Source organism: Vitis riparia, chromosome 9 (assembly GCF_004353265.1).
Source record: "Vitis riparia cultivar Riparia Gloire de Montpellier isolate 1030 chromosome 9, EGFV_Vit.rip_1.0, whole genome shotgun sequence".
NCBI lineage: Eukaryota > Viridiplantae > Streptophyta > Magnoliopsida > Vitales > Vitaceae > Vitis > Vitis riparia.
The window spans coordinates 12,630,526-12,702,614 of NC_048439.1; the positions used below are offsets into that span (position 1 = coordinate 12,630,526).

Here is a 72,089-nt window from a genome sequence, read left to right on the forward strand (position 1 = left end):
TAGGGACTAATGATTTTAGTATAACAAAGTGCATAGTAGTCTTACAAACCATTAACTTGCTAAATAGTGACAAATATTTAAAGGTTGTTGAGAAGTTCACAGATTTAGAGTGGGAAGTGATTTTTATTAATATATTTGATGAGAGGAAAAAGGCATGGCTTAATATTCTTTAAATATGACTACATTTGGATGAATTAGTATTATGATGACATTGTTATATGTATTATTTATCTTTTGTTAAACTATTTTACCGTATTTTTACTTTTTCATTGTGTGAATATTATTTATGGTTATAAAACTTATATTATGTTTATTTTAATGTTTATTTGATGTTATTTTATATTATGAGTTAATTTATTTTGTGTAGTAACTAACGGACAATAACAACACAAGCAATGGTTCACTCTATGAGTCAACTTCATCTTCTGAAGGGGACGATGATGTAAATGAAGTTTTTATTGCTCATATAATATATAAGTATAAGGAAATATTTCTATGAAAGACACCTCAAATGATATCAATGTTACATGGTGCATAATTTGTAAGAGATTTTATTGATGGTCACCCTTAGATATGTCATGAACTATTTTGAATGGATAAAAAAACACTTTTTTTTTAACCTTTGTGATTATCTTAAGAGACATGAAAACTTATAGGATACATGATTAATGACAATTGAAGAGGTAGTTGCTATGTTCTTAATAATAATAGGATATAGTGTAAGAATGTGGATTGTAACAAACCATTTTCAACACTACACAAAAACTGTCACTCAATACTTAAAAGAAGTTAGACAAGCATTATGTCAATTAGACAAAAAATTTATACGTCCTAGCAATATGGCAAATGAGGTGCCTTCATATGTTTTCGGTAATTCTAAATATATATTTTCCATGGTTTAAGGAAAGATTTTATAAATAATATTTATAAATTTGAATCTTATGTGTATAAAAAGTTTTCATGGACATTTATTTTTTCCTTAAAAAGAATTTTTTTTTTTTTTGGTTGTAGGACTACATCAATGCAATTGATGGCACTCATATTACCACATGGGTCCCATCTAATAGACAAACTAGTTTTAGGGGCAGAAAACAATTATAACACAAAATGTTATGTGTGCATGTGATTTTGACATGATATTCACATTTGTTTATACTAGTTGGGAAGGAACAATGAATTATGCACGTGTCTTTTTGGATGTATTAACTAGACCAAAAGTCCATTTTCCTTAGCCAAGTGAAGAAAAATATTATTTAGTTGATTTTTATTTTACTTTTATATCCGGATTTCTACTACCATATTGAGGTGACGGATATCATTTACAAGAATATTGGGGTAGACATAATCAACTTGCTAGGTATAAAGAACTTTTTAATTATAAACATTCATCTCTTCGAAATATTATTGAAAATTGTTTTGGTATTTTGAAGACACAATTTCCAATATTAAGGATGTCTTGTTATAAGCCATCAATTGTTGTTACATGATGTACCCTTCATAATTGGATTCATATATCAATATGAAATGATCCCTTGTTTAGAAAATATGAGGTAGAAAACCTTTCAATTCAAGGTGAAAAAGAGAGCACGTGTAGCATAAGCCACTCGATTGATTTATCAAATGAGACTATAACAGCTATGGTAAACTGTATAAATCAAAATTGCTCAAGTGATGTGGGCAAATTATAGCAATGTCAATCCATGACTTGTATTGTTTTTAATTATAAATATTTTTCAATACTTCAATTATATATTAGAATTTATATATATTTGTTAACTAGTTCTCATTAGTGTTATGTAATATATGTTGTAATTTCTAATGATTAAATATTGTTTATAAATTTGATTCATAATTATAAAAGTAGGATGGACAAAAGACCTATGTGTAATTGTGGGTGTGGATGTATGCGCATTTTCATATTGACAACACAAAAGAACAATGGTTGTTGGTTTTATTGTTGTCCATTATATTATGTAGGTATATTTAACTATCATATAAAAATAAATTGATATTAATGAAATACACACATCATATTTTATTCTTTTTAATAATTTTTGTATTGTGAGAACATCCTCGCTACTTTATATAGGTTGATGAGTATGACCCTCAGCTACCTCAACAACTAGTTGTCAACTTACGATACTCAATGCCTATAACAAATCCTCAAAGTCATCTTCTACTTAATGGTTGTTATGGGTGTAGTATCATCATTTGTTATTTATTATTTATTATATTTCTTTTTCTTATTTTAATTGTTGTTATGTGAATATATATTATCTAAAAAATTATCGTCTATTAACTCTAGAACTTTAATATATTATATTAAAATATGATGTTTGTGTCATAATACTTATAGTATTTATTTTTATTAATATTGATCGTGTTAGTACATATGTAATTTAGATAAATTTTTTTAAATGTAAACATGTATTAGTATGATGCATTTATGATTAAAACAAAAGTTTTCAAAATGATTAAGGAGTTTACCATATGTACAACAATACAAATAAAAATATTATTGAAATCAATTATAGTTACACATATTTACAAAGTAATCCTTTGTTTATAAAATTATAACTTATGCAAATAAATTCTAAAATGAAATAATTTTTTTAATTTAAATGAAGTATCAGTCTAAAAATTATTTATATAATTACAATATTAAGTTAATTGAAGAAAACAATCAATTAGAAAAAAAAAAAAAAAAAAACAACAACAACTTCCAAACATGTTTTTTATTTTATTTGTTCTAAAAAACCTCTTTTTATTAATTCAATTAAAAATATTATTTTTTAGAACAAAAATTGTTTTTCAAAATTCAATTCCTAAATGTAACTTTGTTTCTGAAAATACCAAAAATTATTCTTAAAATTTTTTCTTAAAAACCATTTTCTAGAATAGTTTTCAAAAACACTTTCCAAACAAGCCTTTAGTTTTTATTTTTTTATTTTGTATTTTCTTATAATCATGAGATCTAAGAGTAGATATTTTACTCATAAAAGAGTTTTAAATTCTACGTTTATATTTTTTAAATTAAAATTATAAAACCTAATTTGGTTGCATTTTTTATCTAGAAAGAATCATAGATAAAAATATAAATCCTTATTTATAATGCAAAAGAAATCTTGTGCTTAAGTACCACATATCATGAATTTTGGATCAAATTGATTCTTTGCCCCAACAAAATATAGGTTTTGCGTATGTTTTGAAATTATCGTTCAAATTATTCCTCTCTTTTTTTCTTTTTCCATTTTAATTAGTTTGGGCTACATTTTGAAAATATAGTTTCAATACTAATTTAAAAAATTACCGTTCAAAATGGATTTTTCAAATATATACTCAAATCATAGTTTAAAAATGTAGTTTTTAGATTTGTACAAGCATTGTGATTCCAAAATATGGCTTAATCAATTTTTTTAAATATAAACTAAAATATAAACCATGAGGGAGAAATGAGTCATTTTGATCAAATGTTTTAATAAGCCCCAAATATGTAGTTTTATGGTTAAAAGGATCATTTTGAACCTAAATTCATATATTTTAATTTTTATTATTGTTAAGATTAGATGTATCTACTTGAAATCAAAACCTATGGTCATTTCATTAAGAAACTTCTAAATATGATAAATATTTTATTCAAGCGAGGAAAACATTGAAAGTATTTAGTAAAATCTAAGTTATTAAAAGAGAATACAAATAAATAAAATCAAAGTATAAACAAATAATATTAACGTTAAATAAATGAGATTAAAGTACAAAACAACAAACTAGAGTTGAATATAAAACATAAGATCTAAAATGACCCCTTAAGCCATGTGAAAGTCTAATCATTGGGCTAAAACCCAAGGTTAATCTAGGGACTAAATGTATATACTATTAAAGGTAGCCCCCATGAAGCAAAATGTTGGCTTTGCCACCACCTTCCATTTCTTTTTTCTTCCCTCTTCTTTTTTTCTTCATTCTAACTAAGTTATGTTGCTCTCTTTTCTTTTCTTTTTATTTGTTTTAATTAAAAGAAAAAAAATAGAACAAATGCCAAAAGAAAGGAGGTAGGGGAGGAAAGAATAGGATTAAGGTTGGGATTAGAATTAGATAAATGAGTGTAAGTGAAAAAAAAAATTGAAGGTAAAATGTCCTTTCATATAAATGTTTTCATTGAAAAAAAAAATGACGGAATATACAAAGAGATTGAATACGTGTAACATTACTCTTGTATGATTCTAGACATTATTCTAACTAAGACATTATCCCTTTAAAAATAATGTCATTGATACAAGACATTACTCTAGTATGTTTTTCATGTTTTCAATGATTTCTTGAAACATTTTATAAAAATCAATTAGAAACACTTTAACTGTATTTGAAAAAAAACATCACTTGACTTTGAAAATAAATTCTTAAAATATTATTTTTCATTTATTGGAGTTGGGTTTGGGTGCTCAAGTGGGTTGTTCCGACCCAACTCAATAAATGAGAAAAATAAAGGAAACAATTTCTGAAAGTTTTAAAACCATACAAGAATCGTCACTATTAAGAATTATTTATTTTTTCTCTGAACAAAATTGATCAATAAAACAACCAATCAGGATTTTTGGACACGAGAAACCTTTATTTTCATTACCGCTTAAAATTTGTAAAACCTATTTTTGAAGTGGAAAGTTATGTGCTCTATTCTAATTTTTAAAACAGAGAATGGTTATTAAAAGGCCATTTCCATAAAACGGTCACATATTTTGTGCAACTTTCAATTAAGAAGAGTAACTTCTATTTATTTATTTTTTATATTTATTTTATTTGGACTGACTTTTAGTTCACATGGAGGATCTCGAGGCACCCCAATACAATGCCTCCACCTCAGCATAGCTCCACGCGTAAGCATTTGATTGGATGCAAAGTTTCCTATATACTGGGCATGGTCGTGGATCAAAGTATCAAACTCACCATTGACAAAACCTACGAAGTCACCAAACTGGGGTCAGTCGCCGGAGCTCCGACCTGTTAGTCAACCGTGGCTCCTCCGGCGCAGCACAACGTCCTCTCTCGAAGGAAAGCCTCTTCATCTTCTTCATCGGCTTCTGGGGCTCCAACAAGGATCGTCTACAGAGAGAGGCTGCCATCGGAGTCAGATCTCCTACCATTTTGGCAAAGGACCTGGTTCTTGGTCCTCTTGCTTCTCATGGCTCTAGCCTTCTTCGGTCTCTCCATTTTTCTTCTTCTCACTCTTGATCTCGATCAGTCCTCTCCTTCTCCTGTCTACGCCGCTTCTCAAGGCGTTGAGGTTTCTTTTCACTCCCCTTTGTTTGGTTGCTCAGAAAATTTCGGAAAATGTTTTTTTCCTTTTTTAGGAAACGACAAATTCATTTCTTTTTGTAAATCATCATAATAATGACGAGCTATCCTTCACAATTTGTCGTTTTCGGAAAACGGGCATGTTTTTGGAGAATCATAATAATGCTTGGTTGCTGATTGAAAAATAGGAAATAAAATTGAAAAATGCAGTTGATCAAACATGCTTATAAATCATTTTGATTTTTCCATTTAAGGGTTCTTTGATTCATGTTCTTTTTCCCCTTTTGGGGAGAACGGTCCCCAATAAAATGAGCTGACAAATGGGTAATATGATGAAGTCCCCAATATTGAAAAAAACTCTCTCAGCAACCAAACACAGCATAATTAGATTTGTCGTTTTCTAAGTATATATTCTTTGTTTGAAAGAGATTTGTGAGGTTTGATTGCTGCCTTTATTTTTATTTTGAATTAATTAATTTGTTTATCTGTTTTGGAGTAGATTACTTATGGGTCGACGATTAAGTTAATGCATGAAAGAACTAGATTCCGTCTGCATTCCCATGATGTTCCATATGGGTCTGGTAGCGGGCAGCAGTCAGTTACAGCTTTCCCAAATGTTGATGATTCCAATAGCTACTGGGTATGTTGATGGTTTGTCGTTTTGAATTGGACCTTGGAAAATTATTGGCAAAATATTTTAAATATGGGATCATTCCAGATTGTTCGGCCTCTTCTGGGTTCATCTTCCAAACAAGGAGATAGCATTAAAAGTGGCACAATTATTCGGTTGCAACATATGAGGACTCGGAAATGGCTGCACAGCCACTTGCATGCATCCCCAATATCAGGCAACTTAGAGGTTAGTCAGGATTTTTCCCTGTTCGTGCCTTGTTTTCTTAAGATTAATGTTATGTATTTCAAGTTCAAACATCCACTGTTTTGATGCATCCATTTCATTTTCATTTCAAAACAAAATGATCGTCAGTATCCCATTGCAATTGCAACATTAACTGAGACTGCTTTTCCAAGGAATTCAATAATAGAAAAGTAGCATTTCATGGTCCAAATGCTGAAGTGTTAGCAACCTTGGATACTTCATTATTTTATGGATCTTGATGCTTGAGGAGTCTATCAATTTTTTCATATCTTATATTTGTAGAATACATAAATAAAGAATACCATGAATACTGTTGCTAACCATTTTTATCTTAGTTCTGCATTCTCTTTGTAATAAAAACAACCATTTGGAATGAAGTACAGAATTATAATATTGACTATTTTCTGAGCAAAAGCAGTGTATATTTTTTTTTTGATAAGTAAAGGATATTCAGTCAAAAGGCACAACGCCACAAGGTATACAGGGAGTATACAAGGCAGCTAAGGCCTCAAAAAACAACAACAAGAACAAAAGAATCACCTCCCTTTAATTGGAGGCTATCCACTCCAGGAAACCTATAAGGGAGAACGCCTCCTCACCTACATACAATTTGACCCAACTCCAAAGATTACAAACAAAAAAATTCTTTAACTTCTGCACATTCAACACACCTCCTCTAAAAGCTAATCTATTCCTCTCCTTCCACACCGTCCAAAAAATACACAACCGAATGGCGTCCCAAATCTTTTTCCTTTTCTTTCCCACAAACGAGCCCCTCCAGCTAGCTAAGACCTCCTTTACACTTTCTGGGAAAACCCATTTCACATCAACTAAACCAAAAACAGTATCCCATAGAGCTCTAACCACTGTACAATGAATAAGGATATGATTTACACTTTCCTCCTCACAACCACATAGGAAGCAACGATTTGGAAGTTGAAACCCTCTTTTTTGGAGTCTATCCAAAGTGAGCACCTTTCCCCAAGTCGCCTCCCACGCAAAAAAAGCAGCTTTAGTAGGCACCCGTGCCACCCAAATTCTCCTAGAAGGAAAATCTGTATCAGCAGGCCTCGCCAGCAAGCTATACGCTTCCTTGACCCTGAACTGACCTCTTTTCCTTTCCTCCACAGGACTGTATCTTCCTCCAGAGAGGGCTTGTGACCCCTCAAAATATGCAGAAAGTCCCCAACCAACTCCATCTCCCAATCATTGAAATCCCTCACAAAGTTTAGATTCCAGTTTCCTTGCCCCGAATTTTGATCCCACATTTCCTCAACCTTTACATTCCTTTGCACCGTCATGCCAAAGAGATGAGGGAAACAATGGGACAGCGCTGACTTTGTACACCACACATCTGTCCAAAATCTGATCTTGTTGCCCTTCCCTACTCTGAAAGTCATGTTATTCCAGCACCACTCTGATTCTTTCCAAATCTCTTTCCAAACCCCTACACCCACTGCCCCATTAGCCTTCTTTGGCCTCCACCCAAACTCCTCCTGCCCATACTTCACCTTGATCACTTGTTTCCAAAGGTTCTCTTTGTCACAAGCAAATCTCCATATCCACTTACCAAGCAAAGCTTTATTCAACATGGCTAGCTTCCTAAGGCCTAGCCCACCTTTGTCCTTGTCTGTGCAAACCACCTCCCAATTGACCAAGTGAATTTTCCCCTCCATATTTCCCCCTCCCCACAAGAAATCCCTTTGCACTTTCTCAAGCCTTCTAGCAACAATCTTGGGCATTCTGAAAATGGACATTTGGTAGATTGGCATGCTAGCCAAAGTACTCTTTATTAGAGTAACTCTCCCCCCTTTAGAGATATATTGTCGTTTCCAAAGAGCTAGTCTCCTCCTGACTCTCTCTTCCACCCCATCCCACAAATAGGGCGCTTTATTAGGAGCCCCTAAGGGAAGACCCAAGTACTGAGAAGGTAAGGACCCCACCCTGCAGCCTAGCTCAACAGCCAACTCCTCCATCTCCACCACTTCTCCAACTGGAATGATTTCACTCTTGGCTAGATTAATCCTTAGGCCTGACGCCGCTTCAAACCAGAATAAAATCCAACTTAAGTGAGTTAAATGTTCCTTTCTTGGCTCACAGAAAATAATTGTATCGTCAGCAAAGAACAAATGAGAGATAATCAGAGAGGTTCCCTGCCACTCCTTATATTACACCCTGATAAGAAGCCCCCTCCACAGCTCTCCTAATAAGGACATCTAACACTTCCATCCCCATAACAAAGAGATAAGGAGACAGGGGGTCTCCTTGTCTAAGACCTTTAGTGCTGGGAAAGAATCCTGCAGGCACACCATTAACCAACACTGAAAATTTGGCTGAAGATAAGCAACTCCATATCCACCCCACCCACTTTGGCCCAAAGCCCATTTTTTGCAACACCTTCAACAGAAACTTCCAGTTGATACTATCATAGGCTTTTTCTATATCCAGCTTACATATTAGACCCTTTTCTTTTCGTTTCTGCCACGAGTCTATCACTTCATTTGCAATTAAGGAGGCATCAAGGATTTGTCTTCCCCTCACAAAGGCATTCTGAGAAGTAGATACCACCTTTCCAACCACTGTCTTCAGTCTGTTAGCTAGGACTTTAGCCAATAACTTGTACAACCCCCCCAGGAGACTAATGGGTCTAAAGTCTCCTAGGTCCTCAGCCCCACTTTTCTTGGGAATCAACATCAAGAAAGTATTGTTAAGGCTCTTTAGGAAAGAACCATGTTCGTAGAATTCCTTGAACATTTCTAGGATCTCCTCCTTGACAAACTCCCAACAGCTTTGCCAAAAGGCCAGAGTAAAACCATCCGGGCCAGGGGCTTTGTCCCCATTCATCTCCATCAGGGACGCATGAATTTCTTCCTCTGAAAAGGGTCTCTCCAGGTTTTCAGCCTCTTGATGGCTGATCTGCTCCATCTGAATTCTCCCAATATCCGCCTTCCACCCCGAGTCTTCTGATAGAAAATTTTTAAACGCCTTAGCAATTCCTTCCCTAATTTCCTGCTCCTCTAATAACCATTCCCCATTGATCTTAATTCTCTCCAGAGAATTATTTCTACGATGAGCACTTGCCATACGATGAAAGAATCCCGTGTTTCTATCCCCCTCCTTTAGCCATATTTCCCTTGAGAGCTGTCTCCAGTGTGTTTCCTCCATTATCACCCATTTTCTGTAATTTTCTTTAGCCGCTTTCTTCAGCTCTGTTTCCTCCACAGTCAAAACTCTCTCCTCCTCCTCCCTATCCCAGAATTCCACCTGCTGCAAGGCCTCAGATTTATTACTCTCCAGCTTACCGAAGACTTCCCTATTCCAGACTTTCAGCTTCTTTTTTATTTCCTTCATCTTGGTAGCCAACTTGTAACTAGCACTGCCCCTTACATCAATTTCTTGCCACCAGCTGCGCACCAACTCTTTAAAGCCTTCAGCCTTAAGCCACGTGTTTTCAAATTTAAATGGAGTCGGCCCACGTCTTATCCCACCCCCCACTAACATTATTGGGAAATGATCTGAAACCGGACGGGGCAGTCTACATTGATTAATCCCACTGAACTGATCTATCCAACAAGGAGTCACTAGGAATCTGTCCAAACGTGCCCAGATCTGATTATTTTGGCCCCCATTCCAAGTACATTCTCCCCCTGAAGAGGAAGATCCACCAGCCCAAGCTCATTCACAATTTCAGCAAATTTCCTCATTGCTGAGCTAATTCTCCTTTTGCTACTCCTTTCCCTTGGAAACAAAGTAATGTTAAAATCCCCCCCTACACACCAGGGCTCTTCCCATAACGCATCCCTTTCCACTTTAGCAAACGGGCCATAAACTCCCGTAAACACCCAGACATTCCCATTTTCAACATTACGGAATCTGCAAGATAACGTGAATTGACCCTTCTCCCAATCTATAATGTCCAAAGTCCTCTTATCCCAACATATAAAAATTCCTCCCGAAGCCCCCTCCGCATCCACAGCTTTCCAATCAAGGAATCTCCCAGAACCTAGACTTCTTGCTATACTATCCGTCATAGCTTGCATTTTTGTTTCCTGAATACAAAGTAAGTCCACCCTCTGATTTCTTATAAAAGTCTTAATCACTTTTCTTTTGGAGCTATCATTAGCTCCCCTTACATTCCAGCTCAGAATTTTCACCTTCATTGGACAATCACAATTTGGCGCCCTTTGCCCTGAACCGAGCCTTTCTGTTTCATCCCCCCCTCATAATTTACTGAGCACTCCAGCCTTCTTAGCTCTCTTTCAAATTTAGACTTTTCCAATAGCTCTTTGCTATGAATTTTCTCCCTTTTTTTTTCTGATCTTGGTCAAAAAATTCAGTATTTCCTTCTCCAACCCCTCCGTGGGGAATCCCAGGAACTGGCTGAACCTCGCCAAGCCACTCTCTTCCCATTTATCCTCCAATTCCTCTCTTTCAATTTGATCATCATATATGTCCCCAACCCCATTCATTCCCCTACCTTTATCACTACTGCTTTTGGGTAGTCCCACTTCCTTGCAGCCACTCATCCTTTCATTACTTGCCTCATACACAGTAAGCCACATTGAGTTATCAGCCCGACCTACCTCACCCAGATCCCCAGAATGATCGAAAGACTCCCCCTCCGGAGTCCGATCAAAATTAAAAGAATTGAGATGAGAATCCCCTAAGTCCCTTTTCCCCCAAGAGCTAAGCCCCATTCCATACCTCATTACTTCCTCTTCGAGCGCCCTATCAGTCTCTGTCAGCCTGACTCCACCTTGAATTTTCCTTGTATCTTCAGACTCCATCGCAACGAATGGTTCTGGTGCATGAAGGTCTCTGGGGATAAGGCACTGCAGCAGGGAGCCCATCTCCTCTTGGGCTACTGGCGAGTTTGGGCTCTCCCTTTGATTACCACCAGGATCGGACTGTTGGGAGCAGCCCTTTGTCCCACTTGGGCCTGCGTCTGACGGGCTGATTAAAGGCAAAGCTGGGCCTTTAGTGTAGCAGCCCACAACTTCCTTTCTAAGTGGCGGGCCTATATCTGGGTCAGGCTCACTTACAGCCACCCCTTTCTTTTTCAAGTCCATGGGCCCGCTCAACTTTGGGCCCACACATGAGTTTAAAAAGTGCAGCTTTCCATTTGAGGCCCAAGTCCTTGATGTCGGGTTTAGATCTGGGCAGCCCTCGACCCGACCCGGCCCCTCCCCCTGCACGTCCATCCCATCATCTGATGGGTTCTGCACCTCGGGCCTCACGCTCACCCACTCCGTCCTCACGCGCTGCCCCGCGCGTGTTATCTCCTCACCCCTAACCTCCCTGTTCCGACAGCTATCTTCGATTCTGCGCTTTCTCTTTATCACCGGCCAGCACTCCCACCATAACGACACCGCGTAAATCTCCTCCTCCGCTTCAATTTCCAGAATGCTTGGTCTAAAATCTCCTCTCAGTCGCACCAAGATTCTGGCCCATTGGAGTTCACCCATCAGCTTCATCTGTTCATCGACTGCAATGAACCCTCCACATTCGTCCCCCACTTTCTTCAATATTTCTGGATTCCAGAGCGAGATTGGAAGCCCAACTATCCTCACCCAAGCTTCATTTCTCTCTTCCTCCTCTGTCCGACATCCGCTCTTTGGACTCCAGTATTCCAGTCGTACCTGGTTTCCTTCCATCTTGTGATTCCCACAGGAAACGACGCGTCTGGCCTCCTCCAATTTTTCAAACTCCAGCAACACTCTTTCCTTATCCAGCTTAGCCAGCCCTAAATTACCCTTGAGATTCCACGACTTTGCCCAGATTTGCCCCACCTTCGCTAGGTCATCTTTTCCCCCTGACCTATCCTCCCAACTCGCCACAGCACAATGACCCAATTTCTGTAACAGTCCTATAGTATCCTCCCTTCTCACCTTCACTGCAACTCTGCAAATCGGTCTTCTCACCACTTCCGCAAACGTTCTCTTCACATCCATGTTTCCCCCTACCTTTTCTTTTTGCGTATTGTTCCTCCTATCCAGCGACCTACACAGAGTCTGTAAATTTTCCGCCATTTCAATCCATCCCTTTTTTCCTCCTCTGCCTTTTGGGATGAAGATACAATATTGTTTTCGTTCCAAATCTGTTACCCCTAGCCGGAGGAAGCAACCCGCTTTGTTTGCACTTCGCAACAGGGAGAAGGATCTCCCCTTTTCCTTCCATTCCTTCACCCATTTATCTTCCTTCTCGTCCCTTATACAGAAGTTTAAGCCCTCCAAAAAGAACCCTAAACTCTCCACTCCCATTCTAACCCAAGACGAGACTCCCCCTTTGCTTTCCTCTATCAATATTTGGGATTTTCCTCTTCTCTCTAACAGTTCTAGCTCAAACACCTTAGACTCTACTGCAAACCTGCTCCCCTTTCGCCTTCTTCGGGACCCATCCTTATCTTCATCTCCCTCGCCGGCGTCATCTTTCCTTTTTCCGGCCTCACGAGCTCGCACGCTGTCGCGCTCGCTCTCTCTCTCTCGCTCTCTCTCTCCCATTCTTACTTATTTCCCTTTAGTATTCGCAATATGATGGTGATTTCTTTCAAGTGCTTTAGGAACTCCATTAAAGGCAAGACCCTCTGAAAAGCAGTGTATATCTTATCAATAAAGCGCATTTTTTGGTTGGCCTATCAAAAAAAAAATCAGTATAGTTGCTGGCCTGCAAATTGCAATTATCATTGTTTTGCATTGACTTATCAACTCCCTCTACCTATTGCTCGGGACGTGGATCTTTATCCACCTTTTAAATATACAAAAAAGTAAGCCTTATTGTAGATTATCTTGTTTAGCGAGCCTTAAGCTGGTCATCCTCACCCCTGGATTACTTTAAATTATGGTCTTGTGGTTTCTTGGTTGCTTTAAGTTATGATGTGAAAGTGTGGTTAGTTTGTTTTGTATTCTTAGGGTATTATTTTGTTTAGTTGGAATGCTTCTATGGTACAACACTTATGAAGTACTTCTCCCACTAAACTCCGATATTTTCTATTTGCAGCATATTTTCCCCTATCATTTCTATAAGCACTTGAAATAAGATATTGAAAATGGTCTGTTTGTGCTTTTTCAGACTACCAGGTGTAATAACCATGACCCTAGTTATTATAATGTTATGTTTTTTTTTTAAATGTGCATTTTTGCTATTACATGCTCATTTCTTGAAGCGTATGCTGGATAAAATTTTCTTTCTTTTTTTTTTTCCAACAAGTAATGTGAAATCAGTTTTGTTAAAGACATCTCTGGTAGTTACCTTAGTGAGCTCCTGGACAATAGGCAAGCAACACACCTATGCAATCCATCACACCTTCTAGGATACCCATGCATTTACTAAGTTTACAGAGATTGAATATGGACAAGAAATGGGTGTGATAATCAAGAAATTATCTGAAACTGATAAATGATTTGAGTTTTTTGAAATCTGATATTTGTGTCAACCTAGTTCAAGGTTCTATAATAATTGGGACTATTAATCTTAAAATTATTTGGTGAAAGCTTCTGAATGGGGATTTTGGAAGGAGAACATTACCTTACATGGGACTAAGAGAGCTACATCTAAAGCACATGTTATTTTTGGTAGAGCATGATGTATGTTGTAAACTCAAACCCTAATAGCTCAAGCTTTTAGAAAAGTTGGCGACTTAATATGGTATCAGAAACTGGAGGTTCATTTATTTGTCTACAAAATTTGTGGTTTCTCTCTTTAAGCTTTGAGGAAAGGTTGTAACTCAACAATTTTATAAGATGAATATTGCACATTTTTCTTTTTCTTATTCCTATTTTCAATAGATTTGGGTGCAATAAAAAGGATTTTTTTTTTTTTTTTTCATCTGAATTACATACTTTTAAGCTCAACAAAAAAAATTATTTCTGTACATCCCTTCCAGTGATGTAGAAATAACTTGGAAACTCCAGGCACTGAGCCTTACTGCTTGGCTTTTCACTAAGGTTCTGCCTGTATATATAAGACTGGCAACAACGGATCAAGCATGCATACCAAAACCTTAAGAATGGTTACCATCATTTTTGCATGCATGGAATTGGAACCTAAAACCTGTAAATCATTGGAAATTTTTGTGTTGCACAATATTTAGAGGTTAACAGCTGGTTTCGGGCCATCTCACTCTATGAGCCCAGAGTGTGGAAAGTGGTTCAGAGTTATTCAATTCCATTGACATTTGGCATAAAGGTGATCTGTTTGTTTTAGTCTTGTACAACCATAGTTGTGCTAAGCTCTTGTAAATAATGCATAAGGACTGTGCTTCAGGATTCAAGCACTTGGGCCAGATGTTCTCTCAGGTTTGAGGAAATCTCTAGCATATATTGTGATTAATTGCAATTTTTTTCTTTATATTATGGGAGAAAAATATTAATTAATTAAAGAAAGAGTGAAGAAGAAAAAGAAGGTAGGAGTCCTTCAACAAAGAAAGAACACAAAGGCCCTCAAAATCAAAGAAGGCTATAATAGAGAAAAACCAACTCCTAAGGAGATCCCACTATCCTTCTTTCCTTTGGGTAGGTAGTGTGTGTGGTTGAGTTCTTTTTGGGTGTAAAATGGCTTCTAAACTCCTTAGGCATTAGGTTACATGGGTGGACCCCCGTTTTGTTGGGCACCTTTAATCTATTTATTTGCTATTAAGCACTAGGGCTCCCTTTTTAACCAGTTGGATTGGGAATCTATTTGAATTGATACCCATCCTTGGGAATCTCTGTCATACTGTAAACTAGTCTCCCATAAGCTAACTTTTGCCTTGAACCTCAACTTCCCCCATAGAACTCTCTAAGGCTCTCTACAGGGGGAATGGCTTTTGCACGAGCATTCATAAAACCCTAGGATTATGGAAGTGAAAGATCACATGGGCAGAAGGATCCACTAGCTAGGACTAACCCCTCTTCACTGGCTCCCTGGAGCAAAGAAACCTAAGCTGGGCTCAGCCAGTCCTTAGATATGATGTTCACAGGAATGCCTGAATGCTCCTCCATAAGTCAATCCCACATCTTACCAGCTGACCCTCTATTCAAAAAAAATATAGCTTTCCTTTGCAACTACATCACTCACATAGTGGCTAACATAGCATCCTTTAAAGAACATTTTTCCATTCTATTTTGCAGCTTCTAAGGAGGCTTAGGTGGATGATGTTCAGGTGATAAAGGGTGGGCTACTACAGTGGAACCTGTTTCTTAAGAATTTTCAAGATTAGGAGATGGATGATGTCAAGGACTACTTAAAATGCTACTACAAGTGTTAGGAAGGAGTAATGGGGAGGAGGATAGAATGGTGTGGAAGGCTAGTAAGAGTGAGGGATTCTCAGTTAAGTCTTTCTACTCTACCTTGGAGTTGGAGGGAAAAATGTTTCACTTCAGAGAAAGTGTGGTGCTCTTGGGCTCCTACTAAAGTGGGTTTCATCTTGTGAGAGGCAGCATGGGGAAGAATCCTAATCATGGAAAGAAGAGGATGGTTTTTGGTGACTTATTGTTATATATGTAAGAATGCGGAAGAATCAGCAGATCAACTCCTTGTATATTATAGAAAAGCTAGGGGATTGTAGCACTTTTTGTTCTCTTTATTTGTCATCTTGTCGGTTCTCCTTTCTTCAGTGACGGAATTGTTAATGGGTTTGCAAAGGAGTTTTGTAGAAAAGAAGAGAAGAAAGGCTTAGAGAGCAACTCCTTTTTGCTTATGTTGAACAATGGGGCCCAGGCATAATTGAAGAACCTTTGAAGTGTTGCAATGCTTAGATCAATCTCTTAAGGATTCCCTTACTTGCAACCCATACCCATCGTCTTGAGGGTCTCTTCAAGATGATATTCAACCTAATTCCCTGTCCTTGCTAGACCTCACTGAGTGGCTGTGTTCTAAGTAATTAGAACGTGGTTGTCGGTTTTTTTTGCCTTTTAGATGTATACATCCTGTGCACTGGGTGTGCATCCGTTTTTCTATGGGTGCTTCTAATATATTCTCATTTTGCTTATAAAAATAGTGGCTAACATAGCATAGTGCCATCAATTTATCCTGCTCCTCCTGCTAGTGCCCTAAGTAGAGATAAGTATCAAATTTAAATTTTCTTTGGAAAGTCCAAAGAATCCCAGCAACAAAGATAATAAGCCTTTTGCAAAGCTCATAAGAAATACAAAAATGTGGGATAGATGGTCAACTGGCTCCCACTTTCCAAACAAAACTAGTTGTATATTTTGATGGTTTCACAATGCCTCCTGATTTGAAACTTATTATTTGTATCCATCCTTTGCAGCTAGTAACCATGCAAAAGCCTTTATTTTGGATTGCAGGGTGAGGGATGCTTACATGCCCAGTTTAATTTTTCCATAAGGGATTGAGATGAATTTTCACTTTTGAAAAGGAAGTGGAAGAGAAATGGTTTTTCCTATTCATGAACCGACATTTCTGGTATGGAGCAGATCAAAACAAACATATTTTTCAAGGCCAGAAAGGAGAAGAAAGGCCATTATGTTGCAGTCATTAAAATTTCTGCATAATTTGAAATTCCAAGGAGAATAATTTGGGTGAGTATAAAGATTAGTGATAGGACCTTTACTCCACTTTGAGATTGTATTCAAGCAAGGAAAGGAAGATTCCATGCAAACATTTAGTAAAGAAATTTTGTAATTTGAAGAAAAATAAGAGAGAAATATTTTTCTTTTTTTGATAGGTAAAATTTTTATACTCATTGGGACTTGAATCTGAAACCTTCAACAAATCCTCCCCAACTCCTTATCACTTGAGCCAGGCCTCAAGGGTATGAAAGAGAAACATGGCTAAAAATCGTTAAATACAATACAAATAAAAGAAAATTGTTTATTTGACATATCTAAAAATAAATTAAAACATCCTACAGATGGGGACATAGATCACATTGGTTAAGGCAAAAGAGAATACATGACGAAGCCTTGATACATAAGGTTTACACCTATGAATAATCCCTTTAAATTTTTTATTCTCAAGGCTTGTATGAAAACCTTCTCATGAGCTGAGCCTTGGAAATGCTTTTTAAACCCTAGGAGGAGGCATCCAAGGAAATTTAGAAATTATAGCCTTTTCTTCTAGGAAGGCTACTCATCCTTTATGGGATCCAATCTTAAAGACCATCTGAAATTAAAATTTGATCACTCATGTCACTGAAACAAAATAGGCATTTAGTCACCTGTGTGAATGATAATTATAGTTTACTCTTATTTAAACTGGGCAGTATAATTGAAATCAACTGAAACTAAGTTATTGCCATGTTATTGGATTTAAAAGAACAGCACTTCATTGCTTGTTCTGCTTGATGGTTGAGGAGTATTTGTTATTATTATCAATTGGTTTCCTCATTGAAGTGCTTCAGGATGGCAGTTTCACAATATTTACAGTGAGATTGAAGTCATTATTATGAGTTGTATTCATCTTTTTGATTGGATTCCTAGTTCAGCTTTATGTGTCAATACTCTTTAGGAGTGGTGCTATTACCTCAAAGTATTTTTTGGGTGGTTTTGTTTCTCCTTAAATGCTTGATCATCCACTTGTTTTTTTTTGGGTTTATACTCATTTTCCTTGTTCACTTCTTAACGAAACTTTCTCCTGTAAAGGGAAGGAGAACCTACATACACCTAACTCAAGAAATATACACAATAGAAATGTGAAAGAAGTGTGATTTAAGCACTTTATGATGATCTTATGGAAAATCCAAATTCAAGAGGGAACTAGTATAGCCAAATTTGGTTCGTTTGGATTGCCTGGTATCTAATTGATGCCCTAAGACTACTTCTCTAATTATCTATGTTGCCCCAGTTCTCTAGCACTCACACATCTTTTTTTCTTGATAAGAAAGCAAGAGAAAAAACATATTAATAAAAAAGGCTATACACCAAGATAGACAGGTTATATATAAGGGAAAACAAAAGGTATAGTCATAACGAGGAAAAACACAAAAAACTGCTCCCTCTCTTAACTAGACCCTACCCCCATTCTACAAAATTGAATAAAGACAATGCTGCTTCTGCGATGTCATCCTAACTCAAGACAACAAGCTTAACACAAAATGAACTCTTCAAAGAATGAACCAATTTCTCTGAATTTTCAAACATTCTTTGGTTTCTCTCTTTTCACAAAGTCTAGAAAAATACATGACGAAGCAGCTTTTGAGGCCTTCCTTTGCTTTCTTCCCACAAAGGAACCATGCCAACTTAATAGGTTCTCCTTAACCGACAAAGGAAGAACTCAAGTGACTCTAAATAAAGTAAAAAGCAAGTACCATAGCTCCCTAGCTATTGGGTTATGAAGAAGGATAGGATCTATAGATTCCACCTTGTTTTTATGGAGGTAATATCTATTTGCCAAAGACCAACCTCTCCTTTGGAGTTGCTCTAATGTCAAAACCTTCTCCCAACAAGCTTCTCAAGTCAAAAAAACTCACTTTAGACAAAACTCATGAATTCCAAATAATAGTTTTGGGGAAAAGAATTGAGCATCCCGACTCCAACATAGAATATAGATATTTTACTTAGAAAACACCATTCCTTGAGCCCATCCACACCACCCTATCCTTCTCCACCCTCTTCACAAACTTCCCATCCAATCTTCAGAAAAAAGACTCCGCAATATCCAACTCCTAGTCATTTAGATGTCTAGAAAAACCAGGGTTTTAGTGCCCTACCTCCCCTCACTCTTTCCAAACATCTGTTTCCTAGGCCTCTTTATTCATCATTTAGGCATACAGGATGGGAAAGACATGTGTAAGGGTTCCTCCCCACACCATCTATCCACCTAAAACCAGGCCCTCCTCACATCCTCAACCTCAAAAGAAATCTTAGTGTTGATAAGGTCCCACCCTTTTCTAATAGCTTTCTAGATCCTAATCCCATGCCCACCTCTCACAGTGCAAGATCTCCAGTTTCCTTCCTCTCCATATCCTGAATTACCTGCTTCCAAAAAGCATCTCCTCCGGAGGCATATCTCCAACTTCACTTTTCCAAAAGGGCCCTACTAAAAAAATGAAGACTTCTGATGTCGAGGCCGCTCTTCCTCTTTTCATTGCATATGATAAACCAATTCCCTAAGTGCACCCCTTCCCCAAAGAAAATCCCTGTGAATCTTCTCAAGCCTTGTCCTGATTTTACACTAGGAATGCTAAAGAAAGACATAAAGTAGATAGGTAAACTGGAAAACACACTACAAATTAGAGTTAGCCTCCCTCTTTATGAAATATACTGCAAATTCCTGACCCACATCCTTTTAAGTTTAAACTTCCAACACTTCCCATTTTCACTCAGGACTCACAAAGCAATTTCTAGTATTTTTGTATAATATCACATTTTTAATTTGCATAAATAATTCTTAAACTCTCATGCTTTTGACCCCTTCAAAAAAAAATGTCAGTTCTCATCTCACTCTAGTTTTCAGAGAGCTTGTATACTGAAAGAAATAACTGTCCGCTTCCTGAGAATGCCTTGCAATACTCATGCTTTGACCCCTTCAAAAAAAAATGCCAGTTGTCATCTCACTCGAATTTTCAGAGAGCTTGTATACTGAAAGAAATAACTGTCCACTCCCTGAGAATGCCTTGCAATGCTATGGTATTATAAATACCAAGGGAGTATCTTCTCTGGTTTTATATTTTGTAGTTGAGAACATTTTATGGTTGAACCTATTTAGCATTCTTAAAATTAATTAGATGTTGGATTTCATGAAAATCTTGAGGTAGAAGTTTAACACACAATAATAAACATGTAGGTAAGCTGCTATGGAGAGGATGACAATTCTGATACTGGGGATAATTGGAGGCTTGAAATTGAGTCTAACAGTTGAATTGAATAAATGATACTCTATATCAATCTTGTTTGTTCTATGGACAGTATAGTTGATATCAACTTGTTTTGTTATTGGTTTTTTACAGGCTTGAAATTGAGGGGAGTGGGAAAACTTGGAAGCAAGACCAAAGGGTCAGGCTTCTTCATGTGGACACTGGTGGCTACCTACATAGTCATGACAAGAAATACACACGGATTGCTGGGGGTCAGCAGGAGGTAATTAAAATCTACAATCATAACTTTTCATAGGGCTGCATCTTCAGTAATTATTTAGGAATATGGACTTGACAATGCACTTAGGTTGCATTTGCCTCGTATTTATCTTTTACTGAACTATCTAAATGCACTGGTGTATTTATTTTGGGAATCAATTCCAAAGGTGGGGGGGCATTTTGATGATGCATTACTGAATTGCATTAGAATCATGGTGGATTTAGACATTACTACCATTTTGCAACTGGCCTGTTAACCCACCAGGTGGGCCTGGCAATGAGCAATGAAATTCCTGCAAACTAATTTCATAATTTGCTTTTGAAAAATGTGACCTAACCCATATTTGATAAAATTCACCTTCTTGTGAGCTTGTTCAAAGGCTACCATAGCTTTGTTTTGAATCAACTTATCAGGATTTTGCTGCTTGCAATTGTTTTTTCTTTTTTTTTCACCTTTTTCCAATAATAAAATTAATCTACCCCTGCAGGTTTGTGGTGTTCGTGACAAGCGTGCTGATAATGTTTGGTTAGCAGTAGAAGGTGTATACCTTCCAGTTAGTGAAAGCTAGTAAGACAAGTGCATAGATTTCAAATTCTTCCGATGGTTAGCGCTGCCTCTCTTATAAAGTCATGTTGTGGAGCTTCAGGATCATTAGGGACTGCCTAGCAATCTTTGTAGAACTTGAGAAACTTTTACAAAACAAATTTTCGAATTGCAAGGTCCCTCTATTCCTGTTAGATTATGGTGTCTTTGATAATGTGTCCGATCTTTAAAACAGATCATTAGGTAAATAGGCCAGTTATATTTTTCCAGACTGCTATACGCCAAATTCTGTTGATGAACAATGGATCTGACATGAAGCAGATAAATATAAATTGTTGAGTTATTTGTTAGCTTCCCTTTGTTTATATTGTTGCCATGAATGTTGATATATTCAACTGCAGTTCAAACAAGAGGGTTATTATGCCTTCTTAACATTGTCAAGCTTTGACTTCTAGTCCTTTTGGGAGTGATTTCATAGAAGTGTTCTTCACTTGTGGTGCTTTTGTCGATAGAATCAGTTAGGTGTCAATTGGATACACTATGTTTTTGTTTTTAAAAACAGAATATAATACTAATGTCTATATCCAAAAAGAAACTATAGAAGTATAGACTTTATTTGTATTCTTAAAATTTTCAAAAAATATGAACTTATGTTCTTACAAATTGTATTTAAATAAAAATAATTATTCATACATTTTATACAAAATTATTACTATTTTCTATCTTTAAAAACCAAATAACAAATGTATTAAAATACCACCCTATATAAATTTTCTACCTTTAAAAACAGAGGACTAGTGTATTAAAATGACACCTATCTTGATATCCTACTATCATATCTCATAAATGAGATGCACTACAATGGATAGAGAATTCTGATGGATTTAAGCATTTGTACTGTTGAAAAGGTTTCCTATAGTCAAAATAATATTTCAAACTACAACATTTAGCTACAATCTAGTCATATAGATCTCAATCCTTCTGTAGCCCATCAGGGTGGTCCAATTGGTTAGGGTGAATGTTAGGATGTATAGTAGAGGCACATAGTCCTGAGTGTAAATCCTACCACTAATTAAATACTTTGATTTACCTGATGTTGGTTGTTGTGGGTATGGTTAGCACCCTAAGGTTTGGGTCCCCAAGAGTCCTAAGGGCTTGGTCGTAGAAGGTTCTTCAATTATAAAAATAAATAAATAAATAAATCTTAATCTTTCTATGTATTCCTTTGTTTATCTTGTAGACCAATTTACACCTATTAAGTTTTATCCCTTTAAATACTTTTATAAGAATCCAAACTATACTAAAATATAAAGTTTCTAACCATCCCCACATAGCTCCTTATTAAGAATGAGCACCAATACCACTCATTATTTATCATAATTTGTAGGATACAAACCTAGAGGTGTCCCATGGGTCGTGGGCCAACGTGTCGGGTCAGCAGAACCCACTTAAAAATCGTGCTAGGCCAGGCTGGCCATCCAAACCAAATAGGTGGCCCGGCATGGCCCATAAGCCCTTGGGCATATTGTGCCAAGTAGTGTCGTGTCGTGTCGTGCTGGCAAGTCATGCCCCATGGGCGATTCACTTTGTTAAAATTTTTAATTTAATTTTTTAAGCTATTTTGTCTTAAATTTTTTCATTATTAAATGAAATTTCTTTAAACACCTCTAATCATTATAATTTTTATTTTCATATATTTATATTTATCGAGTTTGTAATTGTAAAATTTATAAAAATATTAATTTAAAAAAAATAGTAAAAAAATTATATTTCAATTGTTTTTTTTATTAAAATAACAATAAATTTAAAATAATGGAATATAAAAGGAAATGAAATATAAAAAAAAAATCAATATTTCAACAAATTACATGAAAAAATACGGAGAAAATAAATGTGAGAATTGCATAACTATAGTTTGAGTATATCCCAACTAGGTTGGCACCAACCCAACTATCAATCATATGCATATTAATCAACCTTTAAAAATTAGTTACATTTAATAGATTTAAAAGAAACGAACAACATATTCAATTATCATATTCACTTTTGTCTTCTTATTTGATCTTCATTATTCTTTTTTCATCTTCATTCTTTATCTTCAATCATCATCAATCTCTTGAACATCATTGTCTATATTGAGATCCAATTTCTCAAGGTCTTTGTTAAGTTCATCTTCCAAAGTTTGGAGTCTCATGCATCCATCTTCCCAATCCTTCAAACATGTCAAGGCTTCTAGCATCTCTGCTACAAGAGTTGTCCTCCTATCTCCTATTATATTTGCAACTATAGAAAAAGCAGATTTCGATGCTATAGTAGATACCGGTGGGGTTAGTAGATCACGTGTCATCTTAGATAGCATGGGAAAAGTGGATTCATAAGATTTCCACCACTTCATAATATAAAAAAAAAACTTACTTCATTAGGGGATAGGTATGAATAGAGGTGTCCAATGGGCCAAGCCACCCATTTTGGCCTGTGGTTCGGCACGCCAAAAGACTAGGTCAGGCGGCACGACCCAACATTGTAGCGGACTGGGCCAGCATGACCCAAAGGAGTGGGTCATGTTGGGCCTAAAGAAATAGCCCATTGGCCCACAATTTAGGCCCGACATGCCAGCTCACCGTGTCGGCTCATCATGCCGACTCATCGTGTTGGCCCATCGTGTCGGCCCACCCTGCCAGCTCACTTAGCCCTTTTAAATTTCACTTTTTACTTTTTATTACATGTCAAATGTCTATAATACCCCTCTCAACAATTATATAATGGCTAGTTTGAGGGGTAAAAAAGTAAATCAATAGCTATTTTTACTTTTTTTCATGTCAAGTGTCTATATTACCCCCTCCCAACAACTATATAACGACTAGTTTAAAGAATAAATAAGTAAATCACTCAATATTAATAAGTTTTATGTCAAATATCTATAATAGCCCTCTCAACAACTATATAACGGCTAGTTTTAGGGGTAAATAAGTAAATGACTCACCAATACTTCTCTTTAAATACCCTTTATTTTAATTCTTCTTCACACAATTCTTTATTCTCTCTCCTTATATTGTTTACAATTCTCTTTAATTTCTCTTTTCACAATTCTTTAAATTGAAATTCTCTACAAGTGGTAAAGATATCTCTTAACTCTACAAGTGCTAAAGATATCTACTAACTCTACAAGTGGTCATCATTCACAAGGTTAAGGTATTTATATTTAGTTATTTCATTTATTTATTTTAATTATATATATTTAATTTAATTGTTCTCTTTATTTTACCTTATTTTTTCCTCTAAAATTGAAAATGGATCCTCATTACCTAGATGTTGAAAACCTTGACTTTGGTATTGATGCATGTAATGACTTTAATTCTTTTGAAGATGACGAGACTCCCACCTCCTCTAGTGTCCCTTCCTCTAACCTTCCCCAACCCAATCCCACAGGCAAAAGACCTAGGGCTAGTAGACACATATCTATAGTATGGAATCACTTCATTATAATAAATAGACAAAATACAAGAGGAGAGATAGAAAATCTAGCAAAATGTAAATATTATAAAATAAAAATAAAATAAAAAAAATAAAAAAACATATAGTTGCAAAGCTAGTGGTGGCACAGGTCACCTTAGAAGACATGTCGAACAATGTACAAAAAACATGGTGCATTAGACCCTAGACAATCCCAAATAAGTTAAAATGAAATAGGATCTAGTACCATCTTCAATGTCCCCGTTTATATACAATCAACAATTCCTAAGAGAAAGGTTAACTGGAATGGTAGCTAGTATGGGGCTTCCATTGACATTTGGAGAAGATCATAGATTTGTACATTTCATGCACAAGTATGCCCAACCAGCCTATCATAGAATTCCTAGGACTACTTCTCGTAATGATGTAATTAAATGTTACCTAAATAAAAAACAATTAATAATTGAAGAATTTAAAATCATAGTGGTATTGTATATGCGACCTCAGATATATGAACTAATCAAAGTAATGAACCTTTTACATGTGTGACATCACATTATAGAGATTCAAATATGAAATTACAAAAGAAAATATTAGGTTTTCGTAAAATATTACATCTTCATGATGGGCCTTCCATATATGATTCTTTGACAAAGTGTTTTTAAAGAATATGACATACAAAGCAAAATTTTTAGTATTACCTTTGATAATACTTCAAATAATAAAAGTGTCATAAATTTATTTATAAGAACAATTAGAGAAGGTCCACTAAGTGAAATATTTCATGTGAGATGTATTTTTCATATAATTAATTTAATAGTACAAGATGGTTTAAAATTAATATCACCCTCATTAAAGGCTATCTGGTCTACCATACAATTTTTTTATTCATCTAACAAATTACAAGAATTTTATACTTTATGTCAATCAGTAGGTTTGAAGAAGAGAAAATTTTGTCATGATATCGATCATCGTTAGAATTCTACCTACCTAATGTTAAAATCTTGTGTAAGGTATCATAACATACTATTAGATTATGTCAATAGTAAGATAGGTGAAATTATAATAACTTCAGATGATTGGGTGAAGGGTTTTGTTTTTTTTTTAATTCTTGAAGGTTTTTTATGATACTACTAACATGTGTTCTGCTATATATACTCCTATATCTTGTATAACACTTAGATGTATTTGCAATATGATTGATGTGTTTTAACAATATAGGGAACATCCCCTTTTTAGTGAAATATGTGTAAAAATGGAAAAAAAAATTGAAATATTGGAAGACTATTCCATCACTTTATTGTTTAGTTGCTTGTATGGATCCAAGGGTTAAGGTTGAAGTGTGGAAAATATTTTAAATTTCATAGTTATTTGTATGAACCAACCATCTGAACCAGAGTGTAAGATATATAAACAATTAAACAACTTATATAAATATTATGAGAATAAATATGGTAGTGTCTCTTCAAGTACTATAACTCCATCTACATTTGGAAATGATCCATTCTTTATACAATTAACTAAGGGAAAGCAACAAGTTGGTCCTTCAAGTAGGTGTGATCTTTCAAAATATTTAGATACTGATTATTGTTCATACCTATCCCCTAATGAAGTACAAAATTTTGATATTATGAAGTGGTGGAAATCTCATGAATCCATTTTTCCTCTGCTATCTAAAATGGCACGTGATCTACTAACCCCACCGACATCTATTGTAGCATCGAAATCTGCTTTTTATATAGCTGCAAATATAATAGGAGACAGAAGGACAACTCTTACAGCAGAGATGCTAGAAGCTTTGACATGTTTGAAAGATTAGAAAGATGGACGCATGAGACTTCAAACTTTAAAGGATGAATTTAAAGAAGCCTTTGAGAACTTGGATCTCAATGCAAACAATGATGTTCAAGAGATTGACGATGATTGAAGATGAAAAAAGAAGTATGAATATTGAATAAGAAGACAAAAGTGAATATGATAATTAAAGAATTATATGTTATTCATTTCTTTTAAATCTATTAAATATAGCTAATTTTTAAAGGTTGAGTAATGCATATGATTGACAGTTAGGTGGGTGTCAACCTAGTTGGGATGTACTCAAACTATAGTGATGCAATTCTCACATTTTTTTTTCTCCTTATTTTTTCATGTAATTTGTTGAAATATTGAATAAAAAATTATTTTTTTAATATTTCATTTCCTTTTGTATTCCATTATTTTAAATCTTTTGTTATTTTGATAAAAAAAAAAATAAACAAATTTAAATATAATTTTTTTTTTACTATTTTTTTTTAAAAAAAAACTAACATTTCTATAAATTTTACAATTACAAACTCGATAAATATAAATATAAAAAATAAAAAAGTATAATTATTAGAGGTGTATAAAAAATAAAAAATATAATTATTAGAGGTGTTAAAGTAACAAAAGAAATTTTATTTAATAATTAAAAAACTTAAGACAAAATGAAAAAAATTAAATTAAAATTTTTAACAAAGTGAGTGGCCCATGGGCCATGGCTCGTAGGCATATCATGGCTTGATCGACATGGAACTACACGATTAGCCCGGAGGCTTAGGGGCCATGTCGAGCCACTTATTTTGGCTTGTATGGGCCGACCCGGCCCAACTCGACATAATTTTTAAGTGGGTCATGTTGGCCCGACACATTGGTCTGTAATGGCCTAGTCAATATCGGGTCGTGTTGGCCCAACACTACCTATTGGACACCTCTAGGTATGAACAATAATCAGTATCTAAATATTTTGAAAGATCACACCTACTTAAAGAACCAACTTGTTGCTTTCCCATAGCTAATTGTATAAAGAATGAATCATTTCCAAATGTAGAAGGAGTTATAGTACTTGAAGAGGCACTACCATATTTATTCTCATAATATTTATATAAGTTGTTTAATTGTTCGTATATTTTACCCCTCTGGTTCGGATGGTTGGTTCATACAAGTAGTTATGAAATTTAAAATGTTTTCTACACCTTCAACCTTAACCCTTGGATCCGTACAAGCAACTAAACAATAAAGTAGTGGAATAGTTTTCCAATATTTCAAAAAACAAAAAAAAAATCCATTTGTACATATATCTCACTAAAAAGGTCTCTATAATATTGAAACACATCACTCATGTTGCAAATAAATCTAAGTGTTATACAAGATGTAGGAGTATATACAACAGAACACGTGTTAGTACATAATCTGATAGTACGTTATGATATCCTACACAAGATTTTAACATTACATAGGTAGAATTCCAACGATGAACGACATCACAATGGAACTTTCTCTTCTTCAAACCTATTGATTTATATAAAGCATAAAATTCTTGTAATTTACTAGATGAATCAAGAAATCATAAAGTAGACTGGATAGCCCCTAATGAGAGTGATATTAATTTTAAACCATCTTGTACTATCAAATTAATTATATGACAAACACATCTCACATGAAATATTTCACTTAGTGGACCTTCTCTAATTGTTCTTATAAATAAATTTATGACACTTTTATTGTTTGAAGCATTATTAAAGGTAATACTAAAAAAATATTCTTTGTACATCATATTCTTTAAAAACACTTGTCAAAGAATTATATATGGCAGGTTCATCATGAGGATGAAATATTTCACAAAAACCTAATATTTTATTATTTAATTTCCAATTTGAATTTGTATAATGTGTTGTCACACATGTAAAAGTGTCATTGCATTGATTAGTCCATATATATGAGGTCACAGATACAATACCACTACGATTATTAAACTCTTCAATTATTAATTGTTTTTCATTTTTGTAACATTTAATTACATCATTACTAGAAGTAGTCCTAGGAATTCTATGAAAGGCTGGTTGGACATACTTTTGCATGAAATGTACAACTCTAAGATCTTCACCAAATGTCAATGGAAGGCTCACACTAGCTACTATTCAAGCTAACCCTTCTCTCATGAATTCTTGATTGTATATAAAGGGGAACATTGAAGATGTATTAGATCTTATTTTAGTTTGACTATGGACTAATGCACCATGTTTTTTGGTACATTGTTCGACATGTCTTCTAAGGTGACTTATGCCACCACTAGCTTTGCAATTATTTGCTTATTTACATTTTGCTAGATTTTCTACCTCTCCTTTTGTATTTTGTCTATTTATTGTAGTGAAGTGATTCCATACTATAGATATGCGTCTACTAGCCCTAAGTCTTTTACCTGTGGGATTGGGTTGGGAAAGGTTAGAGAAAGAGACACTAGAGGGGGTGGGGATCTCCTCATCTTCCAAAGGATTAATTCATTACATTCATCAATACTAAAGTTAAGGTTTTCAACATATAGGTGACAATGATCCATTTTTAATTTTAGAAGAAAAAAATAAGGTAAAATGAAGCAAACAATTAAATGAAATTATAAAATTAAAATAACTAAATAGAAATACCTTAACCTTGTGAATCGTGATGATGACCACTTGTAGATATCTTTAACACAAAAGAACTTATAACTAAATAAAACTATAACTTAAAGCCTTGAATTAGAGCACTTGTAGAGAATTTAAACTTAGAAGATTGTAGAAAGAGAGATTAGAGAGAATTGTAAACAATATAAAAAGAAATAATAGAGAATTGTGTGAGAAAGAATTAAAATGAGGGGTATTTCTAGAGAATTATTGGTGAATCATTACTTTTTTACCCCTAGTCGTTATATAGTTGTTGAGAGGGGTATTATTGATATTTGACATAAAAATGTTAATATTGAGTGATTTACCTATTTATCATTTAAATTAGTCGTTATATAGTTGTTAGGGGGGCAATATAGACATTTAACATGAAAAAAATAAAAATAACTATTAATTTACTTTTTTACCCCTCAAACTAGTTGTTATATAGTTGTTGAGAGGGGTATTATAAACATTTGACATGTAATAAAAAGTAAAATTTGATATTTTGAAAGGGCCAAGTGGGTCGGCACGGTGGGCCGGCATGATAGGTTGACACGGTGGCACATTGGGTCATCTTCTTAGGCCCAACACAGCTTGCTCCTTTGGGCGTGTCAACCTATCTCGCTATAGTATCCAGGCTCTGGCGGGGCATGGACCAAAATGGGTGGCCCAGCCCATTGGACACCTCTTCTAACAAACCCCTACTATAATGAGGTAATGATGTATTAGAAGTAATGAGAATGACATATCTTTGTAGTTTTGAACCCATAGTATTTTGCGTCATGTGAGACTATCTTCTAGTGTTAATTAGTCTATATCAAATATAACTTTATAAAAATGTTTGAAGTTGTGTTGTATAATGAAAAAAAAATTGATTTTTGGAATTGGTCCAATAACTATTAAGTGAGTGATTTTTAAAATTTTATCAAAAACATTAATTTTTGTGAGGATAAGCTTTACATTAATTAAAGAGTATTTCTAACCCTATGATCATTAGGCCCAAATAGTCTCTTCCTCGTATTTGTGTGATAACCGATACCATTGTTTTGAACCATTTTGGCTTTCAAAAGGAATGTAGAACCAAAAATATAAATAGCCGATACATTGGTTGATGCATTTTAATAATCGAATTTGTCAATTTTCTCGGGATAAATAATTGACTATTTTAATTTTGAGGATGAAGAATTAAATGAGGGAGAGATTTCCATGAATCCAAGTAAAAAAAGGATAATTTAGCACCAAATCGTAAATGGAGTGTCAAGTACTAAGAGTTTGTTTGTTATGAAGTGTTTTTAACCTTTTTAACAATTAAAATTTTTATCTTTTAAATATTATAAAGTCTAAAACCGTTTTCTAAAATCATTATCAAATGCAATCTAATATCAATTATGAGAAAATTGGCAATGAATCAAATGTGTATGCCTGTGTGGGTTTTTTTTTTTTTATCAAAATTGGCAATGTATCTGTTGGAGGATTTTAAACACTATATTAAAAGGAAAAAAAACACAAAAATCTTTGTGCATGTATCATCATTTTATATTATATATATTTAATTACATTCAATAATTATTTTAATATTATATTTCTTTTCAAAATTAAAATTTAATAAAATATAACTTTTATCTCCAACTTTAAAATCTTGAAATTCACAAGGATGAGAAAACATCAACTATTCAATTGAATTAGTTTAAAATTAATAGGTAGGTCGTGAATTAATTTTACCGTGAATCCAAACTCGCAAAAAGCGTGTTGGATTCAGGCCGTGTTTTCTAATCATGTCAAACTTTGTCACCCTCATACTTAATTATATTTAATTAATTAAAAGTTCTATTAAAATACTAATGAATAAAAATTAAAAATACAAATCTAAAAATATTGATTTTAAAAAATTACTACTTCGTAACTACGTCTCATGGAATATCACAAATACTTCTTTCTATAGAAAGAAAAAAAAAATTAAATTTTAGAAAATAATACATAGAAATTCCTCCATAAATAATCTCGCAGATTCTTCAATTTCTTCTCATGAATAATGCATGTGACACATATTATATATAGGTGATTTTGAGGTTGGAATATAGAATTAATTTTCTTTGAGAACAAACAAACCAAATCCCGAAGAACTTGATAGAATTCAGTGGGGATTATTTAGATGTCAAACAACTATTTTGCATAATCCCAGAGAGAAAAATTGAAAATTTCACCATTTTTAAGAGAGAGGAGAGAGTGTGTGGTGATTGATTTGTGATGGAGGCCCATTAAGAAACACACACTGTCACCCAGGTCTGTCAACATTCTTTCATTTCTTGCTCTTTTTCATTCACATTTACATTTGTTTGTTTCCTGAGAAAATATTGGAAAAGAAAAAAGAATTTCATAATCTCGAGTCTTGTGTCCTTGAATGATCAATCAGTGTTAAATGGTTTCTTCTTCTCCTCCATGCAATAGGGATTACGTTCACCGATCGAAATATATTTGGATTTTGTTTGGATCTCAGAAGATCTATGAAAAAAAAAAAAAATTAGATTAAAACATTTTTTTTTCTTAATGTTCTTTTTCTTTCCATGCATTCTTGATATCCAAACATCTCTTAAATATTGTCCTCACTAATTGACTAAAATTAGGTTGAAGAGCAGCGCAGTTCATTGGAAGGGTAGCATGGAAAACCAAAGTTTTCTGAATACTCCATTGATTCATACCCCTCATGTGAGTATAATACCCTCATTCCCATCCTTCCTAATTTTCTTTACAAATCTATCTTCAAATGAAAGAAATTGAAAAAAAAAAGGAATATTAATGCAATACTTCTTAAATTTTTTTTTCTCTTGAAATGTTTGAGCTTCATTATATTTAAGAGATTTTGGAATCCTTCACTTTTTTTCCCTTTTCTTGATATTTTGGGTTGTTTGGTTTGAAAGAGTTTAAAGGAAAATGTGGGAGAGAAAACGAAGAAGAAAAGCAAAAGTAAAGAAAAAAGTGAGGAAAAATAAATAAAAAATTTTAAATTAATAAATTATTTTTATACACTACTTTAAACTTATTTTCACTTATTTAACACTTCCATATAAAGATTAAATAATTAAAAAATATCTCAATTTTTTAATAATTTGAATTATATTTCGCCTATAGAAAAACCAAATATAAGAAAGTCATTTTCCTTATCATTATTTTTTTTACCTTAATGACATAACTTTAGTGATGCAAGTGAAGGGTGAATGTTATTAAAGCGCTCTTTTCCAAAATGATTTTTGGAAGAATCATTTACAATTGCCAAACAAGGAAGCGATTTCGAGCACTTATGAATGAATCACTTCTAACTCTTTCAAGATCACTTCCAAACGGGCTCTTACTAGTTTAATGAAAATGAAATTTTGGGCTAGGTAGAATGGCTTTGAAACTTACATCCTTCCCAGAAGTAGAAGATTTTGTTGTTAATTGATGATCCAAAGTTATTTCCCTTCTCAGTTGAAAACAGATGTAGAATCAAGACTCCAGTGCACTGACACCACTGGAACAGGCTTCATTAGATCTTGCTACATTGCAATCAGTGCCTTCCTAGGTACAAATATTCCTTAATTTACTTCCAAAATCTCCTTCAAATCTTGTTCAATTCTTTAATGTACTGTTTGTAAATAAATCTTGATGCAGTTCTTTCTGTTTTGGTTACTTTAGGAATTGGAATTTTAACACTTCCCTACGCGGTTGCAAGGAGCGGATGGTTGGCTCTAATCCTACTTGCTATAACAGCTTATATGTCATTTTGCACTGCAATTTTGCTCAAGAGATGCATGCAGGCAGATCCATATATAAGAAGCTATCAGGACATAGCAGAGCTTGCTTTTGGCAAAGAATTTAGGCTGATAGTCCATGTTTTGATGAATATGGAGCTCTACCTTGTTGCTGTGGGGTTGTTGATCATTGAAGGGGACACTCTGCATAAGTTGTTTCCCAATTTTGTCGTAAACCTTGGGGGGTTAAGGCTTGGAGGGGAGCTGTTTTCTGTTGTGGTCACAGCTCTGGTGATTCTGCCTTCAGCCTTGTTGACCGACTTGGGAGTGTTGTCATATGTGTTTGCCATGGGGGCTGCTGCAATTATCATAATCGTCGTTTCGATTCTCTTCACTGGTGTGTCTGGGGGGGTTGGATTTGATGGCAAGAGCCAATTGCTGATCACGGGTGGTTTCCCTACTTCTATTGCCTTGTTTATAGCTTGCTTTGGTGGCCATCCAGTGATTCCTACTGTATACATATCTATGAAGAACAAACATCAGTTCACAATGGTAAATGATTGATGATAACTACGAAAAAAACCCGAAAAACTACCTATTAATCATACCATATTTGCCTAAATGTGTAATTGCCCTTCTGCAGGTGATGCTCATCAGCTTCCTTTTCAACAATGTCATATACATATCCATTGCTGTTGTTGGGTATCTCATGTATGGGAGTGATGTGCAATCACAGATAACTTTGAACCTTCCCACAAGGGAGTTGAGCTCAAAACTGGCAATATACACCACCTTAGCCATCCCAGTTTGCAGGTATGCCTTGGTAATGACTCCAGTGGCAAGCAGCATAGAAACCGGGCTGATGAACAAGAATGGAGACAAGAGATCGATCAGGCTCCTTACTCGCATCGCCTTACTGATCAGCGTGGCAGTTACAGCATGCATTTTCCCATATTTCGAGTCCCTGATGGCTGTAGTGGGATCCATTTGTGTAGTTCTGGCATCATTCTTGCTGCCCTGTTGCTGCTACTTGAAGATTTCTGGTACTTACAGGAAATGGAGCTATGAGTTGGTGGGCATAATTTGGATCATAATATTTGGGACGGTGGCTGGAGTTGTAGGGACTTACGCATCTATTAGTGATCTTGTTGGTAAGATGTGAGTGGGTTTGGATTTTGTAGTTGAGAGTAGTTGAGAGAATTGTAGATGAGGGAAGCCTAATATACCATACCATTATTCAATGAAAATGAAGTTTTTAGTATGACTTGCTTCTGCGTTTGTTGGTGATTTTAAGAAGTGTTTATAATATTTATAGTATTTGAAAATTTTATATTTCGAGTATTAGAAAAACTAGAAACACTTCCTACATTAATTTTCAAACACACTCTAATATATGTTTGATAATGATTCTAAAAAACACTTTTAGTTTAAAAAATATTTAAAAAATCACTTGTATTAGAAAATCAGTTGCACGTTTGATGAAAAAACACCTAATAGATGATTCGTTTAAAACACTTCCATTCAAAACACTTTGATTAGAAATATTGTCAAATGCCCTCTTAAAATACGTTTGACAGTGATTTTGTGAAATGTTTTTACCATTTTCTAACATTTGAAAATTTTTATTTTTCAACTATTAAAAATGTCAAAAACACTTTTCAGAATCATTGTCAAATGCACACTTACAGTCTATTTAATAGTGATTATAGAAAACATTTTTAACCTTTCTAGCATTTAAAATTTTGTATCATTCAAGTATTAAAAATGATATAAATATTTTCTAAAATCATTATCAAACCCGAGACAATATCACTTTTTTCACATAAAAATTGGATTTGGGATACTCTCTTGTACTCTTGTTAAACTCAATTTTTAAGTTTATGCCATGAAAACTCTGCTCAGGGGTTACATCCAATCTGTGACAAGGTTTGCAAATGAAATTTTTGGAAATAACTTTTATGGCATAGTTTTACAAGGCACAAAATGCCTTTAAGCTTTGCATATGAGTGAAGTCAAATGATAAGAGTACTAGATTCATATCAATTTCAATATTCACTTAAAAGTTTCAAAATAAAAGTGCTTAAACGGAAAAGTGAAATAGAGGAGAACCTACTTCCCAAAAGTGATATCTTTTACTAGCTATAGATTGATACCAGTGCTTTTAAAAACTACTTTTTAAAGTCATCTCTGACTAGCACTTTGGGTGCTTCCTTCCAACAAAAAAAACAAATTCATTTTCTGAGGTTAGACTACAATTTTAAAACCCACAACAACTAGGTCTCAATTGTCAATACATGTTCCTTATTAAAGAACAATTACTCTTCCTTTTTAAACATTTTTATTTTTAAAATTTATAATTATATACTAAATTTTAATTTTTTTGTTGAATGCTTATTTTAAATATATAAAATTTTAAAATTTTTATTGATCAAATAAAATTTTGAATCATATTTTATAAAATTGTTAAGCATCACAAGTTGAATTTCACTTCACTCAGACATGCTTTTTATTTCGCCTTTTATGCGTTGTGTGCACCTTCCACCTTTTAAAACCATGGGTAAAATATTACCAAAAATATTTAATTTGTTTATATGCAAATATTAAGAGGTTTTGTATAAGGAAAATTTTCTAATACACATGCTACTGATAGTAGTGCTATAAATTTGAAGTATTTTTCCTATAATCACTCTCAAACTTGACAAATAACAAACTCTCGAGTCTGGAAGCTATTCAAGGGCCTTGTTTGATGGGGAGCATATCACAACACTCTCATTGACTTTGTGACCATTTGGAAATTCGGATCTTGCCACCATATAGCCCACATGCTCAGTCAAATCTCACTCTCTTTACTTCATCTCAAAAATAGCTTCATCTCAAAAATAGTCTATCAAATCTCACTCTCTTTACTTCATCTCAAAAATAGTCTATGAAACAGGGGTTGCATACATCATGAGTTTAAAATTTCACCAGGTATCACTATTAATTTGAATCAAAATAACGGACCAATCCCAGACTTTCTCATGCTCATTCCACATCACAATATTTTAAATTTTTATCCGAAACTCCTCAACAATGGATTGTAGACAAAAAAAAAAATTATTTCAATAAACCATGCACCAATGAAACCTAACATTTGAATCGAAATGAAGGCAAGGGTTACATCTTACTTAGGATGAATCAATGGGTAACCCAATAAAACCATGATTAATGTTTTTAAATTCATTGAAGCATGAGACTAACCCAGAAGGAGCAAAATGAAAAAGGAGGTTGTAGAAGAAAAAGGAAAAATTCTTCCCTAATCAGTTAGGGCATGGTTAACAAAACTTAACAGGGGGGAAGTTCTACATTGGCTTACCACAAGCTTAAAAAACTTGTGACTCATTCCATGCTTTTTGTGAAAACAAGAAAAAACGGTGGGAAGTGGAATTAAAAATAATAATAATAATATTTAAAAAAAAAAAAAAAAAAAAAAAACCCCTCATCTGCTTGATGCCATGAGATCAAATCAAACAAAGACATCCCACTTCCCATTGCAAACTATTGCTTTAAGGTATTTAAGTGCCCTTTACATTTTGGGATTTATTTTACCCTGCTCCATTGAAGGGGCACACATCACCTGGGATTGTTGGTAAAAATTGGAAGATTCAACCAATAGTGTATATTAAAATGGAATTACTCCAACAATGCAAAATCAGGTCCATTCTAGTCATGTGAAACCCAAAAACAACAAATCAAAATCTTCCTAAGCCCATGCTCACTAAGGAAAAAATAAAAGGTTTCTACACATAAAAAAAAACCTCCGACACAGACCTCACTAAATCTAAGTTTGATTGCCCTACTCGCTTAGTGAGACTTCACCTGCTGCTGGACAACATTCATAGCTTCAGTTTCCTCCCCAAAGTCCTTAACGAAAACAAGCCCAAGGAAGCATGTCAACCCAAAAATCCCTCAAAAGTAAAATCACCTGGATCACTTGTGTGTGGAGTGTGTCATACCTTAACGACAACACAGGAGCAGCCCACCACTTTCCTGGCCTTCCCTTCGGAGTCAATCTTACATAACTGCATGGGGTAAAAAGTTTGAAAATAGTAAACATTACCAAATAAAATTTGCCAACTGAACCCACATTAACCAAGAACAAATTCGAGTAAAAAAGGGCATCATTGTTATCTATCAGAAATATCAAATATCAAAACACCAATTCCTCATAAAGCACAACATACAACAAGATTTGCTTGAACTTTAGAATACAAGGCATACATAACAAGAAAAAATAATAATATTTTCTAAATGATATTTCAGGTGGAGTTTTACAGATGAGAAAGAAGCCAAACTGAAATCGACAATATTCAACTTAACAAGATTGAAAGGAGAAAACGAGCACTTTGAATATCGCAACTAGCCATCTGGCTGGACAGTAGAACAGTCGAAATCTAGTGGTAACAGTTTGTTACCTTAGCAATTTTTCAAAGGTTAAAAAACCATATGAACTGGCTGGACAGTAGAACAGTCGAAATCTAGTGGTAACAGTTTGTTACCTTAGCAATTTTTCAAAGGTTAAAAAACCATATGAACCATTGATAACAAATTTATGAACCAAAGATATTTTTCCATTTCTTAGCATCCTTGCAATTTATTTTACTGCATTATATCATTGAGATTTTTATTGACTGCCCTTACTTCCCCTATTTTTACAAAAATTTTAGTTTAATTCAATATCTTCAGCAGTCTCAAAGCTGAAGGTTTCATGACATCCTATTCACCAATGTCATTTCTGGTTCAATCACAGTTCCTGACCTTGACAAAGCCAGGGAGATATGGATCAGTGAATCCAAATGCATCTGTGCCACATATGGTAATTCTATGCTTACAAACATTATTACCAACCTACTCAACTGAAGGCGCATGGGAAGAAACAAACTGCTCATTCATATTAAATTCCAGTCTACCAGTATTTTGGATAATGATAAAGAATCATGTAGAATGAATATGTGAAATAAAAGAAATAATCTACCACCAACCATCAAAATCCAAGGGTAAAACAATCTAAATAATAAAAATAAAAAATATATAAAATAAACTACCCTAAAGAAAAAATGTTTTTTCACTTACCCCAGCCCACTCGCCCAGCGTCTTAGCACTAGGAACAGTTATCAAGCTAACATTGTGATCAGCACAAAGTGCCTTCACCAGTTTAACATAGTCTGGTTGGTTGCAATCCTCTGCCAAAACACACAGATGAGCAGCATGTTTCTCAATCACCTTTGCACCTTCGTGAAGGCCTCGAGCAAGCCCACCATGAGCCAGTGATTTCCTCAACACAAGCTGCAAGGCTGTCATGAGGTCCATGGGCTCACCTAGAGCTGGAGCTGGAGCTGATGTTTCAACTGCAACAACAACCTCTTCACTGAAAATGAGACATAAAACAGAGATGAGTCAGAAACACCTTTCTTTACCAAACCAAGTCTGGGAGAGAGATTATATATATATATATAGAGAGAGAGAGAGAGAGAGAGAGTTAAGAGTATTCTAGGACAATGGACAACCACAAACTCATTCGTATTTCTTATAATATTTTGAAGAAACCATTTGGAAAAGGCATTAGAAGCGCTTCTCTCCCATGAAACAATGTAGGTAATAGCAGCTGTAGCATTAAAAATAATGTACAAAAAGCCTAACAAAGCTTATCAAGCTCATGACCAACATTATGAAAAAAATAGATAATGCATCAATTAGTGAATATCCCCCATTCGTATTGACTTCGGATCCCTACTTGGGATTGGTTCCAACGGTTTTGAAAGGAATCAAAATCAAGATATTCTTTAAACCCCAATGTCCCTTAGAAATAATGATGACCATCAAATCATTAATAGGCCACACTAAAAATATTGATTCTACTGTAAGAGTTCCACACGCATCTACAGCCTAGAAGGTGAAATCCTCTTCAAATAAGTTACAGCAGCAATCTTTATTATCTATTTTACAATAGGCTTCTCAAAAATAAAAACAAAAACTAGGCACCAATAAAGCTTATTGTTCAGCATCAAACTACCAATTTTGTCCACCCAAATTCAACAAATAATAGAATCATTTGACCGTGAAAAAAAAAAGGAAATGAAATAAAATAAAAAAAATATCAATAATTGAATTTAACAAGCAACTTGACATACCCAGACATTTTCTTGTGGATGTTCAAATCTACCTCCTTCCTGTTGAAAGAAACAGAAGGCAAAAGAACAAATCAGATGCCACAGAAGAACAGCTCAAACAATGACTTCCTGAGCTTTACACAAGGAAAAACAAACTTGCAGCATTCAGCATCATCTATTTCCTCTGTCTCAACAATTCATCCTCTATTCCGATTTTTAATAAAAATTAAAGTTGTGCTCTCAACCCATTGGATCAAGACGGCAACATAAGTTACATCAATCACATGAGACCCAATTTATATAGTTTGATTTAACAAAATATCCACAGTTTATAATATTATAAATATTTTTAATAGGTTTAAATTGTGACCTATATACCAGTCAGAAAATACTTCAAATACAATGACTTCAACGGCATCAACGACATGAGAAACATTAGTTCTAGGAATAGACTCTAGCATAGCTTATTCAGTAGTGGACAAAGAATTACACATTACTTTTATCCCAAAACTAGTGGACAAAGAATGCCGGTCCTATCAAGTAAGCAATAAAGAATAAGACCACAATGATCATAGATTCCAAATCCAATCCATAGAATCAACCAAACAGTAGAAATGGAATCACTACCTCAATTGTAGTTCCTAAATCTACCCAATAAACAAAACATGATAAAAAAAACCTTTAGCATTTTAACCACCTAATGCAACAAAATTCATGTTCATGAATGACTGATTAGTTGTTTAAAATTGATTTAAAATATTGCTCAACAATTTACATACCCCAACAGAAGAAGGAAAAAAAAAACAAACCCAATGGTGCTTTACTTGTGTAGATCCTAATCAACTCATAGGACATAATTATTTCAGTTATCTCTTTCGTTCAACATTCATCACTTAAGTTGTCTTAAAAAATTGAAACACACTTGCTTCAAAGAAAACAATAAATTACAGCACATAACATTGAAATCCACAAGATGTGTACATCAATTCCTTTTGGTTGTCGAGAAGAGAAAAAAAAAACATCTTTGTCAAATCTTCGAATTTTCGTGATTTGACAAAAGAGAAAAGTATAAATCTAATATAAAATCCAATTCATTAGAACTTAATCCGCTATTGAGCTCACTTTTCGCCCACTTTAAGGATTCGTATTTCACCTATTTCTTTAGGAACCAGAACAAAACAAAAATTAGATCCAAAAACTCCAATTTTTCAAAAAAAAATCTGGGTTTCTTCGATTGAACATAGGAAGTTAATATTTCAACACAAAGTACATGTAATATAAAACAAAAAAAAAAAAAACCAAAAACACAAAAACAAATGTTAAGAGAACCTTGTTTGATGAGGTTAACAGGAACCCTAGAGTGCTGTGGCTGCCGAGCAAATGAACTGAACCACAACGCTATGCGATGTTATAAAGGGAACGAAAGTAAGTAAACCTAAAACCCTAGCTTTGCTCCAATTTACTTATTTATCGTTTGGGCCTTCTAGCGTGGATTTGGGCTTTTGCAAGATGTGGGCCCAGGTAGCCCAGCAGTTTGAGGTCTAACTTGATGTCCAAAACAAATGTGAGGCCCCTACATAGTGACCCAATCATTAAAGCCCATGTTCAGTGGTATCGATTAGAATTTTCTTTTTATTTGAAAATTACTCTTAAATTAATGGATTGAAGTGACACTTTGTTTGGAAATGAGAAATAAAGTCATGATTTGTAATTAATATTTATCTAGAGAAACCCATGTTTTGTGGTAACAATGAAAATTTATTTATCTAGAAATGAATCTTGAATTAATGAACAAAATGAGAAAGGAAAAACTCAAATAGAAACTTATAAACTTTTCCATATGTATTTGTAGAGGCGTCCATGGCCGTGTCGGGCCGACATGGCCCAATGTTGAGTGGGTCATTATTGGCCAATGTGCTAGGCCAATATGACCCACTGAAAAATTTTGTTGGGATGGGTAGGCTCATGCAAACCAAATAAGTGGTTTGGCATGACCCATAAGCTCGTAGGTCAATCATGTCATGTTGTGTCGTGTCAGTAGCTCACTCACTTTGTTAAAAATTTTAGGTCATTTTGTTTTAATTTTTTCATTATTAAATAAAATTTATTTTTGTTACTTTAAACATTTCTAATAATTATACTTTTTATTTTTAATATTTATATTTATCAAATTTGTAATTATAAGATATACAAAATGTTAGTTTTTTGTTTTTAAAGACAGTAAAAAAAAATCATATTTGAATTTGGTTTTTTTTTATCAAAATAACAATAAATCTAAAATATTAGAATATAAAAGGAAATAAGGAAAAAAATAATATAAACATTTGATATAAAAAGTAAAAAATAAATATTGATTCACTATTTTACCCCCTCAAACCAATTATTCTATAATTATTGAGATGGTTATTATAAACATTTGACATATAATAAAAAAAAAACATAAAAATTAAAAAGTAATACTTGAACCGACGAACACAATGGCCGATATAATGACATGATGGGTCATCTCCTTAGACTCGACATGACCTACTTCTTTGGGTTGTGTCGGCCACTATCATATCGGTTCACCCTTTTGGTGTGTTAGGCCACAAGCCAAAATGGATGGCTCATGCCATTGGACACCTCTCTATGGCATATGCCCTTCTATTCACATGTTTTTTTTTTAATGAGATTATAATTTATAATTAATATATATTTAAAAGTATTTTTATTTGGTTTCCTCCAATATTTAAATAACATTATAACATGATATAACATTAATGAAAATAGAAACTCTTAAAGCTCCAATCTATACATTTTTAAAAAGTTTTTGGACACATCTATCCATATATAGATGCAAAATACATAAAAATGACATGATAGGATCATACCCTTTAGCAACTCATAATTATTTTATTGTAAGGTAGTCGATTCGGTGGTCAAAGTCAAATCATCTTGAGATATGTTCAAAATAAATCCAAATATACAATCTTTTCCTCCTGCTTAATTATTTTCGTCCATGGCTCAAATGCCCAAAGTCAAATAAACCTGTGATATGTGTCACAAAAGATTATAGTTTTCCTTCAAAAATAAGAGCACTTAAATGTGGGTTTAAGGGCTTTCCTTTAGTTCCAAAAAATCATTAGAAATTTTCAATAATTTTAATTATTTTAGCAAAAACCTTTAAAATTATTTTAAAATTTTCAATAATTTCTATTATAAAATTTTGACATTTCTCAATTGGAAGAGATGTGTGTGCCTTTAGGACTCATTACCATTATTTTTTATTTTTTAAAAATTTTAAAATTAAATTTATATTTTTTTAGAGGGGGCAAATTTTCCATTTTGGTTTTATTTTTCTAAATTTTTTTACTTGTAAGCAAATTTTTTTTTTTTTTTTCCTATTTTGGAAAATTGAAGGTCGCACATGTCCCTTGAGCCTTAGTAAACTCCGGTGCTAAGTGTTCTATGAAAAAAATTAGTTAATTACTTAGGGTGTGCTCGGTAAAACTTAATACTTATTATTTAGTGACTTAAATTAATTTTAAGTTAAATTATAATTAAATTGTTGGTTTAAAACTTATTACTTAATTTGTACTTTTAAATCTTAAGGTTGTTTGTTAAAATCAATTTAAAATTTATTCTAAATCATTAAATTGACAAATTTATCTTTATAAATTATAACCAAGACAAAAGAGGTTGAATAATAATGGAGGTCATGGAATAGTAAAAGAGATTGTGGAAGTAATTATGATAAATAATGGTAAAAAGATAAAACAAAGATGTGGACTTAAAAATAAGTTAATTATTTTTACTTCTTACTCAAAGTTGTTTTTACGTTAATTTATATCATTAAGTTATTATATCAAATATACTTAATTTATTTAATGACTTAAATTAAGTTATTAAGTTATTAAGTCATTAAATTGGTTTATCGAACATCTACTTATTTGCTTATAAGTGAAAAAAAAAGGAAACCTCATTTTTTAAGTATTTTTAATAACATAATTTTTTAACCAATTAAGATCAAATATCATTCAAAGATCATTGAATTTATTTAGTAAAATGACTAGATTAATCATTATAACTGGTAAGTGAATTCTAAAATTTTATAAATGACTTATTTCATATTATTAAATAATTTTATATAAAAATTTGTCTTCTTTTATTTACTATAAACTACTTATGCACTATAAGACTTTTTTATATATATATAATTGAAAATTTTACTTTATAATATATCTTTATTGATTTTCTTATTATATATTATTTAAAAGGATTATTTAATTAAAAGGTTTTTGAAAACCCAAATTTTGAAGTTTAACTCTTCATCATTTTTTAGGTCATGTTGACAAGAATGCCCTCACTTTTTTCTTGTAAAAATAACATTTTCTTTTAAAACTTACATGTAAATACTTGAAATGACAAAGAATATTTATGTCCAAAATGAGTTATTTTTCTAGAAAAAAAAAACATGGGGAAGGTTAAATTCACATGTTTAGAAATTATTTCATCCATTTTAACCAATTAATTATATTTTAAAATACTCAATATTTCATTATCAAAACATTTGAAAAAATAAATAAAAATAGAAGGAAAGCAAATGACTAGTAAAACTTCTTTTAGTTCATCTTTCTTGAACTTTCCTTATTTATTTTTTATAAAAATATTTTCAAATTTTATATAATATTTTTTTATTACTTTTTATGTAATTTTCCTTCTTGAGAATAATTTTTCTTAATATTTTTCCCTTTTTCTAGCATTTTTCAATCACCCATCGTACTCTAAATAATTAAAATAAAAAAAAAAAAAAAAAAAAAGAAAACATGGTCATGAAGAGATACTTTTAGGAAAAAAATAAATAAATTATAGATTATAAAAAATCTATGTATAATTCATTGATTCTTTATAATTAAATTAATTAAGATTAAAAAAATTATAGTAATAAAAGTAGTGAATTTGTGAGAAGTATGTTGAATTTTAAATTAGAAACCTTTTTTAAATAAAGTTTTTATTATATAAAATAAAAATAAAATTACAAATAAAAACTTTATTTTAAAAAATAGTTATTACTTTTCTATAGAATAATTTATTTAATTTTATATAGTTTAACCCTAAATATGGAATTATATCATTAAATAAAAATCTCCATTGCGTGTTTTCACCGATCCGACAATGAAACAACCTTCGATCGTGATGAAATTTCAGACGGCGATAGTCTTCAACATGGTGAACACTTCTATGGAGTTGGATTTTTTATCCCACGGTTGGATTTTAGTGTACAGGTAAAGGTGTGTTTTTCCTGAATTTCACTCAACTTAAACTATATATATCTATATCTATAAGGTATTATGTATAATCTTTAAATTCTCAAATGTTTTATATGATAGGTATAAGATTAAATTTATAAAAAGAAATCATTCTTAGACTTAAGCTATTTTTACTATCAAGCGGTCAAATTATATATATCACATAAAATAATACCAAACACTCTTTGCATCTATTAATGTTGCATTAAACTTTTTTAGTACTTAATTTTCAATTTTATAAAATATCATTTTAATTTTTTTAAATTATCAAATGGACATATTTACCCTTATTAATTTTTACTAATATTTAGGTGGCATTTGTTAATAGAAAAAGCCAAATATTTTGGCTTTTTCTATTAAGCTAAAAGTAACTATGGACCCCGTATTTTCTTGTTCCCTGACAAACTAGCTTTTTTATTTGTGAAAAAATTATTTCTTTAGAAAAAAAAAAATATTGGAATCGCCATTTATTTTTGTTTTTTTAAAGAGAAAACAAAATAAGAAAGAAAACCCTAAGTGTGACTCCTTATTTGTAAAAGACGGTCTGTGAAAACAAAGATAAGTATGAAGGTCAAGTTACTTATCAGGAAGGTACGACGAAGGACCATAGCACCCCTCTACGCCCTATAATGAGGTCTCTACTAATAAAAGTGAAGCAAGTGTGACAATTGGTAAGGAAATCAATAAATGTCAATAAATGATCAAATAATAAATGAATCATGCATGAGAATAAGTAAAGTGGGAGTGAGATCGTACCTTAACAACAAGTAATAATGCAGTATCATGAAACAGAGTTAGTGCACAATAAAGAATACAAAATATATCGCATGTGTCACAAAACAGAGCAAGAAATCATCAATGGAAATTATGCACTTCACTCAAGTCATTTTTAAAGAAAATATTATGGATGTTAAGCCCCCACCAAAACCCAATTTATTTTAGCATGAATTAATCCCATAAATTCCATTATTTTGGAATTATGAAAATTCATTCATATTTATTAAAAAATGAGAAAATCCAAAAACTATTTGAAGATCAAAGAAAATTTGTGCAAGTGCATACCGGAGAGAAAATGGCAGCAAATTTATTAAAAATTGGATTTTTGGTGACCTTAAACCCTAAGGAATGAAGGAAAAAAAAAAGACTTAAAATTATTCAAAAATTGTAGTGGAATTAAAATTATTTGAAAAACTAGAGTTTTGAAAATTATTTGAAAATTGAAGTTTTGAAAATTAAATTTGAAAATTGGAATTTTGAAAATTAAAATTGAAAATTGGAGTTTTGAAAATTATTTGAAAATTGGAGTTTTAAAAATTAAATTTTGACATGTGAGGATGAAGGATCAAAGAGGATGACACATGGCCTTTAGGTGGGGCATTGGAGGGTGGCCATTCATGGCCATACAGGAGTGGGGCCTGGGGTGCAACTGGGACTACACTGTTAGTGGTGGTGCTATTAACTTTCTAGTGCTAGGTGAAGGAACATGTACACTCTGGTAAAAAAAAAAATCATTCATGATCCTTTCAATATTCTAAAGTTGAAGAGGTCACATGCCACGTGGCACCTTTGATGCAGTTTACTAGAAACTCCATATTGGGTAATGGGGTGGCATTCCTCAAGTTGTAAACTCTCGAGGAGAACTGAAACTTTGGAGAGAAAGACTAAACCATTGCTGGATGAGAATGACAAAAATTGTTTCAAATATGGGTAACCCTTTTCCATTCTTAAGGCATGTCCTAAGTCTTTCTTGGTTGATGGGTAGAACTCTGGTGTGTTGTTGAAACTTCTCCATAATGTCCTCGTCTTCAAAACCACCAGATTTAAGGTCTTGATCCTTGTCTGGGTTGCTCAATTCAATTTTTTTAAAGTCGCGACTATCCACATGTCTTGCTTCCACCTGAGTTCTTCCTTCCACTTTGTGATTGCAAATCGAGCAAAAGCCAAATCTAGCTTGCATAGGAGGCATGAGAATTACATGAGTTGGGGAAGCATCATGATCGTCGATGTATTCAAGTTTTGGACTTCTTAAAGGATAACAAGCAGACATGGTTTCACTCAAAGGAGCCGAAACATCTAATCAGCTTGAAGAATACCCGTAGCTTTAAGAACGGAAAATACGCTAATCGTGCTGTTGGAACATGACTTTGATTGCCATTGTCATAATGAAAAGACATATGTTGGAGTTGGTTTGAACTAGAATTGCCATTTAGGCTTTCTTCGGGTGGTGAAGAAAGGGGCCATTCATGCAAGCTACAAGCCCATAGGAAAGAATGAGAAGGAGTTTATGGGAAGTGAATGGTGGAATGAGTGGTGGAGGTAGTAGGTGGGGTAGGTGTAAAGGGAATTGGTTTGAGATTTGGGTTTGGTGGGTATGAAAGATGGAGAGATGGGTATGATGATGTGGAGTAAGCTAGTGGGTATGAAAGTTGGAGAAATGGTGTGTTTACACATAGCAATTCACGCATAGAATTACTTGGCTTAGGATTTGGATTTGATGGAGGGCTTTGAAAAGGATTTGGGTGGCCATGTATGGCCATGCAAAGGTGGAAAGGATAGGAAATAAGCTCGTGGGAAAGGAGTGAAGGAAGAGAGGTTTAGACCATAATGGTTATTTGGGCTTCTTTTGGGTGAACTGGATGGAGAAGAAGAGTACCATGCACATAGGAATTCATGCATGTGGAAGGTGGAAGGAAATGAGTTGAAGGTAGGTTAGATGGTGGTGGAGATGATAATGTACTTAGTAGGTATGAAGGATGGGGAAATGAGCTAAATGTAGTGGGTTTGGCTAGGGGCTTTATGCGTAGAGTGGTTTGGCTCAAGAGGTGGGCTTGATGGAGGATTTTGGAAAAGATCGAAGTGACCATGCAGCAAACGAAGGGTGGTCGTGTTAATAAGGAGCTACAACTATGGAATTCTAGCCGCCATCTCCATGCAAAGAAGTCATGATGGGGTCGAATCCTCAAGGATACAGTTCAAGTAGCCTATCAAAGGCTCTTGACCATAAGGGAACACAACTAAAAAAATCTCCAACTCTCTTCATTTCTCATTTTTCCATGCAGCCTCTTTTCAATAAAGTACAAGCCAGAGACACATCTTTACCAACTATGTCGCATTCCCATTACTCTCATCGTTGGGGCCTTCAATTTCTTTACTCTGTGATGACCTATGTTCAAGTCTAAATAGAAAAACAATTTCATTGACCAACTTTTTGTACCCTTAAAACTATGTAAAACTCGAGAAACAATCACCAACATTACAAAGAAATGCAAAAGAAACTGTACCCATCCTCACAAACATCCCTAAAATTCTTGGGTATTATCTCACCCAATCCCATAAACACCTTTGATTCACTAGCACTGTGAACATTCTGGTGCTCCAAAATTACTGTGCCTAACTTTCCATGGATAGACATAAAAAATAGGGGAAAATAGGAAGCAACAAGAAAACATAGCACAAATGAAGGAAGCAAATGGAACCAACCATAGCCATATTTCACATTTTGATCAACGGGCTAAGAACTGGTAGATGAAATAAGAAGTAGAAAACATGATTCTCACACATCACATAGTAAAACTAAACCGTATTCCATATATATTACAAAGAAAAAAAAAACACAATATATGAATATAACAAGACCTAATCCCTCAACAACTTAACATGCAACAAGCAATGCATGGACATATGATATTCCCAACCATATCAGCAATCAATACTTAAAATCAATAAGCAAAGAGGAAGATAAACAGTGAAATGATCAAGACCATACCTAAAAATTTCTTCTCTAATAAGGTATTTTGGGCTACAACTCACTGCTCTTTCTTTTTTTCCCGATCATAAAAAACTTGGAATATTTCCCTGTATATCATTTCTTTCTTCCTATCCCCCTATATCATCCAGCCCACATCTCTGTTCTTGCTTCCTCTCCAAGCCTCCACTAGCTCTACTGCTTACCATTCAAAGACGTCTCCATCCTAACCACCACCATGTCGAGGTACCAGCATCCTTTGCTACGTGCCTCTGACAGCTTGCTCCCCTGAAAAGGTCGTTCCCCACTCCTAAATAAAAAAAACTCAACTCACTCTTGAGTGGCTAACAAGTGGTGATGGGGAAAACAAAAAAATAAAATCCCATAAAATGCAATTAATAAAAGTAATTAAAAAAAAAACAAATGTCCCTTGGTCCAAAAGAGATGTCTACAATAACATGTTGATATTAATCGATATTACTAAGTTGAACCTATTGATAATAAGTTTACTTTAATCTATTGGTTGATATCAACATGTTACTTTTAGTTTAATAGAAAAAGCCAAAAAAAAAAAAAAAACAACAACCTTACTCTCATTGATTTTAACTAATATTTATTTTTGTTAATCTTAAACAATAAATTTGTTTGTTAACTACAAAATATTACTATAAAATTGAATTAGATATGGAGTGAAATATATAAAAGAGACTCTCACTAAATATAGGCAAATACGATAGAAGATATTTGAGATTTAAAACAAATTAATTATTTTGACTTAATACTTAAATTATTTTTAACATAAAGTTGTGAAGCTTAATCTATTGAATCACTTTTGTTAGAATTTTGATACAAATCCAACCTAAATATACACTCAAAAGGGTATGCATTTATCCTTAAGCATCTCTAAACCTATCGTAGTAGACTAAAATGGTATTAAAAACCATTATTAACCATAAGTCTACAGATATAGTGCTCATACTTGTGATTGGATGTTCCTTGATCAAAATCCATCTAATGAAGATGAAACTTATAGTCTGCAAAGGTCTCGTACACCCAAAGTCTTTTATCAGATACTCTTACCATGATCTTGGCATTCAAAATTGTAGGCTTTGGAAAGGAAGAAACTTTTGCTCTCTCTTTCTAGAGGTGAAAGACAAATGTCTAATCCTAACCTTTAAGGGGTATTTATAGGGTTCCCTTACTAGGCTTAAGTGACTTAAGCCCACCAAGGCTTGGGTTACTTAATGTAACCTAAAACGAGTCCTAATTGATTAATTAACCCAGTAAGGCTTCCTAATTAATGAATTAGCCCAATCCATATACCTTGTTCACTATCCCATATGCAACCTTGCATCATTATCAAAATGCCCTTATGCATAAGAGTGAACCTAGAGTCAATCCAACTCTCTTAAACTGTGCCAACATGGTGTATGAGCTTAAAGTGAGGACCATTAGGGGTTTACTAACTCCCTCAAAATCGAATTCTAAATTTGATTCAACATCACACTATAGAGAATCAACTGCACTCTAGTACCCTATGTAAATAATGAGACAAAACTTGAGTCCATGACCTACTATTTACAGCATGTAAACTCCCCGTGAACTAGTATCCGTAATCTAACAAGGTAATTATATCACATATTAAGATTACCTCTCTAATCCTTGAGTTACAAATCCCACTTATTATGTGATCACCTAACATATCTTAGCTCCAAATAGCATATGTCAAGTTTCATTAAAGGATTGCTATAGCCACAAATTTCATGATCACATGTTGTAGACCCTTAATCTTTTCATTTAACACATATTATCTCATATTCATTTTTTTTCTCATCTTGTGCTCATTTGTAGTGTGTTTCTAGGATCCATTTATTTAGTCATTCATCACGTTTCTTAATGATCTACTATTACTCGATTCATTTAATTTTTGAGCCATTTTTTTGAAGACCATTAGAGAGATTTTTGTGGATCTTAACATGACTTTCAATGACCCCTTAGGTTTAGCCTAGGTTCATTGATTTATTTGTGAGCCTTAGTCCAGGTTTTTAGCTTAGTTATTGGTTAGGTTTAGCCTAAGTGGGATTTTTAGGCTTAGGTGGAGATGAGGATAAGAATCCCTATCTTATCTGTTCTTGGCTTTTTTGAAATTCCCTTTTGGCCTTTGTAGAGGACTTTTTCTCTCTTTTTTGTGATGTGTAAGAGCATGTTCTATGGGGTGAGGAAGAGAGAGAGAGATTGTTTTTAGGCAGAAAGAATATTTAATGTTTTTTCCAAATAAAAAGTCACACTTAGAGTTTTCTTTTTTTGTTTTTTGTTTTTTTTTTTTTTAAAAAAAAAGAGTTGGTAACTCCAAACTTTTTTCAAAAAAATTCATTTTTTCACGATAAAAACTAAGTCTTGTCATTTTTTAGTGGGAGCATGTCCAGTGAAAAAGTGGGTCCACATGTCCTTTGGATCACCCAAGGGGATACACTATCTCAATTCCATGAGATATCATGGTGTCTCTATTGAGAATACCTATTGTCACTAATTCATACGAGTTGTTCCTCAAATCTCATATTTAATCAATAAATATCACTCTAAATTTCCTTTACTTTTCTATGTCAATATCATCAAAGGTTGGGAAATGAGAAGTTCCATACAAATAACACAAATCCTTATAAGTAAAAGGGTTATTTGATTAAAGGGGATGAAATCATCCCCATTTTGTAAATCTAATCCTCAACTTTTTTTTTAACCCTAAAAAAAATACTTATTTTGGAAAAAAATGCCCTCACTTTTTTCTTGTAAAAATAAACTTTTCTTTTAAAATACACATGTAAATAATCGATATGTTGAGGGGAATCTATGTCAAAAATAGGTTACTTTTCAAGGTAAAAATGGAAGAGGTTAGATTTACAATATGAAATCTTTTTATCTCTTTTTAATCAATTAGTTCTAAGTAAAAACCCTAAATACCAAACACTAAGGAAATACCTCACAATACTAATAGTAGCTCCATCTTATGAGGTGTGGTCTCAAGAATCCCAAATCTTTATCTAACCTTACATTTTTTATACCAAAAAGTGAAAATTATGCTATAGTTGCACGACTTCATATACCATCATTTTGACTCAACCATTCTATTTCTAGCCTATATATTGGTGCATTGCCACCTCCTCTTTGATCTTCATTTATTTGTCTTTGATAGGTTAGGGTAGTCTTGTTTTATAATGGATGTTCAATACTTTTGGACTTTTGGAGTTGTTAAGCTAGCTTATCTAGGATTTTTTTTTCCCATGTCATATTGTTATGTCCACACCACAACCAAATAAATTTTATACAATGTCTGATGTGACATTATACAATATCAAATATGACATTAATAGAGGGTATTTTGGTCACTCATATTTCATGGACCTTACATCAACTATGCATCTTATGGGAACTTTGGGCCCATTATTGTGAAGTGGAGACCTTGAGACATAATTGTCCATAGAAATTATTGGAGGCAACACTAAGTAGAGTTTCAATTTTTGGTTAAGTTAAATAGGCATTTCCTAAATCCTTGGAATAAAATGGAAAAATAAGTAATCTTCCCATGGTATCATATTGTATTATATAATCATATAAATAATTATTAATATATTTAATATACCAATAATTTAGTTAGAATATAATATTAATAAAATATATTATCCCATTATATATATATATATATATACATATACACATATACCTTCAAATATCGATTTAGGGTGATAACCTCCATATTATTTTTGTATTGCATTTTTTATAAAGTAATAACCATTGTGATAGCTAAAAAGCTATGAAAAAGAAAATAAGATTTTGTAAACTAAAACCGTTGTGATAATTAAAATGTTTTATTACATTTATATACATAAAATCTTCAAATATCAATTTAGGGTAACAACCACCATATTATTTAAATAGTTGTGATATTTAAAGTAATCAAAAGAAAAAAGAAAGTAGGCTTTCTAACTTTTAGAATGCCATTGAGAATCAAAGTTAAGACCTCTCGGTATTACTTCTATATAGTATTTTTATAAATAACTTTTTTTATTACATTTATGTACACAAAAAGAATCTTCAAATATCAATTTAGGGTAACAACCAACATATTATTTAAATTTTTGTGATATTTAAAGTAATCAAAAGAAAAAATGAAGTAAGCTTTCTAACTTTTAGAATGTCACTGAGAATCGAAGTTAAGACCTCCCACTCTAACTTACTAAAGGTGATAAACTTAAGATAATAACCCTCATTTTTTTAATATATATAAATATCAACTTAGGATAATAACCTTGATAGTATTTTTGTACAAAAAAAATCTTATATTATATTTTTATGTAAAAAAATGAGAATCTTCAAATATCAATTTAGTTAACAACATGTTGGGAATGAGCCCCTAAAAGCAAGACATGATGTAACAAAATTAGACTTAACCATCCCCTTTCTATCATTTTGGTGTATTGGCATTGATTTGAGCATTCGGTCCATGTCTTTACATTGTACATGACTTAGGTGCTTTAGGAGTTGCACAAAAGATATTAGTCATGGGTTCTTTGTAAGTAGATAAGTTGTCTACAGTTGATTCATGGATTTGGCCAATCCAGTATAGACTATAGTGCACCACCTCCTAATTCGAGGGATGACTTGCTTTAGCCATCAGAATGAATTTCCTATGATGGATGCACTAGTGTATGTGATGCACACTGCACAGGACCTACGGTGAATCATGATGTAAGATTATCAATTGTCATGATTTACCAAACTACTACACTACATGAACTCTCAACCTTGAAAGGATATTGAGTTTGTACCAAAATCAATGAAAGGCTTTGACCTTTGGGTAAGACCTTAAAGTGGTCATATATCCATATGGATTTGGTCACTGTAAATGGAGGTTGGTGGCAACATGTATTTTCAATACAAACATCATATCTCATGGGATTGAGACAGTGTGTTCCTTTGGGTCATCCAAATGACATATGATCAAGAAATCTGTGGCTATAGTAATTCCTTTAGTGGAATTTGACCTATACTCCTTAGAGCTAGAGTATATCAATTGATCACATAATAAGTGGGACCTATAACTCAAGGATTTGAAATGTAATCTTGATATGTGATAGTACTACCTTGTTAGATTATGGACACTAGTTCATAGGGAGTTTGCATGCAATGGATAGTAGGTTACGAACCTAAGTGCTTAGTGTCTGATTATTATTTATAAAGAATACTAAAGTTTAGTTGATTCTCTATAGTGGAATATTGAATCAACTTCAGAATTGGATTATGAAGGAGCCAGTACTCCTATGGGTCCCAATGGTCTCCGCTTTAAGCTCAGATACCTTGTTGGCATGAATTATGAGGGTTGGATTGACTTTAAGTTCACTTTTGTGCATAAAAGCCTTTTAGTAATTATACAAGGTTGCATATGGATAAGTGAATAAGGTTCCTAGATTGGGCTAATTGATTAATTAGTAGGCCCTATTAGGTTAATTAATAAATTAGGACCCATTTTTGGTTAGATTAAATGACCCAAACCCATATGGGCTCAAGTCAATTAAACCTAGTTAGGATCCCTATAAATATCCCATAAGGGTTAGAGTTTTCATAACTTTTTTCATCTACCATCCAAAGAGAAAGAGAACCATAACTTGTACCCTCCTTTGCTCCCCACCAAAAGTGTGCGAAGAACAAGGTTGAGTCATCGGGCGGAAGATCGTAGGTTTACAAGACTTTCAACAATTTCAAGGTCGTCTTCAACACTTGGAATTTAAGGTTTGAAAACATCCAAACCTAAAGATTAGTACTTTAACCATAAAAGATAATTTTTTTTAAAAATTGGTATTGTTTTCGTTGCTTAGGTTTAAGATGCCAACACGACCATCATATTATTTAAATTGTTGTGATATTTAAAGTAATCAAAAGAAAAAAGAAAAGAAGTTTTCTAACTTTTAGAATGTCATTGAGAATCAAAGTTAAGACCTTCCCAATATTATTTTTGTATAGTATTTTTATAAATAAAAAATTGCATTACATTTATGTACACAAAAAGAATCTTCAAATATCAATTTAGGGTAACAACCACCATATTATTTAAATTGTTGTGTTATTTAAAGTAATCAAAAGAAAAAGAAAAAAAAAAGAAAAAAGAAAAAAAAAGCTTTCTAACTTTTAGAATGCCACTAAGAATCAAAGTTAAGGCCTCTCCTACTATAACTTTTCATTTTTCTAATAGATATAAAGATAAACTAAGGATAATAACCTCAATAGTTTTTCTGTACACAAAAAGTCTTGTATTATGTTTTTGTATATATATATATTCAAATATCAATTTGTTAACAATAATTACTTTCATTGAGAGTTGAACTCAAGACCTCTCACTTACTAAACGGGTGCTCTAACCAACTGAGTTATGAAAGCATCTAATGCTTTAAAGGTCTTAAGTATATAATTTGTATCAAATTGTTCATGTTTTTTTTAAGAATATTAAATATACTACTAACATTTCTCTTTCCAACCTTAATTTTGTCTTATCTAATTAACTTTATTTTTCTTTTCACCAAAAGACTCTTTTTAACCTTATTTGTTTTCTCGTTTTATCTTCTTTATTTTCTTTCTCATAAATATCTTTAATTAAAGAAAATAATGAGCAATCATGATTATTCATCATGATTGTTTCCCTGTTTTTTTTTTCTTTTTCTTCTTTTTTAATTAAAAAATGGAGATGAGAAAGGAAATGAGGAAAGATGAAAAGACAAAGGAAATAAGATAAAATGAGGAAAGAATGAGTACAAGATTCAAGTTAAGAGTTTGAGTGGATCGAACACTGTGTAAAAGAAGATATAGGAGATTAGGTAATTTCATATACCTATTTTTGTTTTTAAAAAATTATGTATGAAAAGATTAAGTGGATCTATAGGACATAATATAGTTGAGTCGTCCCCTAATTTCTTTGAGTTGGAGGTCCTTAGAGTCCAACCTTTGATGGATGAGGGCCATGGAATCCTGTGATTCTCGGGCAGTTAGGTCGACTGGAGTAGAAGTCTCTTGTGCATCTTAGAAAAAAACTCTAATTTACATCCAAAACATCATCTTGCCCCATAGCTCGAAGTTCATCCTCCTCAACTACTACCTCTGCATGTTGTCCAACATCTTATGGTCTGTGAGTTGGAGGAGCCATTAGACAGTAGACATGGCTATAATGCTTGGCCCAAGAGCTCCTATCCAAAAGGTAATGGGTAGCCTAGACCCCCAATGCAAGGTCAATCTCAAAACCAACATTCTTTAGAATTTACGTGATTACTACCAAAAAGTGCTATTTTGTAGACCTAATTATAATGGTTTTAAGCACCTTTGAGTAGTAATCATATTCATTTAACCCAATTAATTCATTAAGGTCCTTAGTAATTGGTTTTAAGCATTTTGTGGCAAGTTTATATGTTTATATCAGCTTATGAATCAATTCAAGCATGCCAAATGATGGAGGAGCTACTTAGACAAGCCAACCAAAGAAGAAAAGCAAAGAAAAGCAAAAGAAAAGCAAAGAGAAGCAAGGAGGAAATCTGAGGTCAGCAGCTGCAGTGTTCTTGGGCACTTTTGGAGAACTTCCCGAAGTCCATTTTTTACATGCTATATACCGTTTCAAAGCTCAAGAAGTCAAGAATCCAACGCTTCAAACCGTGCACGATTTGGAGCTGAAACGAGGAAGTTATGGCCTTCGGAAGAAAACTGCTCCAGGTATGCGAAAATTTCGCACACCTTCTGAATGGTGTGCGAATTTCGCACACCCCTATGCGAATTTCGCACACCTGTGCGAAATCTCCCCTGTTTTGCCGACTCCAAACGAGATCTTTTCTTTTTAGATATTTTTGTATAAATTTCCATTCTTCTCCTTGTAATCCACCAATCATAAGATTTCTTAGCTAGGAAGGATGGAAAAGCTTCTCTATTTATACTCCTTTGCATCCGTTGAAACATATGGAGAAATTTATGTAATATACCCATATATATTGAAATATACCACAGAGCCTTGCTCTGTTTCTCCTTCTCTTTTCTTTCTCATTTTCTTAGTAGCCAAACATCCTTGGTGGATGAAATCCCCAAGGATGAGAGGCTAACCTTTTAAGTTTCTCAAAGTATGGATGTTATGTGATGGCTTGGATGCATTTCCCATGGAAATTTCTCACACCCGGAAGGTAAGGTAGTCGTTTTTCATTAATGGTTCATTAATGCAAAGTTTAGTTTTTATTTCCATTAGACAACTTCCAACGGCCAATACTTGATAAGCTTTTGGATTTCTATCCATTAGTTATCTCCTACGAGCTATTGGAAGGTGAGGTTTTCAATTCCAAGTTTTGCATTAATCCATTAGAACCAATTTCAATGGCCATTGAAAGGTGAGTTTATCACTTGGAATGACTTTGAGTTGCCAATATTTGGTAAGCTTTTGGCTTTAGACCATTAGTTATCTCTTACGAGCCATTCAAAGGAAGTCTAAGGTGAATAACCATTGATGAAATTCACTACCATCTGTTTTGCCATTTTAAAGGATTAAAACTTGATTTGCTAAATCCATACCGGTTCGGGAAGCAAGCATCACCATAGTTGCAACCCCAACGCGAGGAGCCTATCCTGAGATTTCCAATTTGCATAAGAGCCAGAGCATAGCTATCCTATCTTTGAGAAACTTGTTTTTACACCCTTTCATTTTAGTCTTTAATGTTAGCTTAAATTAGTTTAAATCTTTCTAAAACATTTACATCTTCTTTTAAAGCTAACATCCATAAGAAAATCACCTATTTTCCTAATTTGAATATCACTTGTGTTTGCGAAAACCCTTCCCAGTGAACGATCCTAGAACCACTATGCTATAGTAGCTTGGCTACTTTAGTAATAGTATCTAAGGTATAAATTTTGTTGATACGCCTTTAAAGCTAAGCTACCATGAGTCGCATCATTACGAGATAAGAAGGGTGAATGGGAAAGTGTCTTCTCGATAGAATGGAACACAAAGAGGTGTGATCGCATCAAAGATCACATAACCAATGTTAAACTATTGTCTAGAAAGAATGACATGAATGAAGCAAGCGGATGACCAACGATGAGAAGACAGATAGAAGAAATAGGTGAAAAAGGTCGCAAGTAGCCATGTTGGCTTAGAGAAGCCAGCAATCGGAATATAAGAAGGAATGAGGCATAAAGCACCATAAAGAGAAGTGGGAATCACATCAAGCTTTGCATGAATGAGAGCTTGAACCTCAGGAGAGAAGGAAAGAACAAAGATCTCTAATTTCGACATGCTAAGTACATACCAGATGGAGCAAGAAGAAACCAAGAAAGATTGACCGTACATGGACACTCGAAATGTGACCCCAACCACGACCAAATGCATGTTCGCATAGAATATGTGAACTAAATGGAGATAGCAAGTCCACTGGAGACAAAACAAGGTCTCCTAACCCTTATCTCGAACAATAGTAGGAAAAACGGTGTCCTAGAAAGCTCTGAGGTCGACAACACACTCAACCATAACTCGATGGATTAAAGTCTTGATTTTAGTGGAACCCTCCACATGGTTAAAGGTTGAGAATAGTGGACATAGGTCAGGATTGGATTGAATCACTATAAAATTGAGTTTGCATCTTTCTCTTTTCTTTCTCATATTATTGTTTTTAGGTTAATTTCAATCACATCCCTTGAGGATTAGGTGAAATACACTTAACCACTTTTGGCTTGAAATTTTATCAAATGTCTCTTACTTGTCAAATACTTTCCTTGCATTTTTTATTTGTTAATTTCATTTACGTCCCTTTTAACTCAAAGTAAGGGAGGTATTTGACGAAATTTCATACTTGTGATTAAGTGTATTTAACCCAAACCTCAAGAGAGGTAAGTGAAATTAACCTTAATTATTGTCTATTAAATGCCTTCAATCTCTTGATTTATTTATTGCATTCATTAAAGTTTAAGTTTTGCAAAAAAAAAAAACCCTTACTAGAGTTAAAACATATATGTGTTCCAATGGCACATATATGATATGATTTATGATATATAAAAGACTTAAATCACTTAACTTAACTCAAATTGATACAAAGATCCAACTTATAATATACATTTTGAGTTTCATTTTAGGTTTAAGGAAGGAAAATGATGCAATTTGCAATAGTCAATTTCCTTATCGAAGAGGTCAATTATGCTTAAAGAGAGACTTGTGACTTAAGAAATGTGATGAGAGCTAAGCAAAGCCAAAAAGGACAAGTCATGAGCATGAGACATGAGTAATAGAATCTATGAATATGTTTGGAGAAGATGAAATCGCCTGGAAACAAGTCTAAGCAAAAATTGAAAGGAACTACAATATAATTAAAGATTAAATAAAGCCAATTTTGAATTTGGACCAAATTTTGGAGTACTTCCTAAGGTCATTTTAGTACAAACTACATATCATTTTGAAGCTTGTAAAGGTAGCAATCCAACACTTTAAACTATGTGTGAATTAGAGCTAAAACAAAGAAGTTATGGCCAATTGAAGCAAGGAAGGCAAAAGTAGGAGGTCAAATGGAAATGATTTTGACTTCATATCAAAATATAGCCTTACATTTCAAAATACAACCTTTCATGTCAAAAACTACTACTTTTCATGTCAAAATTAATTTGGGCATGGTATATTTCAATCCAACATCAACTATAAATCTTGGAGAATTGGATATTTTGGTACTTTTCTAACCTTAAGTGAGCTCCAAATGTCTGGGAATGATGACTTTATTCATTTTTAGTCCATTTTAAGTAGTTTTTGGGAATAAGTGGCCAATTAGAAGATAAACCATGTTTCTTTTAGGGTTAGGCTATATATATATGCATTTTTTTTTAGGGTTTATGAGAGATGAAACATAAGGAAAAAGATTGATCTCTTCTCTAGAAATTCCATAATAAATTTTTAGGCTTTTTTTTATTTTCTTCTTGATTTTTTTTTTCTTTTCCTCTCAATTTTTCTCAATTTTCTATTTTTATTTTCTTAGTAACCAAACATGAATTGTGAGGGGAACTCCTCCATCATATTTGGTTAGTTATATGTGATCCAGAGAAAAAAGCAAGAGAGATGGAGAAACCATATGAAAAATATTTGGAAGGGTAGAAAACTCTAAACCTAAAACCTTTAATTCTTTTTGTTTTCATTATGATTAAATATATTATCTATTAGGATAAATCCCTTGAAGGCATGACATGTTGTAATTGAATAAGTTTTTTATTGATAAATTTATTTATTATGATTTCTAGTTGTTATTTCTATCCTTATTTACATCAATTGTTAATTAAGCATTCATGCCCATATCACTTACATTGTACATGACTTTGATGAATTAGGAGTTGTATAGAAGATCCAAATCATGGATTTCTTACAAGATAATAAGTAGTCACAATCAATTTATGGATTTGAGCAATCAATTAGAGACTATGGTGCACTACCTCATGTCGATTTGACTTAGTTTAATTAAAAAATAACATTTTTTATCAATATATGATAAAACTAAAAAAAAAATGCAAAAATAGGACATACAAGTCTAAATGTTATTAATAGTATTATTATAACTTAATAAAAAGTCTGAAGCACTATGCAAGTCAAGAATATTTTGCTATAACTTATGTGAGCAATAATTAAACTCCAAAGTCATAATAATACACAACAAACCATCACCTAATTTGTTGACATGTACCCAAAAAAAATGATGGAAATTAATATTATAAATCATTTTACTTTCAAATTTTCAATGTTTGGAATTAGTGTGTATTAGTTCATAAACAAATAAGTTATAATATTATTAAAGCTTGTTAAAAAGCCTTAGGCACTATGAAGTCAAAATTATTTTATTATAACTTATATAAGAAACAATAGAACTCCACACTAATAATAATACACAATAAACAATCACTTGATTGGTTGACTTGTATAAAAGATCATGAAAATTAATATTACAAATTATTTTACTTTCAAATTTTCAATGTTTGGAATTAGTGTGTATTAGTTCATAAACGAATAAGTTATAATATTATTAAAGCTTGTTAAAAAGCCTTAGGCACTATGCAAGTCAAAATTATTTTATTATAACTTATATAAGAAACAATTGAACTCCACACTAATAATAATACACAATAAACAATCACTTGATTGATTGACTTGTATAAAAGATCATGAAAATTAATATTACAGATTATTTTACTTTCAAATTTTGGAAGAATTAGTGTGTATTAGCTAAAAAATAAATAAATTTTTAATATTGTTGTTGGGATTCGAACCTAAGTCTCCATGGCCACAACATGGAATTCCCACCACTAAACTACAACAAGTAGATGATTTTTTTACTTTAAAAGGGTTTACTCAAGATTGACATGATACGATTGAATAAGTTTTCCTTAATAAATTTTTTTATTATCATTTTTTGTTCACGTTTCTATTGTTGTTTTCATTAATTTTTATTTGAGCATTCACATCTATATCACTTACATTGTATATGACTTGGGTGCATTAGGATTTACATAGAAGATCCAATTCATGAGTTCCTTGCAAGATGAAAAGTGGTTCATAATCAGTTCATGGATTTCTGCAATCAATCATAGACTATATTGCACTACCTCCTAATCTTCTAATCGGAGGGATGACTTGTCTTGGTCATCATGATGGTCTTCTAATGGTGAATGTACTTGTATGTATGGTTACACATTAAATAAGATTTACAGTTAACCATGACATTAGTTATTGGGTAATCATTCTAAGTGGGTTCTCAACCTTGAGAATATTGAGCTAGTGTTGAGGTCTTTAGTGACTTTAACCTACAGAAGAGACCTTATAGCTAAATAAATAAATAAATTTATAATGTGGTTGCTAAGATTCGAGCCCGGGTCTCCATGGCCACAATGTGGAATTCTCACCACTAACCTAAAACAACTAGATTATTTTTTTACTTTAAAAGGGGTTTACTCAAGAATTGACATGATATAACTGAATAAGTTTTCACTAATAAATTTATTTATTATGATTTCTAGTTCACAATTCTATCATTTTTTTTCATAAATTATTATTTGAATATTCATGTCCATATCACTTACATTGTACATGACTTGGGTGCATTAGAACTTGCATGGAAAATCCAAGCCATGAGTTCCTTGCAATATGATAATTAGTTCATGGATTGGGGCAATCAATCAAAGACTATAGTGCACAACCTTCTAATTGGAGGGATGACTTGTCTTGGTCATCATGATGGTTTTCCAATGATGAATTCACTAGTGTATATGACTACACATTATATAGGATTTACGATTAATCATGACATCAGTTATTGGGTAGTCATGATTCACTAAGCTACTATGTTGAATATGTTCTCAACCTTGAAAGAATATTGAGTTAGTGTTGAAGTCTTTATTGACGTTAACCTACAGGTGAGACCTTAAGATAGTCATATATTCTCTATGGATTAGGTCACTATTGATAAAGGTAAGTCACAACAAATATTCTCAAATTAGTACCATGATATCTCATGGATTTGAGATAGTGTATCCACTTAAGTTATCCTAAGGATATGTGATTAAGAAATCTACAATTGTAGTATTTCCTTTAGAATTTGACATATGCTCTTGAAGGGTTAGAGTATGTCAATTGATAACATAATATGACGATTTGAGACTTAAGGATTGGAGAGTTAATCTTGAGTGCTTAATAGCATCTACTTCGTTAGATTATGGGCATTGAATCATAGGAGTCTGCATGCAGTAGATAGTAGGTCATAGACTCGAGTTTATTATTTTCTTTTAATATCATACAATATTGGAGTGTAGTTGAGTCTCAGTAGTGGGATGTTGAGTCAACTTTAGAATTGGATTATGAGGGAGTCAATATTTTCCTATGGGCCCTTGGTGCCACATTTATTGAGGGATATTTGGGTTTCTTATTTATATATATGTATAAGGGTGTTCTGGTAAAAACACAACAAATCATCACCTAATTTGATGAAAAGTAAGAAAATGGTGGAAAATAATATTATTAAGTGTTTTACTTTCAATTTTTCAAATTTTGGAATCAGTTCATAAATGAATAAGCTATAATAATATTAAAGCTTGGTAAAAAGCCTTAGGCAGCGTGGAAGTCAAAATTATTTTACTATAACTTATATAAGCAACAATTGAACTCCATACTCATAATAATACACAATAAACCATCACTTGATTTGTTGACTTGTATAAAAGATCATGAAACTTTAATATTACAAATTGTTTTACTTTCAAAATTTGGAAAAATTAGTGTGTATTAGCTAAAAAATAAATAAATTTACAATGTGGTTATTGGGATTCGAGCCCAAGTCTCCACAGCCACAATGTGGAATTCTCACCACTAAACTACAACCACTAGATGATTTTTTATTTTATTTTTTACTTTAAAAAGGTTTACTCAAGAATTGACATGATATAACTAAATAAGTTTTCACTAATAAATTTGTAGAACCTCAAACACTACCAACTCTCCTAAAAGCAATTGTTGTTAGGACAGTTGGTAGCACCTAAATACCTACAAGTGGTATTGGAGTCGAGGTCATGAGTTCGAACCCTAAGGGTGTTGCTGGGAAGGAGATTGTTGGCAGATCGAAGGATTGACCATGTCTATCAACTCCCCTTGTGTTCACCGATGATGCTTGGATGAATGCACTATAAGGCTAGGGTGTGCGTATTTCCTAATAGCAATTGCTTTTAGGAGAGTTGGTAGCGCCTGAGGTCCTACAAAATTTATTTATTATGATTTTTGGTTCACATTTGTATAATTTTTTTATTAATTGTTATTTGAGCATCCACGTTCATATCACCTACATTGTACATGATTTGGGTACATTTGGACTTGCATAAAAAGTCCAAGTCATAGGTTTCTTGCAAAATGATAAGTATTCATAATCATTTCATGAATTTAGGCAATCAGTCAGAGACTATAGTGCACTACCTCCTAATTGGAGGGATGGCTCGTCTTAGTCATTGGAATGAGTTTCTCATAGTAAGTGCATTAGTATGTATTGTTATAATTGAATTAGACTTATTAATGAGTTATGACATTGGTTATCTAATTTCACGACTTCACTAAGCTACTATGTTGCATGAGTTTTCAACCTTAAAAAAGTATTTATTGAAAATATTTAGTGGCTTTAACCTATGGATGATAACCGAAGGTGCTCAGTTATTTCTTAGACAAAATGTTCCTTTAGGTGATCTTAAAGACTTATGATCATAAAATATATGACCATAGTAATTTCTTAAGTGAACTTTGATATACATCCTTTGTGAATTAGGGTATGTTAGTTGATCACAAAATAAGAGGATCTAAGACTCAAGGGTTATGGAGATAATTTTGAGAGGTTGATAGTTACTACCTCCTTATATTATGGGCATCAATTCGTGGAGAGTTTGTATATACAAGGTCATAGACTCGAGAAATTGATTAAATTGGATTTAATCAATTGATGTAAATAAGGTATTGGAGTGCAACTGACTTTCTTTTGTGAAATGTTGAGTAACTTCAAAATTGGGATATGAAGGAGCCAATATTTTCTTATGGGTCCTAGTGGTCCCTACCCAAGCTCATACTATTTGTTAGCATAAAGAGTTAAGAAAAATTGGGTTGAGTTAATCAAATATGTGTGTAAGTGCATTTTAGTAAATATGTAAGGTTATATAAGAATTGTTATTATTTATGCTAGGTATTTTTACATTTGACTAATTAATTAATTGCAACTTGTAAAAGTTAGTTCATTAGTTAGGATCTAATAGGTGAGATTAAGTAACCCAAACACATGATAGACCTAAGTTACTTAAGCCCACAAGAGAAGTTATATAAACCATCTAAGGGTTAAGTTTATCTAATCGATCCTTCTATTCACTCTCTACTCTTTCAAAGAAAATTGTAGCCAACCATCTCTCTCTTTATGTTGTGTAGCCATTCTACACGTGTTAAGGATCAAAGACATAGTCATCAAGTGGGAAACACATAGTTTTTAGATTGTTGCATCAACTAGAATAAGATACGAGAACATCTATATATATATAAATGTCTTTTAGCACCTAGATCTAAAGTTTTATGAAGAAAATGTTATTTGCTTCACTTATATATTGGAGATCTATGAATCAATCAGAATAGGATCTGATAACATCCAAATCAAAAGAAATGCCTTTTAGCACTAAGATGTAAGGTTTTATGAAAAAAATTATTTACTTTCGCTTGTGCTTAGATCTAATAGCTTAGAGCCTTAGATGCATACATCCATCATCTTATTCTAACATTAGTAGTTGACACTTTTCCACCATGTGGCCCTTGTCTTGGTACTCACAATAGTTGATTTTATATTTTTCATTTAAGATGCTAAACGTGGTTGGCTAGGGTCACTTAAAACCCTTAATAGATTGAATATGAAGAACTTGGGATTGATAGGAATGATAGTGTGCTCCCATTGGATATTTGTATCTAGTTTTTGTTGTCTCTCTCCTAAAGTTTACTCTAGTCTACAATTTGTACAATAGACAATAGGGTGATGGCACCAGAATGCTCCAATGGGTAGGTTATTAAATAAAGAAAAATGATAAATAAGAAAATGAATAAAGATAGTTACCAAAAACCACCTAATCCACCACAAGGATAAAAATATCGGTAATCACGGATATATCAATACTTCAATTTTATGGATATATCGGATGTATTGGAGATATATTGACAAACATTTTGACATAAAATGTTGGTAGGCCAAAAATTGATCAAAAGTCATGGAAATGTAAGGAAAAAAAAACTCATACAAATGAATTTAGAAGTATAATATATATTTTAAAGTTGTTTTGTTGAAGAAATTGATATATATATATATGATTTGCAATATTAAATTTAATTATATTGTGTCGATTGATAAGAAATGTGAATTTTGTAAGTGCACACTCATTATGAAACTAGATGAAAGATTTTATTTCATTAAAGAATTCCCAATTTTATAAAAATTGGAGAATAATCATAAATAAAATTTGAGTAATATGAAACCAAGATACTTTCAATTGAATTGAGGATGAAATGGTTGGAAAATGAAGTATTTATAGAAAAAAAAATTGGGCCAAAATAGCCGTTGGATGGTCATTTTAATATTATAATTCATTTCTGGTTGTTTGATAAAAATATGGATGAAATTTGACCATTGGATTTTCAAATAACCGTTGGACCCGCTTCCCAAACATTGGATCAAGGCTAGATTTAATCTTGGCCCTTGGATTTGGCAGCTGACCATTGAGATCAGCTTCAAAAACATGGTTGTGTTTATGGCTGTTAGATCAAGGCCAAATTTAATCTAAGCCCTTTAACAACCATTTTGAGCATTCAACCACTTTAATATACACGACTATAATTCTTGCCATTGGATAAGCCAAATTAAATCCCAAAGTAAGCTAAAAAAGCAACTTACCATAGTCAACCACCGACATAATCAATTAGTGAGTCGATTTTTCCTTGATGAATAGGCAATATATCTCCGACTTTTTGCTCCCACACTACCATTTTCTACCCTTTCGACGATTTATTGCCAAAATTCGACATATTGGAGATAAATCGTTGATTTTCTCAAAACATCGGCTCATCGATTTTCCGGCCCTGTGTTTCGCTTCAAGTGTTGCTAACACCCTATATTTCGATTATAAATTGTCAATTTTATCCAACATTTTCGTCCTTAATCCACCATTCCAAAAATGAAAGGGATGTGAGTTATTTTTAAGTGAATGGAAATGAGAGATGTCCTCAATTGTGGGTTGTGACTTGCTACCTACTATAGATTTATCACAAGACTAGCCTTTTATGGTAGTTCTTACATGCCATTTTCGACATTATTCTTAATTAGGCTAGCCTAGGATCGTGCTCATTTCCTAATAAGTCTATAAATTCTTAATAAATTTTAAAAACATGAAATATTATTTTTTAATCAAATATTTCTAAAAATAAATAAATAAATAATTTTATAATAAAAATAAATAATTTTATGATACTTAGTGAGTATTTGGTAAATTAACTTAATAAATTAAAGTGACTTAATAACTTAATTTAAATCATTAATTAAATTAAATATATTTGATAAAATAACTTAATGATATGATTTAAAGTAAAAAAAATAACTTTAAGTAATAAATAAAACAAATAATCCATTCTTAAATTCATATTTTTGTTTTATCTTTCTACTTTCATTCACCCTAATTATTTCTATGATCTATTTTACTATTTTACAATCTCAATTATTATTATCTTCTTTACTCTAATTATAATTTATGAAGATAAATATATTATATGATGATTTATAATAAATTTTAAGTTAATTTATCAAATAACTTTAATACTTAAAATAAAAATTAAATTATAAATTTTAAATCAATAACTTAAATAAAATTTAACTTAAAATCAACTTAAATTATTAAATAATAAATACTAAATTTTACTAAATACACTTTTAATCTTATTTAGATTTAAGTTAAATTAAGTTGTAATCAAATTTGAATAATAAAAAAAAAATTCGATGGGAACTTAGAGTTAGGATATTTAATAGAAAAGATGAGGTGGAGAAAGAGAATGGATAGGAGCCATAAGCCACCTCCTCCTCTCGCCCGCACATAACCCATGATTGGAATCTTCCATTCAACCAGCTCAAATCAACCTCCTGGGCCCCACTCCCATTTTATTTTAAAGATTTCTAATAAATATATATAAAATCATTTATTTCGAATTTTCCTCTCCTCATCCTTTCAATCTCCATTCTCCATCTTCCTTCCACAAAGATTTTAGTCTTTTTTATTATTATAAATTTTGCAAAGTAACCAAAATTTAAAAAATAAAATAAATAATATTTTTTTTTAAATGTTGACTCTGAGCCTTGTTTTCGCATTTTCTTTTCTAATATTATTAACTAATTAATTAATTATTTATTTATTTATTTTATTTATTTAATTTTTCTCTCCCTTTCTATCTCTATCCATGTTCATAGGAGGTAAAGGAGGGAAGGACCCAAGCCAAGCCGCGTCCTTTCTCTCTCTCTCTCTCTCTAGAAGTTTCTCTCACGAACTTTTCCCGGCAGCCAAACACCTCCCTTCCTTCTTGTTTTGATCCTAAATCCATATTTCATCCTCCTCGGCCGTCGAGATTCAAACCCTAGATTCTCATTTCTGTATTTTTCCTTTAGATCTGTGCCTCAAAGCCCAATATTGTACGTGAGATCTGTAAATCTATGCAGTTTTTTGTTGTTTCATTTCTCTTTTTTGGTTAATTTTCTTTAATATTTTTTTGGCTGATCTTGCTGGGGCTTTTGCAGATCCAGAGGAATTTACCATAGCCCCGTTAGGGTTTCCTGGTTTTAATTGTCTATGATTTGTTTGGGGCCCTGGTTTTTGGGGTAATTTCTCGATTAGATCCGTGTCTGTGCCCAACAAATGTCGCTTCTGCCTAAGAGCGATTCAATTCAGATTCGGGAGGTTTGGAACGATAATCTGGAGGAAGAGTTCGCTTTGATTCGAGGAATTGTGGATGAATTTCCTTTTATTGCGATGGACACCGAGTTTCCAGGGATTGTTCTTCGGCCGGTGGGTAATTTCAAGAACAGCAATGATTATCATTATCAGACTCTGAAGGATAACGTGGATATGTTGAAACTGATTCAAATGGGACTTACATTTTCCGACGAGCAAGGGAACCTGCCCACGTGTGGAACTGATAAGTATTGCATTTGGCAGTTCAATTTTCGTGAATTTAATGTTAACGAGGACGTTTTTGCGAACGATTCCATTGAGCTTTTGCGCCAGAGCGGTATCGATTTCATGAAAAACAATGAAAAAGGTATTGATGCAGTGCGGTTTGGGGAGCTACTGATGTCTTCAGGGATTGTGTTGAATGATAATGTTTATTGGGTCACTTTCCATAGTGGGTATGATTTCGGATACTTGCTTAAGCTCTTGACATGCAAGAATTTGCCGGACACGCAAGCAGGGTTCTTTAATTTGATTAATATGTACTTCCCAGTGCTGTATGATATCAAGCATTTGATGAAGTTCTGCAATAGCCTTCATGGTGGATTGAACAAGCTTGCGGAGTTGTTGGAAGTGGAGAGAGTTGGTATATGCCACCAGGCAGGTTCAGATAGTTTGCTCACATCTTGTACATTCAGGAAGTTGAAAGAGAATTTCTTTAGTGGCTCACTGGAGAAATATGCCGGGGTTTTGTATGGTCTAGGGGTTGAGAATGGACAAAATACTCATTGAAATTGAAAAAAAAAAAAAAATGAAATGAAAGTTGTTGTTTAACGGTATGTGTGTGCATGACACCCATATTCCTATGTACACTTTTGGCAAAATGTCGTTTCTTAAGTTATGAATTTTCCCTTATGCCTACTAGTTTTCTTATCTGAATTCTGTGCACATACCTGCCTTACTTTGTGTCATGCTCTCCGATGCTTCTATAGGTTATATTACCACAAATTAGTTCAGTTTCTTTCACTGCAATGTTTAGACAGAAGGAAAAATAAAGTTAGAAACTGCTCTTTTTCTTTTAATTATCATTCATTCTTTAGCCAAGCTACTATTTGAGCCTGCAATGAAAGTTTTGGTTATGGATTTCATTTGAAGACCACATGGCCTCTCCTAGTTTGAAGAGCATCAATCTTGCTGGTAACCTTTGGTATCTTCTTGAGTCTCTGTGGTATTTGGTCGATTTGCACATCATGCTTAAAACCATGGAAATTTATTCGTCTTTGTAGTTTGACAATATATTTTAATATTCTCACCATGTTCTGGCCATGCTTGCATTGAGTGGGAAAAGCTTTCAACCTTGCTGAAGAAATTGGTAAAGATTGTTTTTGGGAGGTATGCCCAGATTGCTGCTTAAGTACATTTCCCTTGTATGCTTTGTTCTATAGATTTGTTTCTTCTGTTTTGATTTCCCTTATGCTGCATTCTTTTTAATCAGATCTTTATGTTGCTTTATTTGAAACACTTGCATAAATTCCTTGTCCGCCCTTGGTTTTGTTCTGTTTCTTGGACTTTCAAAATGTTTGAGATTCCTTTGTGAAAAGCAGAATTTAAATTAAAAAAAAAAAAACTTTATGGAATTTGAGATTCAGACTCCAGTTGATGGTTAGTGAGAGGTCAACTCTCCAGGCTCAGTTAACATTTAAGAAACATAGTATACTACCTGTATACATAGGGTGCACCCACTTTCTTTGGTGCTCTTCAATAGATGCTCTACCTGTTTATCAAAGAAAAAACAAAGGTAATGGATGCTTGGGCATATATTCCCATGGCTTTGGACTTGTTGTGAAGGCTATGCTAGGGTTAGGTGGCTGCCCTTCAAGGGCCAGATGTTAAAGATGTTGTCACTGACATAAATGGGTAATGATGTTGTTTCATGTTTCTCTATATTTTTTTTTATAAAAGAATACCTTGAAATATGCTGATGTGTATTTTTTTTTTTTTTTTCTAAACACAGGCCTATTTTACAATTACTCTAAAAAAAGCCTTTTCAGAAACTTGCAATTGAGTATTTTTTTTTAACTTTATTATCAATTTTTTCCATTTTTAAAAGGAAGATGGTTTTCATTTTCTTACCACAATGCTCCATTTTAAAAAACTGACATTCTTGAAAAAAAAATAAAAATTCAATGGCATCAGAAACCTATTGAATTATGAAATTTCAGTAGAATAAAACTCTCTAAATTCAATAGGAGTTAACTACTCCTGTGAGGAGAAAAGGACTTAATTAAAGTACTGAGAGCAGAGAGAATGAGTTTAATTAGTCGAAAAGTACATTATTACTAAGAGCACACCAATCAATTTTAATTCTGAAGTCTATCAACTACCAAGATACCTCATACGAATTATAAAATCTCTAAAAAAAAAAAAATCCAATGCAAAATCCAATTTTCCCCTTTCTTGTTAACAAACATGCTTTGCATTAAGTTGTGCCCATCAAAAATAAAAAATAAAAAATGCTTTGCATTAAGTTGTGTAATAAGGTTTTGGGTTTAGGGGTTATATAACTACTTTCAGCCTTGCTTAGTTGAGATGGTGATGGACTTGAACCATGCACCTGGGTTGGAATTCATTTTGGGCTTTGCATGTTGAAGCCACCATGGTGGCAGCAAAAGGCTGTCAAAATGTAAATTATTTTCAGTGGTTTCTGGATTTTCTTTGTGTTCCACATTTAAGATTATACTGCTATTTTGATTACTCTGCTCAACCATGTGCCATTATTCATATGAGTCATGTTCAAGAGGGTCTTGCAGGAAGAAAACTAATTTGCTGCCAGCATGGAAATTTCTGGTATGATGCTGAAAGATTGTCCTTTAAAGCAGTGGACTGGGAGATGTCAAATTTGTACACAGGCACTCAGGGGGCCTCCTTTAGGTCATTCTCTATCTCTTAAAGATTTGTTCTACTTGAACATTAGCATAAATTATTTCTGTATATCAATCTCAATACATGCACTTGTGTGATGAGCTCTTGCTAAGGATTTGGTATGCAAAGCAACTTTAATCGGAGTACTGATAAGTGATAAGATGTTTTGAAGAACTTAGAACCATAAAAGAAATTGAGGGTTCAGGAAATTGAACCCATACAAGCTCCAAACTAGATGAATGTGATTCTAACAGTTTGCTTGAAACAATGTCATAGAAAGCAACGGGCGACTTGAGGGTAATTAATGTGAAGAGCTCATCAGATAAGTGATAAGATGTTTTTATGTGAAGATTTGGTTTTCGTGGTTGCACCACTGTGTGATGACATTCCCTATGGTACATCAATTGCTACAAGTCTTGGCTAAGAATTTACAATATACACTATGAAGCCCTTTTTGACAGTCTTTTATTCCAACAGCATCTAGGACTCCTAGACAATGTGATATCTCGTACTGAGTAAATTCATAACCCTGTTCACAATTGAATCAATTATCTACCAGCTCCAAACTAGATGAATGTGATTCTAACACTTTGCTTCAAACAATGTCATAGAAAGCAACGGGCGACTTGAGGGTAATTAATGTGATAACGGCCTGACTCAAGATCATAAGAGTAGAGTGGATATGTGGTTTTAAGTTAATAGGATGAGTGATGGTTTCTCAACTCACAATTTCAATGTGTGCGCTTGGGTACACACATTTTATCGTTTCTTTGATAGGCATTCAGTCCACAAGATTAATGGTCAAAGCTCTCATCTCTAGAATCTAGATACAAGCACTTTCAACTGGAAAGCATTGGAGAACTGGTGTATGGATTGTTTTGAGCATCACAGCCTCAACCAGCTCATCATTGATCACCTAAAAGTTTTTTTTTTAAAAAGTGGGACAATGGGAATTGAAGTTTCTAACAATTTTTGCTTGTAGAATGAGGGAGAAGACACTTGTTAGTTTACTGGATGGGAAGCTGCTAACTGTTGGATTTGGTGGGAATGGTGGAGATGATGGTTCAGGAAATGGGTAGGAGATGGATGCTTCAGGAGGGGCACTGACAAGATTATCCATTCGCAAGTTTGTTGTAGGTTGCTAGATTTTATGAATATTTGGGCATTTTGGGCTTTCTGTGTGTTTCATTGGATTGGATGTATTTTGAGGCCTAGGCTCTTCCATGCTGGGGATTCTTTTAGTACAGCAGTTTCTATTTTTCTGTTCATATCCTTTTTCTTCTGTTCATTATATAATCCAAGTTTAGGAAGCAGTTAACTCTATTGAAAGTAGAGGTTGAAGCAGATTTCCCTTTTAACACTTTGAGCTACAGGATGCTTGACATGCACGGTACTTGTTACATACAAACTATATCCTGTAGGTCAATGGATTTGGTGAATTTCTGGGCATTTTGAGTTGCCTATTGTTTTCATTCTGGGGATTATTTTAGTACAGCAAGTTCAGTCTTTTCCTGTTAGATGTATTTTTCATCTTTTCTACTTTGTCCATCACATATTATTTGTATGGTCCAAGTTGAGGAAGTAGTTCATTCTATCATAAAAGGAGGCTGAAACAGAGGCTCCCTCATAACTATTTCAACTATTATTAGCACCTTCTGGTTTGATACATTGCTGAGATTAGATGTCTATGGGCCCAATGAGTGATTTTGATCTAGTTCACTACCTGTTGGAGGTAGAAGATGCTCTGGCGTGATCCTCAGACAGAAAAGTTTGCAGTCCTTTTGATAATGATCAGAGTGGCATTGCTTGGATTTTGCTTGATTCTAAAGTTGCTCATGGGCTGGAAATTGCTAGATATCAGACAGTGATAAGTCGAACATATACAGCCTGCACTCTAATTCATTTCAAGCTACTCTGATCATGTACACCAAATATGTAAGTTTGAAATATAATGAATTGATTATGTACTGTTTAGGTGTTGAATGTATGGCCTTATTAGCATTTATTTGGAAGGGCCCATATACTACTCTTTCTTGATGTGAATCCTTCTGAGTTTACGACACAACTTCAATTTTACGCTGATGCGGTCATTTGACAATCTTTTCTAAGTTAACGTGCAACTCTTT

The 72,089-nt window shown here is 33.3% G+C and overlaps 4 protein-coding genes, 1 long non-coding RNA gene and 1 other non-coding gene across 6 annotated transcripts in view; 4 read left to right on the top strand and 2 right to left on the bottom strand.

The window, feature by feature from the left end:
* Positions 1 to 4,924: 4,924 nt before the first annotated feature.
* On the top strand, positions 4,925 to 21,071 carry LOC117922223 (stromal cell-derived factor 2-like protein). The gene is made up of 6 exons (XM_034840275.1): positions 4,925 to 5,278; positions 5,789 to 5,929; positions 6,008 to 6,148; positions 19,889 to 19,938; positions 20,052 to 20,181; positions 20,666 to 21,071. Exons 1-6 carry the CDS (start codon positions 5,177 to 5,179, stop codon positions 20,744 to 20,746), a joined length of 645 nt encoding a protein of 214 aa, XP_034696166.1. The 5' UTR covers positions 4,925 to 5,176; the 3' UTR covers positions 20,747 to 21,071.
* A 9,669-nt stretch (positions 21,072 to 30,740) lies between these two features.
* On the top strand, positions 30,741 to 33,559 carry LOC117922658 (amino acid transporter AVT1I-like). The gene is made up of 5 exons (XM_034840831.1): positions 30,741 to 30,899; positions 31,241 to 31,322; positions 32,082 to 32,175; positions 32,289 to 32,896; positions 32,988 to 33,559. Exons 2-5 carry the CDS (start codon positions 31,275 to 31,277, stop codon positions 33,504 to 33,506), a joined length of 1,269 nt encoding a protein of 422 aa, XP_034696722.1. The 5' UTR covers positions 30,741 to 30,899; positions 31,241 to 31,274; the 3' UTR covers positions 33,507 to 33,559.
* A 2,402-nt stretch (positions 33,560 to 35,961) lies between these two features.
* LOC117922735 (40S ribosomal protein S12-like) lies at positions 35,962 to 39,891 on the bottom strand. Its single transcript, XM_034840944.1, has 5 exons — positions 39,823 to 39,891; positions 38,515 to 38,553; positions 37,457 to 37,751; positions 36,340 to 36,405; positions 35,962 to 36,247 (listed from the first exon to the last, which is right to left on the bottom strand). Exons 2-5 carry the CDS (start codon positions 38,520 to 38,522, stop codon positions 36,188 to 36,190), a joined length of 429 nt encoding a protein of 142 aa, XP_034696835.1. The 5' UTR covers positions 38,523 to 38,553; positions 39,823 to 39,891; the 3' UTR covers positions 35,962 to 36,187.
* Positions 39,892 to 61,864: 21,973 nt separating this feature from the next.
* On the bottom strand, positions 61,865 to 61,936 carry TRNAH-GUG. The gene has a single exon. It is a non-coding gene; the product is annotated as a tRNA-His (tRNA).
* Positions 61,937 to 66,568: 4,632 nt separating this feature from the next.
* Positions 66,569 to 67,980, top strand: LOC117922671 (probable CCR4-associated factor 1 homolog 7). The gene is made up of 2 exons (XM_034840848.1): positions 66,569 to 66,785; positions 66,891 to 67,980. Exon 2 carries the CDS (start codon positions 67,009 to 67,011, stop codon positions 67,831 to 67,833), a length of 825 nt encoding a protein of 274 aa, XP_034696739.1. The 5' UTR covers positions 66,569 to 66,785; positions 66,891 to 67,008; the 3' UTR covers positions 67,834 to 67,980.
* A 1,245-nt stretch (positions 67,981 to 69,225) lies between these two features.
* Positions 69,226 to 72,089, top strand: part of LOC117922672 — a 5,334-nt gene continuing 2,470 nt past the window's right edge. The window contains exon 1 of the long non-coding RNA XR_004652525.1: positions 69,226 to 71,898. This is a non-coding gene — a long non-coding RNA (uncharacterized LOC117922672). The remainder of the gene's footprint in view (positions 71,899 to 72,089) is intronic.

Bases quoted from the DNA above. Each gene is read 5' to 3' on its own strand.
- LOC117922223 (XM_034840275.1), top strand. From the start codon at position 5,177: ATGGCTCTAGCCTTCTTCGGTCTCTCCATTTTTCTTCTTCTCACTCTT. The intron at 6,149-19,888 runs GTTAGTCAGGAT...ATAAACATGTAG, and splicing joins CAATATCAGGCAACTTAGAG to GTAAGCTGCTATGGAGAGGA. The intron at 19,939-20,051 runs GCTTGAAATTGA...GGTTTTTTACAG, and splicing joins GATACTGGGGATAATTGGAG to GCTTGAAATTGAGGGGAGTG.
- LOC117922658 (XM_034840831.1), top strand. From the start codon at position 31,275: ATGGAAAACCAAAGTTTTCTGAATACTCCATTGATTCATACCCCTCAT. The intron at 32,176-32,288 runs GTACAAATATTC...TGGTTACTTTAG, and splicing joins TGCAATCAGTGCCTTCCTAG to GAATTGGAATTTTAACACTT. The intron at 32,897-32,987 runs GTAAATGATTGA...GCCCTTCTGCAG, and splicing joins ACAAACATCAGTTCACAATG to GTGATGCTCATCAGCTTCCT.
- LOC117922735 (XM_034840944.1), bottom strand. The intron at 36,406-37,456 runs GTAAGTGAAAAA...TACCCCATGCAG, and splicing joins CGCTGGGCGAGTGGGCTGGG to TTATGTAAGATTGACTCCGA. The intron at 36,248-36,339 runs GTATGACACACT...GTTTTCGTTAAG, and splicing joins GCTCCTGTGTTGTCGTTAAG to GACTTTGGGGAGGAAACTGA.
- LOC117922671 (XM_034840848.1), top strand. From the start codon at position 67,009: ATGTCGCTTCTGCCTAAGAGCGATTCAATTCAGATTCGGGAGGTTTGG.